Source organism: Hibiscus syriacus, unplaced genomic scaffold (genome assembly GCF_006381635.1).
Source record: "Hibiscus syriacus cultivar Baekdansim isolate YM2019G1 unplaced genomic scaffold, ASM638163v2 tig00110429_pilon, whole genome shotgun sequence".
NCBI classification, from domain to species: Eukaryota; Viridiplantae; Streptophyta; class Magnoliopsida; order Malvales; family Malvaceae; genus Hibiscus; species Hibiscus syriacus.
Genome location: NW_024062733.1, coordinates 2,501,470 through 2,563,717, shown reverse-complemented (window position 1 = coordinate 2,563,717; position 62,248 = coordinate 2,501,470). Strand labels below are relative to the sequence as shown.

The following is a 62,248-nucleotide window of genomic DNA, read 5'->3' as shown; positions in this document are numbered from 1 at the left end:
TGAACCATGTGAACATATAAGAAAGTGTATAAGTTATATGTATTACATGATATATGTGATTTTATAAGAAATGACATGAGCTATGTGATTATATGATTATAAGAGATCAGACATGTGATAAAAGATAATTAATATGCATGTGTGAATATGAAATGATATAAATGACAATGCCCATGTTATGTGTCATGAGAGCTAGGGGTATAGTTGGCATGCCAAGAGTCGAGGGTCTATGTGGTCCTTCGGGACATATATGTATTCTTTGGAACATGTGTGAAGTCTGGTGAGACACATACTTGATCCCTAGTATATGTATATGATTCTTAAGGAATGATATGTGGTCCTTCGGGACATATATGTATTCTTTGGAACATGTGTGAAGTCTGGTGAGACACATACTTGATCCCTAGTATATGTATATGATTCTTAAGGAATGATATGTGGTCCTTATGGACATTATTATATGGCACTACGGTGCAATTCTACGCGGCACTACGGTGCAATTCTATGTGGCACTTCGGTGCATTTATATGAGCTGTGGTGACAGCATTAGTGCACAACCTCCATAAACTCACATATCTATAGTTCTCACATATGTACATGGGCTAATCAAGAGATATAAACAAATATATGTTAGTGATATGATAAATGTTATAGAAATGATATGATGTTGTGTATGTATAGTGTTTGATTGAAAAGGTTAAGCATAAAAGTATGTGATTACATGATAAACTGTTAATGATGAGTTATGTGTATGTATGTATTTACTGTAATTAATCTGATATGATTTTATATGATACGAGGAAATCATGTAATTTGGTATAACATGATAGAACAGAACATGCATGTATTGATATATGTTATAAAGTGCATTATAAGTTTTTATGCCTCACTAAGTCTTCGACATAGCGTGTGATTGTTTCACACGTAGGGTACAGAAGCAAGAAGAGAAGAGAAGAAGAGTAATACATGTCAGCATCTCCCTTTCAAGATTTCATATCAGAAAATAGATGAGTTAAATGATTTTTTTTATTTTGAATATAGTTGGCATGTACTAATTGATTGAGTTAAATATGCTCTGATCGATTTTGGTTATTGTGGTCAAATTACGTAACTAAACTGCTTTTACTCTAAGGAAAGTTTTAAATTTTCTTTGAATTTTGTCAAGAGTCAAAGTTTGAAAAGTCAATATGACACCTCGGACTCGTATCCGGGTCGGGTACGGGTTGGGGGTGTTACAGATAAGGTCAAGGGTCCTTATTTTTTCATTTTTGCTCTTGTCACTTTGTCAAAAATCTATAACTCTGATTTTTTGAAAGAGCTTTTAATCCCATTGATAGTTAAAGAATTTCAAGATTAAAAATTTACTCATTGATCATAACCTTAGAAGGTAGAATTTTATTTAATATGTTCAATTGTCAAGTGAATTACAAACATTTTAACGAAAAAAGAAATAAAAGAAATTCAAATAAGACAATATGAGAGTGCAACAGAGATTCCTAGTGGCTACAATGATTTTTTTCCGGTTTGCATCCGAATGCCCCATCAGTCATCGAATGCCCATGCCCCTGAATCAATTAAATTTTGAACATTGCACTTCAATGCCCCTTAATTCTCAGTAGTATGCCCCGAGCTTCCCATGTGGTAGCTACATACTGCATTAACATTACACCCTTTAGGAAATGGGGGCTCTTTCAGTTTAGACTGAATTGGAGTCATGAGATTCTTTTCAACCAGTAATGGGAGCAGTTCTTCATATATCATTGGAATTTCACCAATAAGAGTCTTATCTCGGGTCACTTTATAAGGTTTGGTCCCATGATTAACTGAATATGACCTCACTGTATTAACCTCAACTCCTTTCTTGACGTCAGTACCATCAGAGTCTCTTATTCTTCCATTTTTAATAGTTTGTTTTGATCATTTCTCCACACATGACGATGTCAGAGAAGTTCTTAGTGACAACCACTATCATGTGATTAATATAAGGAGATTTTAATGCATTGATGAACAAAGTAGTGAACCCTCTTTCAGTCACTGGTGGATACACATGAGAAGCAACTTCCCTCTATCATTGCAAATACTGTTGGAAGCTCTCGTTTAACTTCATCTCCATGTTTTGCAACGTTGTGCGATCAAGGGTCATATTAGTCATGTACTTGTATTGACCCAAAAAGGCTTGAGATAAGTCTTTCCAAGAACAGATTTGAGTACGTTTTAGCTGGTTATACCATTTGGAAGCAGGTCCAGATAAACCGTCTTGAAAATAGTGGATCAACAACTTCTCATTCTTCGTATAGCCAGCCATCTAGTGATAACACATAGTGATATGGGATGAAAGACATGTGGTCCCATTATACTTCTCGAAATCTTAAACCTTGAACTTTGGTAGGAGAACCAGATCGGGGACCAAACTTAGCTCTTTGACATCAAACCCATAGAACGACTCGACCGTCTCCCTATACTTTATCACCTCTTATATACTTTTTAGTCGTTGGGTAAATTTTTCCTTCTCAGCTAAATCATTCAGGTTAGGGACCTCATTATTAATACATAAATCACATGGCTTCAATCCAGAACTAGTAGGACAATTAGTGGGGAATGAAGCTCCAACCTGATATTGTGTTTCTCAATAGTGAGGCAGACTTGTGGTCAGATTTCTTGATGCACGTAGGTGTGCTCAGGAATGTGAACAGGTGTAAAACCCGAAGGATGTGTGGGGTCTTCAACAAGACTCTTTCCAGTGGTCATATGCCTCCTAAACATTTCTTTTATCTTGTTCAATAGATTGAGAAGAGAATTTGTGATATCATCCTCAATTTTAGCTAACTTGTTTCTCACTTCTTCTTGCATCTCTTTTTACTTTTTCTTAATCTTGGCTAACCTATCCTCTATTTCTTTCGGCATTTTTCTTGAGTCGTGCAGATGTCGAGCGTTCTTGCTACTAGTAGGTACCAGAATAACTATGATTGGAAACCTTATATTTTTATTATTATTATTTTAATGAATAAATATTTTAATGCATGATTTGGAAACGTATTAAGCAATACAAACATCATGCAAAATGAATGTATGCAAAAGACATTGATCCCAAAAAGTAAAACACAACAAAGCACACAACAAGTAAGAAGGATATCAACTTAGTGAAAAAATGATCAAACAAAAGAAATGTGCGTTAAAAAATATGAAATGATTAAATTCAATCGGTAAATAAATCATGAATATAGTGAATAAAAATACAGAAAAAATTAGAACCCTAACCACATGCATTCTAGTTCTCTTACGGTATCCACATGGCTCTAGCGGGGTAGGTTTACTAAATTCTCTACAAGAGGCAGTGTTCTAGAAAAGGTTCCCAAGTTATCTTTACAACCTACTTGGGTTGAATCTGATTTTGGCCCATTAGAGACTTGCGAATCAAATTTGGCTCAGGGGATCACACCGCTAAAAGTGTGTCTCAGAATTGATATTCAGACAGGCAACCAAGGATGCTTTCTAGGGGCAATTTGGCAGACTCACACGAGGAAGCCCAATGCTCCCCATGAGGAGTGACGTTTCCCCTACTTAAATAAATCGAGAATGAGCTCAGGTTTAGAGCTATGATATACAACAGTCTTAAATAAATTCATAGAAGTATAAGCATTAACTAGTGAGAAAATCTTCTTTTTTCTTTTGAAATAACAATATGAACCGTAAATTAAAATAAGATTGAACTTATAATTTCCAAAATCCTAAATATAGGGTAACCAACTCGTGGCTCGACTCTCAAGTTGTTTTAAAAACAAAATGTCCCAGAGGAGTCGCCAAGCTGTGGAAACCATTTTTCGATTGGGCGAGGAAATACCAGTATCGACATGGGGGTTTTTTCTTTGAAAATGTACTGAAATGTGAGGAGTCGCCACCAATCATTTTAGGTGCGATTGGGACACTATAAAAACCAGGTGATTTTAATAAAACATTTTATTTTTATCAAAATACCAAGTTTTATGGTCTGGGAAAATCCATAAATCAGGTTCGAGAATCGGTTACGCATGGGAAAGGATTAGCACCCCATAAGCACCCAAAAATTAGTACCTAGTTGATTACCCTATATTTAGAATCAAAAATTTTACGTTCGAACATTATCTAATTTAAAAATCATTACAGATGCAAAGATAAAAAGGGTATTCATTTATTAATGCTAGTTGCATTCGCCCCTAACATAAATACGGAAGATCAGCTATTGCGCCTAATAATCGGACATTGCCTTAATTTTAGAAATCATGATGCGGTTTTGAAAAGGATGACGACCTATTTCGGGAATCACCAGTTGTCATCCCCTGAGCATACTTGCGGGAGATATACTATCGAATCCATAATAAGTGAACATTGCCTTAAATTTTAAAATAAAATGCAATCAAATAAATTTTTATTAATCCTAATTAAACTAAGGATATATTAAGCATTTCTTTAGCTTACAGTGTCAAATTATGAAAATTAAAGAACCTAGAGGTATAAACCTAAAAATGTAGGCTCTAATATTATTCCTATTTGATTCTACTCAATTATCGAATCAAATGATCCATTGAGCATTTAGCCGAGGTACAACTCGAATTATTCCCAAAATTAAAAGAACTAGATTGAAATGTAACAAAAGTGGAGGCTCTAATATTAATTAAAATTAAATTTACGATTCAAATAATTAAATTGAAACCTCGACCAAAAGCGAGGACCAAATTAAGAATTCTCTTAATTTAATGACTAAATATGAATCAAATAATTAAAAGATTACGAGCTAAATATAAAAAACGTAATCCATCAAGGACTAAATTAAAAGGATACAAATATTAAAGGCAATTAAAATATATAAAATGACTAACATTAAAGTACAAAAAATGAAAGATAAAAAAAGAAAATAGTAAGTTAAAGTATTGAAAATAAAGGACTGAAATTAAATAAAAAAAAGTAAATGGCAGAAATTCAAATGTGCATAAAATTAAATAACAAAAATAAAAGAGCAATAAAAATAAAATGGTAGCATTAACTTTTAATATTTAACTTGGACCGTAAATAATGCGAGTCATACCCCGGGGGGTCGTTGCAAGGTCGTATGATATTTCGAACATAAAATAAACAAATAAGTAAGTAAATAAATAAAAATTAACTGTTAGTTTTTAGCTGTGTTGGTTGTTAATAGAGTTCAGACCGTAATAATACGAGTCGTACCCTGGATCGAGTCACCGCAAGGTCAGGTCACCGCAATGTCGTATAACAAATCAAACAAATTAATAAAAAGATTAGGAGTTAATAAAGTCTGGGCTACAATAATGTGAATCATACCCCGGATCGGGTAACCACAAGGTCGTATAATAATTCAAACAAATTAATAAAAAGATTAGTGTAGATATTAGTAAATTCCATATCGTAATAATGTGGTCCATACCACGAATCAGGTCATCGCAAGATCTTATAATAATTAGGAGCGAGAAAATAAATGTTAATGGTTAATAAATAAAATAAAATAAAATAAAGCAAAACCAAATAAACATAAAAATAAAAAAAATAGTGCAGAGAATTGGGCATAATTAAAAACCAGTGGGCATCATAATCGAATATAAATGCAAGTAAATAAAGCAACCAGCAGCTGACCAGAATGCAATTAACACAAAATGATGCGTTAAATTTAGAATAAATAAAAAGGAAAATGGTGTTCGAAATGTAAAAACAAGCTTAACATAGAGAGACTATTACGTAAAAAGAAAAAAAGTCATTGACCAAAATGCGAAAATGCGGCTAAAATAGGGGGACCTGGACCGCGAATTACCATTAAGAATGGTGACCAAAATGGAAATATACAGTTAAAATTCAAGGGTTTATGCATGATTATCCCTAAAACCAAAGATATGTAACCCATTTTTTCTCCATTCTATGAAAATTTCAAATATGAACCTAAAAACAAAACCCATTTCACACTTAACTCTCCTAGGCTTTACTTACGGTCGCTCTCCACTCTATCTCCTCTGCACTATTTTCTTTTCACCGGCCAAGTGCTCCAAAGGTCCCTACCAACATCGTCGGCCATCGTAAACTGATGATGCTCTCTCCTCTTTTCGATACTAGACACGGACCAAGGGATCCTAAACAATTCTTAAATGAAACCTTAGTGACCCAAGGCTAAAACTCCTACTCGACGATGCTCATTGTAGCTAATGACGACCAATAACGACCCAAACCAAACCTATTCTAGCCCTTTCTCCTTGATTCATTCCCTAGCATTCGAGGATAAAATCTAATAAAACGACTCTCTAAATAGCCTAAAGGCCCCGACGTTTCCTGCTTCACGCGCTGATGGTGTCGCTACGACTATGATAAACCACGAAAGTAACAAAACTCACCTTTTTCCCTTCTTTTTTTGTTTCAAATGATCTGTCTTTACCTCGTTGTATTATTGTTTGCTTTTTTTGCTACAGCAGTAGGTGATGGCAGGGAGTAGGGGAGAGTTGGTGTACGACAGTGATGCCTTATTTATCTTATAAAAATTGATGTTTACAGTAACTTGCTATCTTACCTATAGTACCCTTAGTACTTAGGATGGAATTCTAAAACTGTTGTATCAGAACATATACCAGTTAACTTACTCATTGTGATTACTTGGGGCATCTGCGTCCAGTTAGTAATTGAAGTGCCTTGGCACTAGCTGAGATGTATCATGTTTATGGTAACAAGGTGATCGACATACTGCCTAGGGCAACTCAGGTATTCTTAACACTCTCGGGGAGATCTTTACCTCCAAGGCTGAACTTGAGATTACTAAATCTCTGCGAGTTGGTCACATGACCCTCTACTGGCAATGCAAAAACATCATTAAACTCTTATATCTAACTTTGACAACCCATGTATATTCACGCAGGGAACACATAAGGGCAGAGAACTATGCGGTTCACTATTTCTTATAGTTGACCCTTAACTCAACATGGAACAACGACCTAATCTTATATCTCTATACTTGTAACCTTGAGGTCAAAGCAACTCTTATGCTAACAACTTATCTTAAGTTGATTACCGAGTCTAACCTAAGCCCTAAAAGAATAAATAAGGTAACCTCGACTATTCCACCAAGACCCACCGATTGGGCACTTGTCTACTCTCGCCCAGATCCTCTACACGAATACTTTTCCTACCTAGTTCACTTGACAGCACAAAAGAATGTATGCACTCATGCTTACTGAAGCAACATGAAAATCTTAGATAGCTGAAAACATACATGACATTTTATATGTGGTACCAATGTCTTGACCCTGCCTCTCTATGATCTGACAAGTGGGATTGCGCATCATCAAATCAAAAATAGGTCGACCCATTCCTCTACCCTCATGTACGAGCATAGAACTAATACCTTTATGGATTGGCTCTCTGTCATGCTGAGCTACTGAGATCGCCTACCTTATTTTGAACTAAAATATCACCATCCGAACTAGGGTAATCCCTTACTATATATGACAAGGATCCACATTTATAACACTTCATAGAAAGCTTAAATCATCTTCTTTGATGATTTTTCTTGCAATTCTCATATTATGGATGCCTCAAAGCTCTATCAGAGCCTCTAGAGCTCGCTATTGATGGTGAAGTTGGTGGTCTCCTACGAGACCCCTCATTTGACCTCTGGCTCAACTGGAGTGACAAAGCTAATGTCACTCTCCTCTACTCACGTAAACCTTTGGCCCTCTCTTCCACTAACTGAGATAAGTTTATTGGTACACAAGCCCTCATACTTGGGTTGCTTGATTCACCCAACAAGCTTCTCCTCATACTTTATAATCTCTTCATGATCTTAGCATGTCGTGTAAGTTATAAAAACACTATAGGCAGGCCTACCGCCAACTGTTTATAGATATCAGTATGAAGACCCTCGAGGAACCTATTGCACCTCAAAGACTCAGTCACAACTAACTCTAGACCGTAATGACTTAATCGAAAAAAATCTCTCTTGTACTCGTACACCGAGTAATCTCTCTAAACTTGTTGAGAGAACTGCATCCTCAAACCATCTATATATGTTTCATTGATATACTTTCTTCTAAACACATTTAGGAACTGATCCCACATAGGCACATCTGGCTATAGAGCCATATCTACAGTCTCCTACCAATCGATAACATCACCTTTGAGTAAAGCGGTACGCACTCTAACTTACCCTCTAGGGTAAGGTAAAGTTGCCTTAAATTTCTCATGGTCTCTCTCAACCACTGAACAATCAAAATCAGATCATCATCACTTGAACCATATAAGTTGGTTGTCTTATACTCCTTACTCTTTCTACTAGGGACTCTAATAGCACTAACGTACTCTAGACAGCTGACTGAATAGTATGCACTCTAGGAATAATATCCAATATCTCTTCTGAGAGTGGAAGTCAAACCTCGAAGAAGGTCTCATTTGTGACCCGTGCGCCTAATGGGATCCATAATCCCCTACCCTAGTAAAGAACTCTTTGCTGACACAATCGGGAAGAGAATATCCTTGAAATCATGCTCAGAACTATCATCCATCACAAAACTACACAAGACAGATTAAGAAATGAAGCATCATCAGGATTCCAGACTTATACAAGTACTTTAAGTACCTAGGGGCATGTATTCATTGACAGCTTACTAAAACTTACCACTGGGTCCTATGATCGACTCTTCCTGATACTTTGATACCATTAAATTATAACACCCTAAACCCAAATGGGCCTAAAGTGCCAGAATGGCCTGCCGAGGCAACCTCTTATTTTTAAAACATATTCATTTTGTTTTCAAACATACTGAATGATATCATAAAGACGTAAATAATAGTTATAAAAACACTTTATAAAAATCAAAGCCCTATGACACATAATTTAAAAACAAAAAATAATACAAACTTAAAGTTTAACAAACCAAATACATGAGTAAAGTTCTATGAATACACATGCCATCTAAAGCTACATTACATTACTCTGAAGGAGATGCTGGAAGCCATACTACGATGGTGTTCCACGAATGATCGAAGCTAAAAAACATACGAATGAAAACATCCGAATGCTAATCTTACAAAGCCTGTAGTATAATCTCTAATATAGAGCAGCAGTATGAGTTTCATAAGCACAAGCATGCTAAAGATATGGTACTAAGCAGTAGATATATACATATCTCTTGTTCTCTAATGTAGAATGTTATGCAAGGGTTTATTAGTCTATTACTGCTAATAATTATTAAACTGCTCTATTTTGGTCATTTGTTACTTAAGGGTGTTTTAGTTATTTTCTGCCTCTAAAAATATCTTTATACGTTTCGTGATTCTACGATAATTATTGTGTTTTCTATTCACTGGATGTATTAGTTACTAGCCTGATACCTGACTTAGATTCATTACTTGGTAGCAATACTCTAGTCATTCTTACCACATTTTCCCTATATTTACCATCGAATTGGATAGACAACTATATGTACTTGGTTCAATGACATTCTCATAGTACATGATTCCTCTATTTTGTAATCTGATTAATTTTTCATACCGCTTATCGATATATCCTCTATAATGATCATTCCTTCTTTGTTATTGGCTACGAGGTCCATAAGGGTAATTTAGTTATTTCAGACCCCAAGGGCATTTTAGTAACCTCTCATACTCGAGAGAGATGCCCAATCTCAATTGATATTAAGCTCCTCACTCTTGAGTCTATTTGACATCTTGAAGTCACTCAACCACTTTGGGTATGATACCAAGCCTTCAATATGGATACCCGATCTTCAGTATGGAGACCAATTTACTCAGTATAGAGACCGAGGGTATCGATATCGAGAATCCGACATCGATACCAAGCATCCAGTATCAATACTACAACCTTTAGTATCGATACCAAAAGATCATTATCGATACTCTTCACATCAGTATTGATACTCTCAATTGGAAAACCTAAATTTCATCCCAATTTATCCAGTATTGAAACTCAAACCCAGAAATAACTTGTTTAGGCTTGAGAAACACCCAAAATTCATCCCAAATGTCTTAGTTTAGTTCCTACTCATGTGCTAAAGCTTTAAAAGGTTACTTAGGGTCTTAAAGCGGCATAAAAATACCTTCTTTACATCTAAAACGTCATTTAATCATGAGATCATACAAGAAATTATCTAATTGAGATCATACAATGATCATACAAGAAAAAGGTGAAACATCCATCTAAAAAATTTAAACAAAAGATATATACGAATAGATCTAACTGCACAAATAAACCATAGCATAGGATCAAATTACTAAGTGACCACCGATAAACGCAACTCAAAGTAAAAAATCATGAGAAAACTATCTACGAATGTAAACTCCATATCTAAATCCAATATGAGGGTCCAAAGCAGAGATGACCAACATGATAATATATAAGTGACATCCTGATTAGTCGCAGTGACGTCAAATACAATCTTGAGAAAAATAAATGAAAATAATAGTTAAATTATCAATGAAGAACATCGAATATGTGTTAAAAGGTAGAAGAAAGTGTGCCATAAAGAAAAGGTTATTAGAAAACAAAGATGTGATATAAGAAAATAAATGAAAAACAAGAAATACTATCTGTTGGCGACCAACACCAAGACTAATACCATTTTTTGTCAACCAAAAATGAAAATGATGAAGCAAACCATGCTATTTTTTAATATATATTTATACATTTTTGACAAAACGTATACAATCAAATTAATATTTTCTATTATTGTATTTTATATAGATTATTATAGGTATAATGTTAAAATTAGCCACCAACGTCTATCAAGATGGTTATTTTATCCCTTATTATTTTTTAGAGCATTTTGGCCTCAATGTTTCATTTTGAGGCAAAAGGCCCCTCTATGTATGGAAATCGTTAGTTAACAAATGACTAATGTTTTAAAATAGGGGACTTTTTACCCTAAAATGAAACGTTGATGGCCAAAATGGTCTAGGAAAAAAGAATAAAAGTCAAAATGTTTATTTAGTCAGACGTCAGAGTTATTTTTACCCTAAAATGAAACTTTGGGGGGGAAAAATTCTCAAAAAAATTGGAGACAAAATGATCATTTTAATAAGCATTTGAGCTATTTTTTATTACACTTTTATTAAATGATCCAACAATTAAAATAAGAGTAAACTATATCATTAGTTACTAACTTAAGGATTTGTGTCGTTTTGGTCACTAAGCTATAAAATATTTTATTTTCATAACTAAACTTTTTAATTATACTTTTTTCATTGGTTGTTAGACCATTAACAATTGGATGATGTAGTATTTTGGTCATTAAAATTAGGATTTTTTTTCATCCATTTCCAGCCATCATTGGAAATTATCATTCTCTAGTGTCATTTTTGGCCTCCCTGAATATCAAAAAACTCCTCTCACCGTCCTCTGTCACTTTATTAATTTAGATTCTCCAAAAATCACTTTAAAACTCATGAAATTAAACACGCGAGATTTACTATTTTTGGGATTTGCGGGGCTTTCTTGAATTTTTTTATGGATTTGGGATGTTTGTTCAAAAATTTAAATGATAAGAAACATTCTTTCAAGAAGACACACAACATTCTTTAAAAACTAATCTTGTCATATGGCCGTCAAAGGAGATTGGGGACTAATAGCTTTATATATTGAATGGACACTTATATGGATTTCCATTAGTTTGAAGTGAGTTTTGTAGAAAATCAATCTAACGAGAAAAAATATGAGTGAAATATGAATGTTTTGATACTAATCTCGCAACATACAATGACCAATGATAGGCTGCGATTGATCAATATTGACAATCGGAGGAGTTGATTCTCCAAAAAACAAACAATGGAGAAGATAATGGCCGCCTCATCATGACATTAATGATTTAATGGTCAAATGATAAAAAAATCAATCCAAAAAGTTTAGTGGTGAAATTGAAGCTTTTTATAGTTCAATTACCACAACTAGATAATATCTAAAGTTCAACGACTAATGGTATAAGTTTATCTTAAACTAATGGTAAATCTGTTAAGTGTTGAAGGGATAAAATTTGGGGACTAATAGCTCTATATATTGAATGGAAGTGGGAGCTTTATTTTGCATGACATGCCTTTAATTACTTTATGATCTTTATCACTAAAATCTCATTGCTCCTAACTAAAAAATGTATGTAATAATTGAGATTGGTATGAATGATAGGCAAATATTATTTCTTTATACAAGATAAGGTTTATGGGGTACTACTTCAAGCTTAGTTCTTCCTCACTCTTGAGTCTATTTGACATCTTGAAGTCACTCAACCACTTTGGGTATGATACCAAGCCTTCAATATGGATACATGATCTTCAGTATGGATACTAATTAACTCAGTATAGAGACCGAGGGTATCGATATCGAGAATCTGACATCGATACCAAGTATCCAATATCAATACTACAACCTTTAGTATCGATACCAAGAGATCATTATCGATACTCTTCACATCAGTATTGATACTCTCAATTGGAAAACCCTAAATTTCATCCCAATTTATCTAGTATTGAAACTCAAACCCAGAAATAACTTGTTTAGGCTTGAGAAACGCCCAAAATTCATCCCAAATGTCTTAGTTTGGTTCCTACTCATGTAATAAAGCTTTAAGAGGTTACTTAGGGTCTTAAAGTGGCATAAAAATATCTTCTTTACATCTAAAACGTCATTTAATCATGAGATCATACAAGAAATTATCCAATTGAGATCATACAATGATCATACAAGAAAAAGGTGAAACATCCATCTAAACAATTTGAACAAAATATATATACGAAAAGATCTAACTGCACAAATAAACCATAACATGGGATCAAACTACTAACTGACCACCGATAAACGCAACTCAAAGTAAAAAATCGTAAGAAAACTATCTACGAATGTAAACTCCATATCCAAATCCAATCTGAGGGTCCAAAGCAGAGATGACCAACATGATAATTTATAAGTGACATCCTGATCAGTCGCGGTGACGTCAAATCCAATCTTGAGAAAATTAAACAAAAATAATAGTTAAATTATCAATGAAGAAGATCGAATATGTGTTGAAAGGTAGAAGAAAGTGTGCCATAAAGACAAGGTTATTAGAAAACAAAGATGTGATATAAGAAAATAAATGGAAAACAAGAAATACCATCTGTTGGCGACCAACACCAAGACTGATACCATTTTTTGTCAACCAAAAATGAAAATAGTGAAGCAAACCATGCTATTTTTTTAATATATATTTATACATTTTTGACAAAACATATACAATCAAATTAATATTTTCTATTATTGTATTTTATATAGTTTATTATAGGTATAATGTTAAAATTAGCCACCAACGTCTATCAAGATGGTCATTTTATCCCTTATTATTTTTAGAGCATTTTGGCCTCAATGTTTCATTTTGAGGCAAAAGGCCCCTCTATGTATGGAAATCGTTAGTTAACAAATGACTAATGTTTTAAAATAGGGGACTTTTTACCCTAAAAAGAAACATTGATGGCCAAAATTGTCTAGGAAAAAAGAATAAAAGTCAAAATGTTTATTTAGTCAGACGTCAGAGTTATTTTTACCCTAAAATGAAATTTTGGGGGGTGCAAAATTCTCAAAAACAATTGGAGACAAATGATCATTTTAATAAGCGTTTGAGCTATTTTTTTATTACACTTTTATTAAATGATCCAACAATTAAAATAAGAGTAAACTATATCATTAGTTACTAACTTAAGGATTTGTGTCGTTTTGGTCACTAAGCTATAAAATATTTTATTTTCATAACTAAACTTTTTAATTATACTTTTTCATTGGTTCTTAGACCATTAACAATTGGATGATGTGGTAATTTGGTCATTAAATTTAGGATTTTTTTCCATCCATTTCCAGCCATCATTGGAAATTATCATTCTCTAGTGTCATTTTTGGCCTCCCTGAATATCAAAAAATTCCTCTCACCGTCCTCTATCCCTTTATTAATTTAGATTCTCCCAAAATCACTTTAAAACTCATGAAATTAAACACGCAAAAATTACTATTTTTGGGATTTGCGGGGCTTTCTTGGATTTTTTTATGGATTTGGGATGTTTGTTCAAAAATTTAAATGATAAGAAACATTCTTTCAAGAAGACACACAACATTCTTTAAAAACTAATCTTGTCATATGGCCGTCAAAGGAGATTGGGGACTAATAGCTTTATATATTGAATGGAACACTTATATGGATTTCCATTGGTTTGAAGTGAGTTTCGTAGAAAATCAATCTAACGAGAAAAAATATGAGTGAAATATGAATGTTTTGATACTAATCTCGCAACATACAATGACCAATGATAGGATGCGATTGATCAATATTGGCAATCGGAGGAGTTGATTCTCCAAAAAACAAACAATGGAGAAGATAATGGCCGCCTCATCATGACATTAATGATTTAATGGTCAAATGATAAAAAAAATCAATCCGAAAAATTTAGTGGTAAAATTGAAGCTTTTTATAGTTCAATTACCACAACGAGATAATATCTAAAGTTCAACGACTAATGGTATAAATTTATCTTAAACTAATGGTAAATCTGTTAAGTGTTGAAGGGATAAGATTTGGGGACTAATAGCTCTACATATTGAATGGAAGTGGGGTTATTTTGCATGTCATGCTTTTAATTACTTTATGATCTTTATCGCTAAAATCTCATTCCTCCTAACTAAAAAATGTCTGATAATTGAGATTGGCGTGAATGATAGGCAAATATTATTTCTTTTTTTCTTTATACAAGATAAGGTTTATGGGGTACTACTTCAAGCTTAGCTCTTCCAACTCATTGAGATTACAGCAATTCCTCATGCATAAAATGACGTACTAAAATTTTGGTGATAAGGTTGATACTTTGATCCATGATTTACAAAAAATAGTTGGAAGATGTAGAGCAAGGAAGAAGCATGTAGGGTCTAATTCAAGCTGATAAGTCATATTCAATACAAAATGTCTAATCTAAAGTTTAAATTTGAGCCGAACTGAGATTTTTAATTTTAATTAATAAAATTTTCGATATACTTAAAAATTATTTGAGATCAATGTTAAGATTTTTAAATTTAATTTGTTAATTTCATTAGACTATGATTATTATTTTTTAGTATGAGATGATTACAAGATAACATATGTTCATAATTTTTTTAATCATTAACAAAACACATACACCATACATGAACCCAGAACATCAAAGAAGAACAAAACACCATTTAACCACTTAATTGATTATGAACGATGATAAAATCAAGTACATCTGATGAAAGCAAATCGATAATAATTAAAATATGTCAAGAAAACGTTCTTTATGTTTTATTTTTATATTTCTTTAGCAAGTTTTGCAAAGTTGAGAGATGGGATGATGTGCTGAGCAATGTTACATAAGCAAAAGGTAGTGTTTTTTTTTAGTGGGATTGTAGGTGAAGTCTATTCATTTTCTTTGTTCATGGATCACCCTGATGCAACCAAGCCCCCCCCCCCCCCCCTCTTTATATCTGAATCTCGTTTATCCATGGCTATGGCTTCCGCATGGCATCACTTGAGCTAGTGATTTTCGTCGTCTTTTTATTCAATCATCATAAAGTGCATAAATTTAAACCACTTTTGTCCCCATCTATGCTTTTCATTTTGCATAAAAAATGTATGCTACCAGGACTAAGGAATGTATCTTAGTTATAATCTGAATTAACATAATTCAAAACGCCTTACTTCCCTACACTGGTGGATGTAGCTTACTTTCACGGTGGATAAATACATACTCTGAAATCTGTATTATCTATCTTACTATTTGTGTAAACTTTGAGAATTTATTTGTATCTACCTATTTCGTGGTATTAATATATGTATATCTTCCCTTAAAAAATATTTATGAATTCGTCACTATTTCAACTCTCATATTTCTCCAACTCTAGATATTTGTATTTTCGAAAATGGTAATAATTCAAAGGAGTGTACCCTTATCGTGTCTGAGCATCCTCGTCTATGTGAGGAGAGAAGATAATAACGTAAAGCAAGCTTCAACTCAAGCATATAATTTTGGGTTACATTTTAATCATGCCAATCAGATTTTACATGAACGTTTAGAAACTAAAGAGTCGAAATGATTTGCAACGACCACATCAAGCGCACCTTTGAATTCATTGAAACTTTCAATTAATGCAACAAATTTTGGTTGGAAAAAAAAAACATTCATTTTCTATATTCAGAACAGTATATACATCATAACTTTACAATTATCAAATATCAAGTAAGAATGAATTATTTCCATTGTTGATATTTCCGCACATGGTAATGTATATATGTCCATTGATAATCAAAAGGAATAAGAGGTGCTCTAAAGACCCAAATTTTTGACACAGTTGCAAGCCATGCAGCAGATTCTTTGTAAGACATCACATCACTTTCTGTATTTACACATTCTACTTCACATAATGAGTAGCAAAGAATATTTTATGGAGTCCTATGATGATCTCACGGCATGGACAAAAAACCAAGTATCAAGAAGTTGAATGTCGACATTTTTTAAGCAATTTCTCAAAATACTCGGGGAAAACTGCAATATAAGATACAACTAAATAACTACGGTTTTATTGAGAAGCATAGATGCGGCTGTAAGGAGAACCGAATGATTATATTGAACATATGTTGTCACAAGTGTCTTACCCGTCTGGAGCTAAATTAGGACAGTGTGTACACATAGGATCAATGCTGAAATCTTCATTACAGTACTTGTATTCTTCATTATGATTCTCACAACTGGTTTCAGGAGAGCTGCCAGAAAGAGCTGCAGCTATATTAGCAGTTGTTCCTAAAGTACAGCGATCAACAACATTGTCTGAAAGGTAAAGCATGTCATTGGCTATTGGATGGCCCATACACTGCAGATGCACACTAATCTACAATAAAAAAATTGTCAGAAAAATAAGAAGTTATTGGGAAAAGCAAATGCAAAACTATTTATAAAAAGATGCATGAATCTAGTAGTTTTCCTAACAAAACCTTAACAATATGATATATGCATTACTTATCCAGAAGATGACATATCAAAACTAAGTTCACTGTAGAAGTGACAAATACAAGAAACTTTCTAAATTGACAGAAACATAAAAGTAAGAGCCATTCCAAGATACGAAGTTGTAGTAAACAGTTTAAAATTTAAAAGCCAATTCAGAGTGCCGGAGTGTTGAAATAGAAAATAATTGAATGTAACATAATTTTAGAAGTGATCTAGTGTGCAGATAAATATCCAAAAGCATCTCCTGTCCACTAGAACAACTACAAACATCTCCTTCACTGGTCTCAACAGAAATTACTTCTTATTTGTTGTGCATTATCTTACTTGATGAGTTCGACCAGTAACTGGTTCACACAAGACAATGCTATGTGTCCCATTGGTGCTAATCCTAGTAAACTTTGTACGTGCAGCCTTGCCCTTCAAGGTAGTATCACCATTACAGATGCCAAGCTGCATAAAACAGAAGATGCTCTACGATTCAGTACAACCGCAATCCACTTTTTTCTAATTTGAAAAGTCTCTCATCAGATCATAAACTAATGGATAAGAAACATCCTTCGAAACCTCATGAAACTTTCAGCCTTAGAGAAGAAGTCTCTACATAATTAGCGGTTCAAAGATTTATGGATCACCTACAGCCTTGTTGAGTTATTCAAAGCTTAGAGATTTAATTTGATTAACAATAATGAGAAACACGGCTATGATTGAATTGGACAGAATGTTAAACAAATTAATTAATGGCACAACTAGTGTTCCATTTAAAATAATAATAATAATAAAAAGGTAGCCTTTAGTTTCAACTTGTATTAAGCAACAAACATTTTTCATATTCTGGGCTACGAATATGCCTTGCATACAAATCATCACTAAAGAGAGGAACTAGTGGGGTGCAATGTATAATATTGCAGTAAATATACAAGCGGACATTCATAACTAAACTGGCCTATTTTCCTCTGTATCTTTCCCTTTTCTTGCACATGGCATACATCAACTATAATAAGTGGAAGAAAAACAAAATTATAATCACATTAGTAGATGTAGGAGAAACACACTTACCTCTGCAGTGCTCCTTCCCTCTCTAGCATTGTAATCTACATTGGAATCAACAACTTGCTGAAAAAGAAAATCACTACAAAAGTAGAATGGGATAAAATGTGCATCAGGTGAAGGCAGTGCAAAAGTATTTAACTAATGATTAATTCATTGTCACACCAGATCTCTCTAAAACATCAATAAATAATTGAATGACTAATATTTTGGCTTTAACTAAAAATTACTTTGCAATTTTCAGATTACTATCAGCCTACACAGTTGAAAAAGGTCAAGTTAATTGTTGCAAGATTCAGATGACAAGTTTCTGAATACAGTTACCTTAAAGTAACACTTCTTTTAAAGAAAAAGAGATTTTTTTGGGGGCTGGGGGGAGAGAATGTCAAGAATTAGAAAAGAAAGAAAAAGGCAGAAGCTTCTTCTACAAAACACTGATTCTAGATGGCGAACTAACATCAAAGAAAAGCAGCGAGAACCTATATCTCATAAAATATATTGGGTAAACTACATCAGATATCACTGAACTTTAGGCGTTGTATTGTTTATATCACTGAGCTTTCAATTTTTCCAATTATAGCATTGAACTTCGATTTTCGTTTCAATTATGCCACTTGGGCATTAAATCGTTAATAGCAGGTTCAAAACGACGTCGTTTTGGTGAGGTGTCTACGTTGGCAGCCATCAGCCACGTCGGCAGCTGCCAACCACATCATCGTGCCGTAACGATTTAACGGTTCAGTAGTATAATTGAAACGAAAATTAAAGTTCGGTGCTATAATTGGCAAAATTGAAAGTTCAGCGTATAAACAATACAACGCCTAAAGTTCGGTGGTATCTGATGTAATTTACCCAAAAAAATATTTACAATACCAAGCAATTCCTCATCACTAATCGTTATGTAAAGAAACCAAAGAAAAAGAAAAGGTAAAACTTGATTGGTGAATTTCCCAGTTTAACCAAAAAAATAAAAAGCTCTGACAGTATCTATGCATTTGATCAAATTTGAACAAGCAGAACAATTCAAATTTGGACCCAAATTACATGAATGCATACCTCACCCTCCGGAAACACTCCAAAAACCTTTGCAGCATACTGTTTCTGTACCAGTCCAGATTCAATCCGCAACCATTACATTCAGATTAAAATGAAAAGTCTAAAATTTCTGGATAAAACATATTCATAAAGCAGTTAAATTTTTATCTTTGATGCACCGCACATCTTGAGTCTATCATTCTACCAAATGATGCAATAGTGCACAACGTGTGGCCATGTTGCTAAAACAATTTTAGATAAGCATATCAAATGGAAAAGGATGCAATCGACAGTCGTTTGTGTTCCATATTACCAACACAGCAGTAACAAGTTTTAAGCAAAACAAATAGCAAAAATGTTTGCCTACACACACAAATAAATATATTTATATATAAATATATGGGTAAAGTATAGTAATGGTCACTGAACATTTCTGAAGCTTGCATTTAGGTCCCCCAACATTTAAAACTTGCAATACAGTCCCCCAACATTTATTCCGTTTGCAATATGGTCCCCCAACTTAAACCACAGTTAGAAAATTAGGATAAATTATATAAACGGTCATTGAACTTTTCAGTCACTTGAATTTAGGTCCCCCAACTTTTAAAACTTGCAAAACAGTCATCAATTTCATTCTAAACCCCAATTTCCAAAGTAATTCAATTTTATTCTAAACCCTAAATTCTAAAATACTTCAATTTAAGGTAATATAGGCTTGAAGAAAGAGTTCAAGGCACATACACAACGAATAAAAATATATTTATATAAATGTATATTTATATTTAGATGTATAAATAAAAAATATATTCATATATTAATGTATGAATCATTTATATTTTTTGAATATTTTATTTTTAATAAGAAATTAAAATTATTAATTATATTAGAAATACTCAACTTAAGATTATATATATAATCATGAATTATAAATATGAAAAAATAATTATTAATTTAGTTTAAAAATATATAAATCTTAAATTTATTCTTTTAAAATATTGTATCAACTAATATTTAAAAATATATTAAATCTATCAAACAATTTATCAAATATAATATTTTTTATTGTAAAAATATAATATTTTCCCATCATTTATTGCTTTCAAATTTTTTGCCGAAGTTCAAATCTCATTATTTCCATTTTACATTATATTCTTTTTTTTTCTGGCATTGATCATACTATTAGTATATGTATTATTGTATATCTCTTAACACAAACGATGGTGTTAGCTTAGTGGCTCCACCCTGTATCTTTCATTTGCGTGACTTAGGTTTGAGTTTGCCCAAGACCCAAATTTTACTTCTTTGTAACTTAATTTCTTCTAATTAGGAGGTGACATGTGTCACCAATAACACATATCATGATCATGTGTTAACACATGTCAGATCCTGATTAAATGATTAATTTATTAAATTTTATTTAATTTAGGACCAAATTGATAGCATATATAAATAATTAGGTGGTAACATGTGTCACCAATGACACGTGTCATGATCATGTGCTAACACATGTCAGATCCTAATTAAATGATTAATTTATTAAATTTTATTTAATTTAGGACCAAATTGATTATATAAATAATAAAGACTGAATGTATAATAATACCAATTCCTTTAACTGCCACATCATCATTTTTATCAATTGGTAACGACTAGTGGCTTAGTTGAAACAGTTAAATAATTATGTGGTATGATTGATAAATTTAAAAGATCGATGACAAAAGTAAAAAGGGCTAGATAGTTAAATTGTCAACCGAGTAGTTTACACTTTTATTTATACGTTAAAATAACATTTTATAAATTTAAAATTCGAATTATTTTCAATCTCTTCTATATCCTAACTACTTTTTTTAATTAAAAAATTTCTTCAACAGATAAGAATTATACTATTATATTTATATAAAAAATATGTATCACATGAAATAAGATGAAATTAAATAATAATAAATTTGACATAATTGAATTTAATTTAAGTATTTTGGAATTTAGAGTTTAGAATAAAATTGAATTACTTGGAAATTGGGGTTTAGAATGAAATTGATGATTGTTTTGCAAGTTTTAAAAGTTGGGAGACCTAAATTCAAGTGACTGAAAAGTTCAATGACCATTTATATAATTAATCCTAATTTTCTAACTGTGGTTTAAGTTGGAGGACCATATTGCAAACGGAATAAATATTAGGGGACTGTATTGCAAGTTTTAAATGTTGGGGGACCTAAATGCAAGCTTCAGAAATGTTCAGTGACCATTACTATACTTTACCCTAAATATATAATCGCAGAAGACTTGCATGCTGTCTAAAAATGTCAGCATAGCTGGATTTTTGGCCATGATAAGCAGTCCCGAGACCAGACGATCTAGACGATGAATGGCTAGGATGATAGTGTCAAGGAAAAAGTAGAAAACTCTGCTTTCAAAACTTTACCAAATCGAAAACTGCAAACAAGATTAATTTGAACAGACTATAGGAGTAGCCTTAAAGTACAGTGAAATATTTGCACCATATGGTGCTAGATTTGGATCGATACAAAGGAGCCAGCCCATGCTCTGCTTGGAGAATACCCAAAACTGTGTTTTTACGATATTGATCACACGGATGTACCTACAAAAACATTACAAAATAAATTGAACATTTGAACTCAAAGAAAATTAAATAAAGGCACAGTCACTTACATCATATGGCAAGAAGAGAAAAAGGTTCCTTCTCTCTTCATCCAATCAATAAGCACGTTTTAGATGCCCCAACGAACATACAGCCTAATAAAGTTGAATGGGGTACACTTGACAAAGACTTACAGGAACAGATGCAGGTTCGCAAACTGTCAGTACATCGGGTTCACTTTGAAGAATCTCAACATCCCAACCCATCACTGGTGATTCATGCTACAAACTTTGCAGAATCAGTTACAAGTTCCACAACTTCTAAATGAAATCATGAAGAACACAAAAAAAAATAAACAGAGCATACAAAAGCCATAGAGAAATAAATAAATAAATAAACTAGAAAATATTATTTCCAACGATGTAAGTATGAACAAAAAACTCTTGCTTGCAAAATTATTCAACACCCTCCTTCCCACCCACACCCCCACAAAAAAAAAGTTCTAAAATTCAGTGAAATTCAATGAGATCAGACATTGAATGCGATATGTGATGAACCTGTGTAAGAAGTGGCTAATCTTCTGGGATCGTTTAACAATGTAGGAAACAGGTACATTCTCTCCATCCACTTGTATCCGTCCACATTTGACAGCACTAACCTGCAATAATTATTTCCAAATAACAGAAAATGTAAATATGTAAACATATTCAAACATATGCAAATTATAGTTAAAGGAAGCAATTGCAATAAAATTCTATAAAGGTCTTTGCTTGAAACTTGCAACACATTTCAATTAATTAATAAAACAAACTAACCAACAATTTGGAGTCTATTGTATGACCAACACTGTGTTGGTTAAGAGAGAAATAAGAACAAGAAAAGAAAACGAAATAGAATAGCACATTTCCTTTCGATCCAAATCAATCCTTCTAAATATGAAAAGAAAACATTCATGTAACTTGAAGAAAAGAGAGATGAATTACATAATATCTCTAGATCGGCCTCTGAAATCTTGAGAAAACAAATCCACTATTGTTTTACCCTCCCATCGTTTATTCACCTGAACAAAATCAACAATCAGTAAGGTACTTTTTATTAGATATGCCGAATTAGGGTTTAAGAGATTTGCTACCATGCAAATTCAGAGGGAAAGAAAAACAGATAGAGCGAAGAGAGAAACTAACATGAGAGACGAACTCAAAGTAGTACGGTAGTACGTGGCTATTCCCTGTCAAATTCCCGCCAAAAACTTGAGCTCCTATAATCTAATTAAAAAGGCAACTGCTAATAATAAAACCTTAATTTACCGCTGTAAAGAACATAATCTTGTTTCTGAGAAGCATGAGGAGGAGTTTGCCACGTAATCTCCATTTTCCTTTTCGTTTTCTCCCCCTTTCCTTCTTTCTCGGCTTCCTCTGTTTCTTTTCTTTTTTTTTTTTGTTGCCCCCTTTAGTTATCTATGATTGGTGTAAGGAGTAGACAGAGGAAGAAATGACTCCCACTTTCGAAACGACGTCGTAGTAAAAACAATTGATACGACGACGTTGTAGAAACTGAAACTGAAAGCAAAACGACTTTCGTTTTCAAAGTAGCTGTTGCGTTATTTGCAAGTAGCATGGGACCCGAGCCCAACGGGTTCAGACCCTATCGGGTCGAATTAAATTCGTATTTAAGGTAAAAAATATCTGATTTAAAAATAATATAATTTTACATTATATATTTAAATATAATTACAATAATACTCCTCAATATATTATTTTTTTAATTAAATCATTATTTTTATTTAATAAAAATACTATTTTTTATTATTTTAGGTCGGATCGGATCAGATTCGAATTTTATCTCAAAATATCGGATCGGGTGAATGAAATATTTTTTTAGTCGAATCGAGTTGGCCGAAACCCGATCTATGCCCATCCCTATTTATAAGATTACTAGACTTATTTGTTTCACCAAACATTAATCCTTTTAAACAGTTTTAAAAAATAGGGTAAACTATCTGTTTTCCAAGTAAACTATTATTTTTATTCTATTTTAATATCTAAATTATATTTTATTTCAAACCATACATATTTTTAGTTTATGTTTTCTTTTGATATTCTACAGTTAAAAATTTAATAGTGATATTGACATATTATTGTATGATAATATCAAGTTATTATTAAAAATAAAAAATAGTATGTCAATAATTATATTAATTTTTTAATAATGAGACATCAAACTAAAAAAATAAACATTATATATTTTTTTTTTAAAAATAAAAATTAGGTATCAAACCGGAATAAAACTTATAGTTTAATTACTAAACTTTTAGTGTACCTTAAAATACAGTATAAATTTTAAAAATAAACCCTTCGAGTGGGAGCTTCAAGTCAATCAATTATTCCTTTAGAATTCAGGTTTGAATTTTACTCCTTTCATTTTTTTGGTCGGTACTTAAATTTAAAATTTAGTTGAATTTTCAGTTTTGTTTTCCGTTTGTGGAAAATTTAGGCGGTGGATTTGATTTGATGAGCCGTCGACGGTGATGAGTTGGTGAGTGGATTTGAGGAGGAATTGAACAAGTGGAAGCAGGTGCAAAAATGTCGGAGGAGGATTTGGTGGATATAAAGTTCAGGATTTATGATGGGTCGGATATCGGACCGTTTCGATACTCCGCCACATCGACGGTGAATATACTTAAGCAAAGAATCGTCTCTGATTGGCCTAAAGGTTTACTCTTTTGATTTCTTTCACTTCTTTTCTAATTACTTATGATGTTTCTGATGTTAGGTTCGCTTAGTTATTGAATTTCACATTTTTTGTAAGATTTTTAGGTGAATTTCTATTACACCATGTTTGGATAAAAAAATATAAAGGAAAGGAAAAGAAAAGAATATTGAGAAAATGAAATGATTCACCCATATTTTGTTTGGATAGTCTAAATTAGCGAAGGAAAGGAAAAGAAAAGTAAAGGAACTTCCGGACTTCGTTTGGTTAATCTGTGGAAATGAAAGCAAAAGACTGATTATCATAAAATTTTCCATTTCTAATCTCATTATGAAATTACTTATGTAAGAGTTAAGAGGATAAAAAAATGGGGTAAATGAAAACAAGGTATTTCAAGGAAAAGGAAGGGATATTCAACTCCCCTCACTTTATTGATCCAAACAGAGGAAAGGATTTCCATTTCCTTAGCTTTCCTTTCCTTTCCCTTATTTGTTGTCAATCCAAACATAGGGTTAAATTTATATGAAAAATAACTTATCTATTGAACACTGCCACACTGGTGGAAACAAGCAATCCAGGCCAGAGCTTTGAACCTAATTATTGTGCCCGAAGACTGATGAAGAAGACAGTAGGGTTAGTCAGTCAATAAATGAATTAAGAAAGGGTTGTTTTACAGCAGAAGGGTGTAGTAGAGTTTTAGGGTAGATAAACTTGGAGAAATCATGTCCTTCACTTCGGAAAAATACCTATTGATTGCCTAATGAAGAGTGGAGATACTCTTTCTGTAGTGTGGTATGTATATTATTTTATGAATTTGGTGCATAATCCATGTCAATATGATTTTATGAGTAGTAAAATGTTCTTATGAATGTATATTCAGAGGAAGGCATTTGGATGTTTAGACATTAAATATTACCCTATCTCTTCAGTTTTTCTAGAATATGCATGTCTGCATTATTTCTGACACATATTTGCACACTGGTAGAACAGTAAGATCCTCCAAATATATGGAATGAGCGTACCTCTGTTGGACACATACACGTATCTGAAACCCACCCTTAAGCTAGGGAGCTGTGATTTGAATGCTTGTTATAGTTGTAAATCATCATATTGTCATACAAATGTTCCATTGATGTTATCCTCATCATGGTTTTATTTTTTGAATAAATGGATTGTTAAAAGATTGGCCTTGATTGGATATCCAATATAGCTAAGTATCCTCAAAAAATGCATCAATTTTTCTCATTTGAATAAATGGATTGTTAAAAGAATGGTCTTGATTGTATTTCCAATATAGCTAAGTATCCTAAAAAAATGCATCAATTTTTCTCGTTTGAATAAATGGATTGTTAAAAGAATGGTCTTGATTGTATTTCCAAATACAGATAAGTATCCTCAAAGAATGCATCAATTTTGCTCATTAGAATAAATGGATTGTTAAAAGAATGGTCTTGATTGTTTTCTTAATATGGCCAAGTATCCTCAAAGAATGCATCAATTTTGCATTGCATTTTTGTTTTAATTTTCTTAAATGTTGCTTCTGCTATTACTTAGGGAAGACACTTGTTCCAAAATCAGTGAATGAAGTAAAGTTGATAAGCTCTGGTAAAATTTTGGAGAACAACAGGACTGTTGGTCTCTGTAAAGTACCCTTTGGTGAAGTCCCGGGTGGAGCTATCATAATGCATGTCGTAGTACAGCCATCTCTCACAAAAGCTAAAACAGGTATTCTTTATCTTTATCTTCTTGTTGGACCATCTTTTGTTGCTCCAACTCTTTACTTCTCTTCAAGTATTAGTTTCTTAAACAGTTCCCTATGCATTTTTGGACATAGTTATGGTGATACGAGTATATGACACTCCTTGTATATGAAAAAAATTAGTAAAAGTTGAACATAACCATGTCAAGAAGTCCAAGCAACTGAGGAACTATTCTTTTCAAATCTCAAGATCTCCTATTTATTTCCATTTAAGCTTGGGTTTCTCAATAAAGAAGACACAGGCTGCTTGACACCGATCTGCACTTGCACTACACAGATAAAACCCTAAACTTTGAATTCTTATAACTGCTAATCAGGGTGTTTAGGTGTACCGCTGATATTGTCTTCCCTGTAACTTCATCATTTATCACTGATGAGCATGCTTCTAGAATCATGATGAACTTATAAAGAGGCCATATTTATCCTTTTTTGCATCTTTCATCATCTCTGCGTACTGATAAGATCAATTAAACCCCAGAAAGTATTAGTAATGGGATTGCTTTTGGTCTTTAAGGTCAATGATCTGAGTCACCAACGTTGTAACATTTCATATATTCGACTTATTCTTGGTTTTCTGTCTAAAACAGAAAAGATCGATGATTCACCCAAAAAGACTGCATGTGGGTGTTCTATTTTATGAAGGCAAGCATGGAGAACTGGAAAATTGTTTATGCCTTAAACCATGTTTAGAAGTTAACCGTTCTCTCCGAGTATTTACATGTGTATGTTTACCCCAAAGCCCAAGTGTGGAAGTTCGTAATGGAGTGAGTGACAATGCTGTGCATTTTTAGTTTCTTTGGTTCATTAGGACTTATTTGGTTGGTTTCAAATATTAGCTTTGAATTATTTGTAAAGTTGTATAGACTACTCCACGTAAAGACGAAATGTACACCAAATTGTAAGGATAATGCCTTTGTATAAAATGCTATCCGTTACTAATAATGAAATGTTTCTATTCCGCCTGCAATGCAATAATAAGCATTTTCATGTGTGCCATGAAAGCTTATAGCTTTTCATTATTTTGATAAGGAAAGTTTAGGACCGTGTTTAAAAAGGAGCAGCTGAGGCATTCCTAGGCGCTAAAGCAAGGCGAGGGTGAAGCACCTAATTGGGTCTAGGCGAGGCGATTTCAATTAAGCGCAGCAAGGCACGCCTAATACGTGGAGGTGTAGAAAGGCATGCCTGTTCAATTTTTTTTGTTATTTTTGTCTTTTTTATTTTGTTTTACATACTAACTTGTGTCAAAATTTGGTAGCCAAACAAAAATGACATTAATAAAATGAAATCTAAATCCTAAACCCTAATACATAAAATACTAATGATGAATTCTGTTTGGTGTTTACATTGCATTCTTGATTATGTCCTTTTTAACACTGATTTAGGGTATAGAGATTTGAGCCAAGCTCAAGCTGTAATAAGAGTTTGACTCAAATAATAGGTCTTGAAACCCAACATGAGCTTGATTAACTTCCAGTTTAAAATGTGGGTTTGATCCAAGACAGCTCGATTAACTTAGTAAAGCATGAACATGAACTCAATTTCAAACTCGATGAACTTGAAAATTTTAAATTCTGCTTTAAACCCATTATCATGAACCAACTCATCTAAGTCCAAACTAAGTTGGCAATTATACCAAACCAAGATTTCAAAATGGATGCCCAGAAAATATTTGGCTGAAAAGAAATGCGAGCTCAGGATGTAAACAAGCCTGAAAATCAACTCAAACATTACCAAGATACATATGGTTTATTAGTAAAAATACAGATTATAAGAAACAAGAGATTACTACAAATCTTTATCCAATAAACAACAACTAAATAGCCTTAATTAGATAGAAAAAAAGCTCAATCATGCAACAGAAAAGTATGACCACAAGAGCAGGACAAAGAATTTCAACCGTTAAAAGTTACTGTTATATCTAACCTTAGATCTTGCTAAGAACTTTCTCGACCACAGAATTTGTCTTTTGGGTGTCTTTGGGAGAATGTTTCAGCGTAGTAAATCCATCTTCAAACTGTGAAAATGCAATTAAAGACACTGCAACAGACTCGTTAAACCTTGCTTAGAACTTTCTCGGCGGCTGCAATTGTCTTCTCAATGTCTTCTGAAGAATGTGCCAAGCTTGTAAATCCAGCTTCGAACTGTGAAGGTGCAAAGTAAACACCTTCTTGCAGCATTCCCTGGTAAAACCTGGCAAATTTTGCCGCATCAGTCTTCTTTGCATCATCGAAGTTGTGAACGGGCCCTTCTTTGAAGAAAAACCCAAACATCCCTCTAATATGATCTCCACAAATTGCATGTCCTGTCTTCTTTCCAGCATTTAAAATGCCCTTTACAAGATCTCCGGTGATCCTATCTAGGTATTCATATGTTCCTGGCGCTTTCAACCGCTTAAGGGTCTGTATCCCGGCTGTCATTGCCAATGGGTTCCCACTCAATGTCCCAGCCTGGTACATTGGTCCCGCTGGTGCCACCATCTCCATAATCTCCCTCCTTCCTCCATATGCACCAACTGGCAGACCACCACCAATTATCTTCCCTAAGGTTGTTAAATCAGGAGTTATTCCAAAATACTCCTGTGCCCCACCATAAGACAAGCGAAATCCGGTCATCACTTCATCAAAGATGAGGAGAGCATTGTTTTCCTTGGTTAGGTGACAAATGGCTTCAAGGAATTCTGATTTAGGGGTAATAAAGCCAGAGTTGCCAACAACAGGTTCAAGAATAATCGCTGCAATTTCACCTTTGTTACTGTTAAAGAGACTTTCGACAGCTAATATATCATTGTAAGGGGCAGTTAGGGTTCCAGAAGTGGTTGCTTTCGGAACACCGGGAGAGTCGGGTAGCCCTAGGGTAACAACCCCACTACCTGCCTTGACAAGAAACGGATCAGCATGGCCGTGGTAACAACCTTCAAATTTGATGATCTTTTCTCGGCCAGTAAAGGCACGGGCAAGGCGGAGCACACCCATACACGCTTCTGTACCAGAGTTTACAAACCGAACCATTTCAATGCTAGGAACTGCTGAGATTACCATCTCTGCCAACACATTCTCAAGAAGACAAGGAGCACCAAAGCTGGTTCCTTTCTTCATTGTCTCGGACAGGGATGCAAGCACCTGCAGATACATTTAGCAATTGTAAACTCTCTTCTCTCAATCTCTCCATTATTGTTTTATTAGTTCTGAGTTGAGTTGATGCATCATTGCGTTTATGCTACGATGACTTTTCATTTTTCTTGAAATACCCTTGTACAATGCATATTTGGACACGAGTGTGAGGATTTGACCCTCCAAATACATACCCATGTCCAAAACTAACGCCGAGTCCAAGTAACATTGCATCACATATAACAAAATGAAGTTCAAAATCACAAAAGCAAATAAAGTTATCAACAATAAAAAACATTGCCAAACAACATTAACATTGAAAAATTCAAGGACACTAAAAACTTGTGGCATTTGTCATTCAAATTATGAACAAGAATGAAAATAGAAATAACTACGTTCGACAGAGACTAAAATGCAAACAAGATATGAATATGTTACAAGGAAAACGTAGATTGAAGGAAGAAGAGGGCTAACCTCAACATCAGCATGACCAATTATAGCCGGTCCCCAGGAGCCAACATAGTCGATATACTCATTACCGTCTATGTCCCACATGTGAGAACCCTTAACCGAGTCCATGAAAATTGGCTGTCCACCAACAGATTTGAAGGCACGAACAGGAGAATTTACACCTCCAGGCATCAAATTCTACCACAAAAAGTTCTTGAAGGAGTCAGAGTTCAAGGACTTCAACAAATAACTGGTTCAAAATAAGAGACGGAAGAGGAAGAGAAAACCTATGCTATCTACTCGACAGTGTGTGTCGGGTAGGGGTGTGTATCCCATTTGGATATGCTAAAATTTTCAAACTTTTTTATATATACTTGCAGAATCATATCTCAACTCATATGTCTAGGTATAATATAGGAGAAAACATAGTGAGAGAACGCTACAAACTAACCTCACTAGGTTCAAATCCATAAGGTATAGGTCGAAACTTAATATCAATGACACAAGTCACAAAACAATATCCAATTAGATGTAATAAAAACTAGGAAAAAAGCTAATACTAACGAGGAAAAAAACCCTAACATCATGAACCTCCCGCATTACACCATTTCAGATTTTTTTTACAATTTCCATACGTTTGACTCTTTTCGTAGTTCCATTGAAGCAATAAGAAATCAGTAACCACTTATTCAATGTAGCCCTGATCAGGGACTTAAATTGCGCTTGCAACTGTTTTTTTAGTCACATTGCGTTTATCACCGTTGCGGACATAGGATTATATTAGGGTCATTGTGGGTATCGTAGATTATTTTTAGAAGGAGCTGATTTTTCAGAAAAGAAAAATAGAATAGCTGAACAATCGCGTGACACCGCTAATTTTCACAATAACGATGTCATTATTCCCCTACCCGACGCTATTTAAATCCCTTCCCAGACATATTATGACGACGAATTCAAAGTTACTTTTCCTAATCATTTGCATTCTTTCAACGCACAAAAAAACCCAAATCAAATGAACCGAATTTAAAAGCAATTCAAATAATCAGCCTCAACTTGGCAAGATTCAAACAATCCACAAGTAAGCAGAGAAATAAGGAAAAGCGTTGAGAATCACCATGGCAGCATTGAAAGCTTCTTGAGATTTCTTAAGGGTATAAGTCGTCTTCTTATTATCTGAAGAAATGGTCATTCGAACACGGAAACAAGGGGATCGGGAAAAAGAACGAGTTGTTTTATGAAACTTTGAAGAAGAAAGCCCACCAAAATCAACACCTCCGACTCCGTTGATTGAAGCTGCCATCTTTGGTCTCTCACTGCCTCTGTCTCCCCCTGTCGTCTTTATTGCTTCGTGATCTTAATTACCGATGTGAAGAAGATGATGAGGAAATTGTATTGTGCCAAAACGAAAAAGCAAATCGCCGATAGCGATCGCCAAACTTTTGAGTTCTGGGTTTTTATGTGTCTGAAAGTCAAACAGTTGGTGGGTGGATAGTCAATTTGGATTAACACTTATATTTATATTTGTGTTTTTGTCTATTTTTATTCACTAATTTTAAAAATAATATAATATATAATTATTTTTATTTTTAAATTTAATTAAGAAATAATTATTACAGATTAACTATTATTAATAATTAATAGATTATGTGACTGATATTTTGCATGATGACACAGTTGGTTAATATTATTTATATATTCTATTAATTTAGTTTTTTTTAATAAATTAAAATAAATTTAATCATTCAATCGAATAATGTCATGTGTTATTAGTGTCACGTGTCATGTCACGTGTCATCATTTGATTGGATGACTAACTTTATTTTAATTTAATTGTACTTTTAATAAATTAAAATAAATTTAATATATTAAATTAATAAAGTTAGTCCTCCTAACGAATGATGACATATGACACGACATGTGACACTAATGACACATGATATCATTCGATTGGAGTATTAAATATATTTTAATTTATTAAAAATATAACTAAATTAAGAGAATATGTAAATAACAGGGACCAAATATGTGATTATATCAAAATATTTAATTGTTGTTAACGACAATTAACTCGTGGTGACCACATCTTAATTAAATAAAAAAAAGTGATCATATATTATGTTTTTAAAAATCAATAAAGAATAATGGATAAAACACAAACATAAGTGACTAATCATGTAATCATAGTCAATTTACTCAATTTGTGAGAATTTTAATATAATCATCCATTATTTAATTTTATTAATTTTATTATTTAATTTTTTAATTGAGATGAGAAGCCAGTAAAAGCGAAAGATTACATCATGTATATATCATTGTTATTAGGGGTGTATTCGGTTCGGTTCAGTTCAGTTTTTTACCAAAAATTGAATCGAACCGAAATAAACGGATTTTCAATATTTAAACCGAAACCGAAACCGAATAGTTAAAAAACTGAAAAAATCGAAACCGGTTTTTTCGGTTTGGTTTAGTTTTTTTAACGGTTCGAGTTTTTCGGTTCGGTTCGGTTCGGTTTATCGGTTTTTCAATAAAAAAATCACTTGAAACTATAATTTTTTTTACAAAAATTGCCTATTCGGTTCAATATGGAATAAATGGGTTCCATATGGAAAACCCGAACCGAACCGAATCAAAAAAATAAAGCCTTTAAATCGAACCAAAAACCGAACCGTTTAAAGCCAAACCGAACCGAACCGAACCGTTTTACTCGATTCGTATCGATTTTTCGATTTTCTCGATTTCGTTGCTCAGCCCTACTTGCTATTTACATCTAGGAGTTCAAAACTTATCAGACAGGCTTTCAAAAATAACAGTGTTACGATTACTTAAATCAGCAGATTTGGCTAAGGCGTCAACAAGCATGTTGCCCTTTCTTGGAATCCAGTTGATAAATGCCACCCAAGCCTGTCTCTGAAACTTATCAATGGCCCGAACAAGAGATAAAGAGCTGAAGGCCGTATCCGTTTGGTTCAAGAGTTTTGTTGCTTCGAGGGAATCTGTTTGGATCGAGAGGAACTCAAAACCATTTTCCAAGCAAGTAAGCCAGTGTAGATTGCCCAAAGCTCTGCTTAGAGAGGTTGCATAATCCCAATGAATTTATTGAATCTAAGTAACCATCGCCCTTCATGGTCTCAAAACACTCCTCCAATGGTTCCTTGTTTTGTGGTCGAGTTAACGAATCCATCGACAATCATGCAAATCCAACCAGAATCAAGGGCTTGCCAACTGATCGGTTGAGGAGCATGGTGATGATCATTGGTCGAGCAAAGCCTGCTCTCTGAATAGAAACACGCCCATGTTAAGCTTCGGCTAAGAATCACATAACATACTTGGGAGGTGTTGCTGAAGACCATATCATTGCGGTTCTTCCAAAGCTGCCAGACCATCGAAGCGAATAGCGAGGTCCAAGGCAAGTCCCATTGAGTGACTGTCGAGTTTGAGTTCAAATTGGTAGAAAGCCACTGTTGAAGATCACTAGAGAAGAACGAGCTAGCCATCTGTGGTGGAATAAGAAGATCCCAAATTGCTTCCCTGCAGTCACGCAAAACTTTCATGGTTGTTTCTGCAAAAGTATGGCAGCTTGGACAAAAGGGGTGCCGCTAATGGAACGTCTGCAGCGTTCGAAGTTTATCATCAGTTTCTGCTTGAAAGACAACCAAAGAAAAAAAATTAAGTTTTGGGGTACAGGTAGTTGCCATATAATATTCCAAATTGGCAAGTTATAATCCCATGTGCTTGCGGCTAAAGAAGTGTACGCTATCTTCATTTCGAAACATTTTCTTGTGCTTGAGCTCCAGTAAAGTTGATCGTCAGAGTCTATCGAGTCTAGACTTTTGATGCTTCATATATACGGGATGGCTTCATCATAGAAAATATTTGAAAACTTGTCTTCATCCCAATCATCGTTTTGATAACGAGGTCCGAGAAGGAGATTATATCCATGCTCATGTTTGGAATTTTCAAATGATACCTTAAGAGGCGAAGAGATGGGATCCAAGTGTCATCAAGGGGACATACATGTTTTCCATTATCGATCGACCAAGCTATGCTTGTCTTGAGATCATTCCAAGAAGACGAGATAGCTCTCCATAAGGGAGAACAATGTTAAAAGTTGGCAGCATTAGTCAACATAATGGGGTGACAATTTGGCATCATTAATGGGCGGCTAAATTGGTCAAATATTGGCCACCAAATTGTTGAAAAAATTAAATGGAATAATCACAATTTAGTCATTGAACTTATGGATATTTATAAGATTAGTCCTTAAGTTTCAACTATAAATACTCTAGCTCATTTGGCTTCAAAATCATCCCAAAGCATTCTAGCTTTCTTCCAATACTAGAGAGAATTTAGAGAGTTTCTTGAGAGTTGTTTTCTCCTTTTTATCAAGAGAGAATTATCATTATTTTCTCCTTGGTAGATTGAGAGAAGTTGTAATTCCTATTTTCTCATAGTGAAATTCTTCTACCGTTGCCCGTGGTTTTTACTCTATATTATTTAGGGGTTTTCCATGTTAAATTTTGTGTCTTCTTTATCTTCATTTTTATTTTCTCAAATTATCAGTTACGATTTTGCTCTATCCGATAGCCGTCTTCCGCAACAATTGGTATTCGAGCCAGATTTGAGTGTGTAATATCTGCTTATTGTCTTTGTGGTTGCCACCAAAAGGAGGATCCTCCAACATAAGAAAGTAAGAAGGTATTACCCATTCTTTGAAGGTTCCAGAGAACTATTCACAATAGTGAAATAGTGGGAGGTATCCGTAATAGAAGCTATGGCAACGAAATTTGATTTTGAAAAATTTAATGGGAGAAATTTCTCATTGTGGAAATTGAAGATGAAGGCCATCCTGAGGAAAGACGGTTGTCTAGCAGCTATCAGTGAAAGGCCGGTAGATTTCACAGAAGACAACAAATGGATCGAAATGGACGAGAATGCTATGGCAAACTTTCATCTAGCATTAGCAGATGAAGTATTGTCAAGCATTGAGTACAAGAAAACAGCTAAGGAGATATGGGGTCATCTCACCAAATTGTACGAGGCCACATCGTTGCACAATAAAATTTTTCCTAAGAGGAAATTGTACACTCTCCGGATGTCAGAATCTACTTCAGTGACGGAGCACTTAAACACACTGAACACTTTATTTTCTCAGCTTACATCCTTAAGCTGTAAAATAGTAGAACAAGAACGTGCTGAACTTCTACTTCAAAGTCTACCGGATTTGTATGATCAACTCATCATCAACTTGACAAACAGTAATGCCACCAGTCTAGTTTTCGATGACGTTACAGTTGCTGTTCTACAAGAAGAAAATCGGCGCAAGAACAAGGAAGACAGACAAGTAAATCTGCAACAAGCAGAAGCGTTGACAACGATGAGAGGGAGATCAACAGAACGTGGCCAAAGCAGCAGTCACAAACATGGTAGATCGAAGTCGAGAAGCAATAAGAATTTAAAGTACTACAACTATGGAAAGAAGGGTCACTTGAAGAAGGATTGTTGGAGTCTAAATAAAAACTCTAATTCATAAGGCAATACCACAAACACTTCAGATGATGGAGATACTCTATGCTGTGAAGCGTCAACCACCGTGGAATGTAGAAAAAGATTTGTAGATATATGGCTCATTGATTCAGGAGCAACATATCACATGACCTCAAGAAGAGAATGATTCAATCATTATGAACCTGTCTCAGGAGGATCTGTGTATAGTTGCAATGATCATGCCTTAGAGATCATTGGCGTGAGAACCATCAAATTGAAGATGTACGATGGAACAATTAAAGTTGTTCGAGATGTGCGGCACGTGAAATGCCTAAAGAAAAATTTATTATCCTACAGATTATTGCAAGATTGAAACACGGAAAGGAATCATGAAGGTGTTCCGTGGAGCGCTTGTGGTGTTGAAAGGCGAAAAGATAACTGCAAACTTGTACATGCTGAAGAGAGAGACTTTGCTAGAAGCTGAAGCCTCTGTTGCCTCATGTAGTTCAGATTCTACAATGTTATGGCATCAGAAACTTGGACACATGTCAGAACAAGGAATGAAAGTTCTTGTGGAGCAAAAGCTACTTCCAGGCTTAACAAAGATAACACTTCCTTTGTGTGAGCATTGCATATCAAGTAAACATCACCGGTTGAAATTCAACACATCAAATTCTAGAGGAAAAAGTGTTCTAGAATTGGTTCATTCTGACGTATGGCAAGCACCCGTTACATCCCTAGGTGGAGCAAAATATTTTGTCTCATTTATTGATGATTACTCCATGAGATGTTGGATGTACCCTATTAAGAAGAAGTCAGATGTGCTTTTAACTTTCAAAAACTTCAAAGCACGGGTGGAACTTGTTTCTGGAAATAAGATCAAGTGTTTCAGAACAGATAATGGAGGAGAATACACAAGCGAAAAATTTGATGACTTTTGCATGAAATAAGGCATCAAAAGACAGTTAACAGTGGGGAATACTCCTCAACAAAATGGAGTGACAGAGCGGATGAACATAACTTTGTTAGAAATAACAAGAGCAATGTTGAGGGATGCAGGCCTAGAAAAATCATTATGGGCAGAAGCAGTCAATACCGCCTGTTATTTGGTGAATCGAGCTTCATCAACTGCAATAGAGCTGAAGACACCAATGGATATGCGGACTGGTAAACCAGCTGATTATTCAAACCTCCATGTATTTGGAAGTATTGTGTACGTGATGTACAACTCCCAAGAAATTTCAAAGCTAGATCCAAAATTCAGGAAATGTAAATTCTTGGGGTATGCTGATGGTGTAAAGGGGTATCGCTTGTGGGATCCCACTGCTGCAAAGTGATCATTAGCAGGGATGTTATCTTTGTAGAAGATAAGCTACAAAGAAAAGAAGAAGATGGTAGTGCTGAAAAGTCAGAGACTATACAGATACATGTGGAAAAGGAGTTTGAACAATGAGATTCTTCTGAAGTAGAACCAGTACATGATGAACAAGAACCAGAAAGTTCTGAAGCTCCAACAAATCGTCAATCAGATCGTGTGAGAAGACGTCCCAATTGGCACTCAGATTATGTTATAGAAGGTAATATTGCATACTGCGTTTTAACAGAGGACGGTGAGCCATCAACATACCAGGAGGCAATAAACAACTTAGATGCTTCATTGTGGATAATGGCGATGCAAGAAGAAATCGACGCCCTTTATAAAAATAATACATGGGACCTTGTGCCACTACCACAAGGAATGAATCCAATTGGTAACAAATGAGTCTTCAAAATCAAGCGAAATAGTGATGATCAAGTTGAGAGGTATCGTGCAAGAATGGTGGTCAAAGGATATGCTCAAAAAGAATGTATTGATTTTAATGAAATATTTTCTCCTGTGGTTTGACTAACAACAGTTCGAGTAGTTTTGGCAATGTGTGCTACATTGAACTTACATCTAGAGCAACTATATGTTAAAACAGCTTTTCTTCATGGAAATCTTGAAGAAGATATATATATGCTCCAACCTGAAGGTTTTGAAGAAAAAGAAAAGAAGAACTTGGTTTGCAGGTTGAACAAATCTCTGTACGATCTAAAGCAGGCACCAAGGTGTTGGTATAAGAGATTTGATTCCTTCATTATGTGCCTTGGATACAACAGACTTAATGCAGACCCTTATGTTTATTTCAAGAGGTCTGGTGATAACGATTTTGTTATATTGTTGTTGTATGTGGATGACATGTTGGTTGCAGGACCCAAAAAAGATCATATTGAAGAATTGAAGGCACAACTGGCTAGGGAATTTGAAATGAAGGACTTGGGATCAACAAACAAGATTCTAGGGATGCAAATTCACCAAGACAGAAGTAATAGGAAGATTTGACTTTCAAAAAAGAATTACTTGAAGAAGATCTTGTCACGATTCATCATGCAAGATTGTAAGCCAATTTCTACCCCTCTTCTTATTAACTTCAAATTATCCTCCAGTATGAGTCCTAACAGTGAAAAAGAGAGGATGGAGATGTCTCGAGTACCGTATGCATCAGTAGTGGGAAGTTTAATGTTCGCTATGATATGCACAAGACCAGACATTGCACAAGCAGTGTGAGTGGTTAGTCGGTACATGGCGAATCCAGGCAAAAAGCATTGGAATACATTAAAGAGGATCCTGAGATATATCAAAGGGACCTCAAATGTTGCATTATATTACGGATGATCAAATTTACTAATCAATGGGTATGTAGATTCTGACTATGCAGAGGATTTGGATAAAAACAAATCTACTACAGAATATGTGTTCAAAGTTTCTAGTGGAGCTGTAAGCTGAGTTTCAAAATTGCAGTCAGTTGTGGCTACATTCACAACAGAGGCAGAATATGTAACAGCTACACAAGCCAGTAAAGAAGCAATATGGTTGAAGATGCTATTGGAGGAGCTTGGGCACAATCAAGAGTATGTCTCTTTGTTTTGTGACAGTCAAAGCGCCTTGCATCTAGCAAGGAATCCAACATTTCATTCAAGGACAAAGCACATACGAGTTCAATACCATTTCATTCGTGAAAAGGTGGAAGAAGGGACGGTAGATATGCAGAAGACCCATACCAAAGACAATATAGCAGATTTAATGACAAAGGCAATCAACGCTGATAAATTTAGCTGGTGTCGATCCTCTTGTGGCCTGACAAAAACGTAAGCAACATGATGGTACAAGGTAGAAAGAATGGTGTGAAGATATGATTGTTCCAATCAAATCTTCAAGTGGGAGATTGTTAAAAGTTGGCAGCATTAGTCAACATAATGGGGTGGCAATTTGGCATCATTAATGGGCGGCTAAATTGGTCAAATATTGGCCACTAAATTGTTGAAAAAGTTAAATGGAATAATCATAATTTAGTCATTGAACTTATGGGTATTTATAAGATTAGTCCTTAAGTTGCAACTATAAATACCCTAGCTCATTTAGCTTCAAAATCATCCCAAAGCATTCTAGCTTTCTTCTAATACTAGAGAGAATTTAGAGAGTTTCTTGAAAGTTGTTTTCTCCTTTTTATCAAGAGAAAATTATCATTGTTTTCTCCTTGGTAGATTGAGAGAAGTTGTAATTCCTATTTTCTCATAGTGAAATTCTTCTACCGTTGCTCGTGGTTTTTACCCTATATTATTTAGGGGTTTTCCACGTTAAATTTTGTGTCTTCTTTATCTTCGTTTTTATTTTCTCAAATTATCAGTTACGATTTTACTCTATCCGATAGCCGTCTTCCGCAATAAACAATTGCTACGTTGAACCGAATCAAGACAAAGGGAGTTCAATTTGTATTTTTGGCGTAGAATACGCACTCATAGGAGATCAAGTTTGATGAAAAGAGAGTATCCAATTTTCAGAATGAAGGCGAGGTTGAATTCGTATACTTTCCGAATTCCAAGCCCTCATGACTAGTCGGTTGGCATAAGGTCTCCTAATTGATAAGGGAAATTTTGGAGGAGCCAGAAGTCAAACCCCATATGAACTATCGCATTAATTGTTCAATTTTGTTGCAAACTGTACAAGGAAGCATTGAGGTCTGCATGAAGTAAACCGGAATCGTAGTAAGAACTGACTTTACTAACGTAACTTGGCCTGCCATTGATAAAGATCTAGCGACCCATCCGGAGTGTTAACTTTTCATTTTGTAATAAAGTCATAGTCGGAGCATTTTGGTCTCTCATTAAGAATTGACACTCCCAGATATTACCAAGAGTATCAACAATTTGAAAACCAAGGAAATCACCAATATTACGTTTGTTTATATCCGTAATATTATGAGAAAAAAGATTTGGGTCTTTCGATTGTGAACCCGGTGTTCAGAGAAAGCTCCAAAGACTTGGAGAGTGTTTTGGATGCACTCCGCTTGGGTTAAAGTGGCCTTTGTATATAGGTTAGATTATCCGTAAAGAATAAGTGCGAAATGGGAATTCCATTTTTTCCAAAGCGAAAAGGTTCCCATCGATTATCCTGAACCGCATTGTTTATCAAATGACCAAGTTGTTCCATGACCAAGACAAAGAGATAGGGAGATAGAGGGTCACCTTGTCGATCCCCTCTTTCCGAGTGGATGATTAGAGAGAGTTTACCATCCTACTGAATTTGAATTTTCGAAGACGAGATACAATCCATAATAATCCTTTGGATTTTTTATGGAAAACCAGTGTCAACCATCGTATCAAGTATAAAATCCCATCTAACATAATCAAAAGTCTTCTCCAAATTGAATTTGATGGCCATCCAGCCATCTTTAAGTTTGCAGCTTTCCGTTGAGTGGATCACCTCCTAATTGATAATGATATTGTCGGTAATACTACGAACGAAAATAAAACTTGTCTGGTGTTGACCATTAAGGAGGGGAAAGATGGGTTTTAACCGATTAACAATGGTTTTTGTCAGGATCTTGTATAGAACTGTGCAAAGACTGATACTTCTGAAGTCCACGAAAGTTTCCGGTTTGTCACATTTCGGGATTAGGACCAGGAACATTCTATTTAGCTCAGACTCGACGGTGTTTTCAAAAAATATTCGTTGTATCATCTGACAAACAGAATTACCCACTATAGACCATTATTTCAGGGAAAAAACTCCGCATGAAGGCCATCCCATCTCGGGGATTTCAGATGAGCCATGCCCAAGAGGGTTTTATGAATTTCATCGAATGATGGAATATCATCCAAGTGATATATTTGCTCATAAGGAACGGTCTGGAAAGCTGGCCGTAAAGGGAAAGAATCGGTCAGTGGGGCGTCAAGAGTAAAAGAGACTTGAAGAAACATGTTGCCTCCATTTTAAGTTCGTCATCATTATCACACCATGTCCCTTGGACTTTGAGAGCTGCGATTCTATTTTTTTTCCTTATGGTAAATCGCTTTTCGGTGAAAGTAACGAGTATTGCGGTCTCATTGAGAAATCCAGTCAGACCGAGACTTTTGACGCCAAAGAAAATCTTCTTGGTCGAGGAGATGTTCCAACTCAATAAGTAGTCTAGCTTCAAGACTATGGAGGAAGTGCGATGATTTCATACAAATGGCCTTTTGAACACCACGAAGCCTCGCCATTATGATGTGTTTCTTTTTGCCAATGTAGCCAATGACTTATTCCAAGTATATGCAGCCTTGGTAAAATTACAAATTGTTTCAGTCATGCTGAGATTACTATTCCAATTGTCGCCAACCATTCTGGAGAAGTCATCGTGTGATAATCATCCCATAAAATAATGAAAGGGACTGGGGCCAGAAGCTTTAGGAGGACTTCCTAAATGGAGAAGAATTAGAACGTTATACGATCTCATACGTATAAGATGATGAACAGTAGCTTCAACATAATTCTCATCCCAATAGCTATTGCATATGAATCAATCCAGACGGACTTGATAGAGCCCTCTTGACCACGTAAAATCGGGGCCTTGGTAGTGCATATCTCGCAAACAATAATAAAAAATGAGTCTTTAGAAAGCTTTCCATGTTTTGCCGAAATAGAACAATTTTTTCGATCAGAGGGGAAGAGGGTAGGGTTGAAGTCGCCAAAGATAATCCAAGGAGAGTGAATTGTAGAGGCAAGACTTCTGAGGTGGGGCCATAAGTTCTTTTGACCTAGAGCCGAAGGGCTAGCATAGACTGCAGTGGCCAAGAAAGAGGAGTTTGTTCAATTGAGAGAGATATGATAATGTAGAAATTGAAAGTGATGAAGGAGGAAGTCGACTATTACAGTATCATAACAAGCAACCTGTATTCCACCCGAGAAAATTGATAGATCCAATATGATGAGAATTTAGGAAGCCGAGAGAAGCAATAACTGAATATGTTTTTATACAACTAATTCAGGGTTCAACAAATACTACCACATCAGGATTATGATCCTTTAGGTATTGTTTAACAGCCAGAAGAAAGCGAGAGTGTCCATATCCCTGAACATTCTAACATAATAATTTAAAATCCATAAAATGAGTGGGGAGAGAGACATACATCATTCAAGCATTGCTACAGCAACCTCACTGCCTATGACATGATTAGTTGTATCAGGATTGCCACCTGTTTGAATTTGGAGGTCCGTGGTTGGGGGGTAGTTTCAAAATGACTAATGCTGGTGTCATTTGTTGCATCGGGGGGATCTTCCAGGGGTTTATTCGGGTCATTTGTAGTATCCATGGGGATGTTTGGATTGGCAAAACTCACGAGATATTGTTGTGAAAAAAAAATAATTCACGTGATAATGCTGTCCAAAAAATAATTGTTCAAATGGTGTGAATTATACAGTGCATGGATTGGTCGCCATGCAAGCCAAACGAGATCATAGGTCGCCATACACTCGGTGCGACCTTGTAGGTCGCCATGCAAGCGGCTCGAACTCCTCCGTGATTCTGCTGAAATCACGACAAAGGTGGCTCTGCCTCCCTCACCCCGGTCTCCCTCATACATGTAGCAATGAAATCACGACAAAAGTGTTATATACGAGCTGTGGCGAGAGGATGAAGCTTTGTTACGAGCTGTTGTGAGAGGATGAAGCTTTGCATGCGTCATGCACGTCGGAAGAGGTCGCCATGCACGTCGGAAGAGGTCGCCTTCATGCAGTGGGGAGCAGGCGAGCATGCAGCAGGGAGCAGGACGCAAGACAAGGTCGCCCAGCGTGCATGGCGACTTACAAGGTCGCCCGGAGGGCATGGCGACCTATGCTGGGAGCTGCCACGCCGTTGGTCGCCCGGAAGGCATGACGACCTACGGCCAACACTGTGCAATTCGCCCTATTTGAGCAATTAATCTTGGGAGTACGTTATATCATTAAATAAAAAATTCGAGAACATTATCTCGAAAATTTTGCCGTTTGAATTAGCATTTTCATCCATAGCGATGGTTGTGCGTTTTCCTTTGTCAAGTGAAGGCCCTCTTCGACTCAACATTCCCGAGTTAGAACTGTTAGCTTTTTCCATGTTACGTGATAATATGGGAAAATCTGAAATCTTGAGGGTCATGGGTTTACAATGAAGAGTTACTTTAGTTTGCTTGGTGGTGGTTTTACATTTGCCCTTATTGGTCGGTCGAGAATGAAGATTAGTTGTTGTTTCTTTTGATGGTTATGAAGGTTGAGTTTGAGGTGATCAGATGTGTTTGCATGCTCATGGTCTCGACCACTGTCTTCTTCAAAGATAGGATTAACTCTTGAACCATTGAACACAATTTTCTCAACTTGTTGCTTCTTTCCATTAGCGGTTTTTACTATACGACGAGGTCGACGAGTAGCCACCATCCAAGAACCAAAGGTTACATCAGTGTTGGGAGGAATCTCAGCAATTTACATATCAGCGGCTTGAAGAGATCAATTCGAATTGCCATACGAGCAAATCTTCCGCGTCTGCCCCATTCAGTTTGATAATCCAGTTTAAGGGAGAGTCCGATAAACTCACCAATTTCTGAGATCAGACTTTTTTATATAACATCACAGGGAGACCAAGTACTCTAACCTAAGCCATCACCGTGCTTGGAAAAGGAGTTGTGCTGAAGTCTTATGTCCACGGGTATACAGTAAGGTAGTGTTTGAAATTGTCCAGGGTCTGTCTACGAAAGCATGGAGGTAGTCGTCATGGGTAAGGAAAGTGACTAAGAAGTAGTCGTTTCCGATATCCATCAATTTGATAGCCTGTTTTGGTTTCCATATTTCATTGAGTTTTGATCTCAAAGTAGTATATCCTATTCGTCTCCCAAGGAGTTTGATAACCACCATTTGATCAAGGCTCTTCTCGGCTAGAGTTTGGACTTTGGATACGTTCGAAAAAGTCAATTGAGACAATACCATCAACAATCGAACGAGTGACGTCACCCTCTTGAATCTCAATATCTTCTTCATCAAGAATTTCCTCAAAGTTTTCTGGATTAGCAGTTGAATCATTCATCAAGGAATCTATATAGGACAGTGCGTTGCTTTTGTTATTCACCAAGTTTTCAGTCTGGGGTAAAGGGGATGGGGTGGGGTTCTATTGTCCAGAAAGTAGCCTACCTTGATCAGGTGGATCATCGTCGATCCAATGATGTTTTCTGGGATTGGGATTAGGGGGTGGCTACTGCAGGGGCAAGAAACATGCTAGGGTTTTAATTATTTAAATAATAATAGTTAAGTTATAATTAGTTAACTTTTAAAAGAAAAGAATAATGTGTGAATTAAGTGGTTAAGAAATTATTATTATCCTTTGAGATCTCATACTGAAGTACCACATATGTAAGATTTATAAGTATTTATTGTTAAATGATTGAGAGATTGAATAAATAATACCTTATACTCACCACAAATTATTCAAAAAAATTATTTTTTTGATATAATTATATATTTTATCTTACATACATATTTTATTAATAAAATATTAAAATTAATTTTTAAATTAAATTGAAATTAGGATCATATTCTAGTGTAGTAATTTTTTTTATCTTTTTAAATGATGATATGATATTACTTTATGATAACATGTCAATATCATCATTTATTTTGTAATTATAGAAGATTAAAACGTAATGTTAGAAATAATTTAAAAAATATTTAAATGATCAAAATGAAATCGCGAAAATAAGTGAATGACTAAATAATGGTTTACTCAAAAAGTTTTGGGTACATTGTGCATTTAGTACCTAAACTATTAATTTTGGTTCATTTTAGTAACAAAACTTTTAATTTTGTCAAATTCATACCTAACGTTTAGCTTTTGTTTTATTTTAGTACTCCATCATTAAAAACTTAACGCGCTTGGTACCTAAACTATTAGTTTTTGTTCATTTTAGTACATAAACTTTCAGTTTTTTCCCCCTAAATTTAACATTAAGTTTTTAACGGAAGTACTAAAATGAAACAAAAACTAAATTTTAGATATGATTTTAAAAAATATTAAAAGTTTAAATATTAAAACATGCCAAAATTAATAATATAAGTACTAAATGCATAATTTACCCAAAATAGTTTGACATCACCCTAATAGTCAAACTTATAGACTCGTTGGAACTCAAAATGTGGTAATAATCCGAATATTTGTTTTGCTCAAAATCTAATGTACCAAATTAAAATCAATAAAAGCAAACGTGCTCAAACTCATCAAATCATTATTCATATAATATTTTTTTAAATCATACCTAGTGTTTGATTTAGATTTTATTTCGATATATGTTGTTAAAAATTTAACGGCGATGTTGATATGATACCTTAAGATAATGTCATATCATCATTGAAAAATAATGCGTCAATAATTTTGTTAAGTTTTTAACGGCAGATACTAAAATGAAATATAAACTAAAATTTAAGTACCAAATGAAACAAAAGTAATAGTTTAAATACTAAACATGTAATTTACCCTTTATTTTAAGTGTAATATTTTTATCAAACCAACTACTCAAATTGCACCCTACAAACACTTTCTCAAAAAAAAAAATTCTTCATGCATAGAAACCCAAATGAGTTTTAACAAAAACAAACACCAAAATTGTCCGTGTCAATGAATTCATTTATTTTCCATATCTGTTATTTTTTTTTTTGAGGATCGGACATCATAAATGCTAGAGGCGTGAGTATTCAACGTCAAAAGGTTGAAAGTTATCTTCGAACAAATATTATCTTGTACTTACCCAGATTAATAAAAAAAAAGTAGGAAGCATTTGAAAGGCTTCATGAGGATTATTTCTTATTCCAATAACGAAATTACACGACTGAAACAAAGCATACAATACAAACACAGACCATATGACCATAACATCATATTATATTATGCAAATTATAAGACTCAGAATTCAGAATCTATATCTGATTCCAGGTTTATTTTCTTAAACTATGAATCCGACATAAAGGATTCAACAAAAAGAAAAAAGCTTTTGTATAAAACATGTTTTTCCTTACTTAAATCTGCATTAGGCCTTCAAATGCTTTCATACCTGAAACAGGCAATCCCAGCAGTACATTAATGCTTCTCTTGTGTTCATGATGAGGAAGGAAAAGAACAACTGGTTTTTCTGGCAAAGCAGCAGGCCCTGATGAAATGGGTTCTCCCCAACCAAAATCCATGGAGTAAAAAGACAACTTGGACCAAGTTGTAATGAGAACAGTCCCATCCAGAGATGGCCTAGCTCTTGTCACTTCAAAATAATCAATGGCTGACCTCATGAAACTGTCAGTACTCGCCAACTTGACTGCCTCTTGGATCAACCCCACAGCAAATGACAAAGGTTTATCAACCAACTCACCGGCAGTTGATATTGAATATGCTAGAACAATGCCATTGCCAGCAAACCCTTGAGGTAGTTGAGGGATGAGTCTTTGCCTTCCATCAACAGCAAAGAGGAGCTTTGTTTGTTGTTCAGGAACCAGGTTTAATGCTTTACATCGAGCTCTCCAGACAAACGCTGCAAGGACTTCGAATGTGGTGCATTTGGTTAAAGCTCCATCTTCAATGGCTTGTTCCTTGAGGTGTCCAAGTTTTTCGCAGTCGAACAGGAAGGATTTGAAGACCATTTCTTCTTCATAGAGCTTGTTTGTTTTTGATATGTCTTTGATGTCATCGAATTCATGGTGTTCGAACTCGATCGTAGGAGGATTTCGAGGTTTCAGAATGGTTCTGTCTAAAACTGGAGGGGTCTTTAATGGCAAACCTCTGGTGACTTCACCCCATCCATTGACAAATTCCATGGCTGCAATTCCATCTAACATACAGTGGTTCATGCTCATCCCAATACAAAATCCTCCACACTTGAATTTAGTCACCTGGAAAACACGATGCAATTGTTTGATACAAGCAAGATGAACAACAAACAAAAGAGGGCAAGTAATCCCCAAACCTGGATCACCAAAAGAGGTATCTGAAGCAAGTTTTGAGCACCAGGAACTTCATAAACCAGCTTCCCAAGAATGTTAGGGTCGGTCTTTGATATGTCCCCCATGTCATCGAGTTCGCAATCGGCTTCGGCCTCGACGAAAACCGCCCCCTCCCCGGTGCAGTCCACTATGAGCTTCCCTTCAGAGCTGATTGTTAACCTCCCAGCAAGTGGATAATGGTGGACAAGGATCTTTGACAATCCATTTTTAACCACTTCCACGGCATCTTCATTCCCTTTAGATTCTGACTTAAAGAAGTAAATGGTTCGCATTATGACTGCAATGTTTTGGTCAAGGTTCGAAAGGTAATAAAGACCCTTCTCTGCCTCTTCCGCCGGAACAACCCGAGTTGGTTCCCCTTGGTGTACTGTAAATCCGGTGGCACCATTGCAAACACCAGCCATTCGAACACCCTCGTAAGTCGTAAGACCGAACCTAAATCACAAGTAAAAACAAGGAGCTGATGTTCTCAAGTCATACACGGAACGGAACCACTTAAAAAATGTGTCGAATACATGGAAGATATCACAGAATTGCTGTTTAGCTTAGAATCTAATTACTTAAAAAAACATACCTGAGAACAAGTATCAAGACTAAGAAGCTGCAATGCAACTTGTTTGTGCATGTTCTTTTGCTATGGACTAGAAGTTATATAGGAAAAAGTTGAGCAAAAGACTGTTGACAAAGTCTTAAGTGTGAGTGACAAGACTCCCTTCAATGGAAGAAACTCCATCAAAAGCAAGAGACAAAAAAAAATTTAACCACCTTTTAAGACATGAGTTTTCTTCTAGGGATTGAACTAAGGTTATTTGAGTTGGTTGGGCTACTAGTCCATACACCAAAACATTACCAGAGAGAACCTAGTCCATACATCAAATCTTATCATAATATGAGATCTCATTAAGCCACCTTCGTGATAAAAGATAATGTTAGTCTCCCTAAATATTTCAGTTTAAAGCAGTTGCATTTGCAAGATGATACGGTCCAAGAAAGATTTTTAACATATATTATTTTATAATCAACTCGGGCTATTAAAAAAATGGTAAAATACAAATGGTCCATTGACTATAAAATAATGTTTTGTTGAGCATCGATTATTAAAAGTTACAAAATAATCTATCGACTATAGGGCATTACCCTGTTGAGTACCTCGACTGTTAAAAGTTGCAAATGGTCACACAACTACTCACATATTCCAAACTCCTCATTTTTTTTTGTGTAGCAAATTAAATAGGATATGATAGTAGATGGATTCAACAAAACAATTCTTTATAGTTAAAGATCATTTTGTAACTTTTAATAGTGAGGACCAACAAAACAATACCTATAGTTGAAAGATCATTTGTGTACTTTAACCTAAAAAAAATTAGGTATAAGTTATGAAGGTAAAAGTCACGTGTCAGTTTCCTGAATTTCATGGTCAAATCCCCACTTTTGCTACAAAATTAAGAGATAACGTGGCATGATCATGGCAATGGGTACACAAATACACGAAATCCTGGACCCCTCCCTTTGCCAAAATCTCCTTCTAAAATCGTCAATAATGCATGTTTTCTTGAAGAACAGCCGCCCCCATTTTTTGCTGATAAAATATTTGCAAAAACAAGCGAAGAAAGTGATTTTCAGAAGGTACAATGGTTTGCTAGTGTTTAAGTCTTGCAAGAAACAGAAGTTTAGGTTAATGTTATCCGGTGGATGAGCTTTTGGATTGGATTAAATAAAATTGGTTAACCTACATCACAGAATTTTAAATGCCTGTTAGTTCAAAAACGTCAATCAAAACTTTGAAGTAGAGAAGTGTTCATAATCTTGATAAAAATCTCATGTTTTTCAGTAGAAGTGGTTAGTACGTTGAATGGAAAAGGCTAGTATAATTTGAAAATTATATATAAAAAAATTAACTCATTTTTACTTTTCAACATTGCATTAACTACAATATAAATATATATATATATATGAAATATAATTTATTTATTATTTTCTTTTTTTTATATAATTTAAAATAGATATTTTTTTATAATTTAATAACAAATGTTGGGTTTATCCTTATTGAGGTGTGTCCGCCCTCAACTTAGGTCTTCCTATCGATTTCCCCGAGTAGCTAAATTATCCTCTTACTTGTTTCCGTTTTAAATAGGTGATGACAAGTGTTATAATAATATGTAAGTATTAATAGGAGAGTTAATTTTTTTAATTAAATGTGTCACAATAATTAATTTACACATGACACCTTCTGATTGGAGGGTTAATTTTTTGAATTAAATTAAAATTATGACTAAATTAATAGAATATATAAGTATTGAAGATCAATTTTATAATTATACAAATTTTATTAACTGTTATATTAACACTTCTCTCAAATATTAACAAGTGGCTTGATCGAAACGAATTAAATAGTTATGTGGTCATATTGACAAAATTAAAAGTATGATGGTCATATTGACACCAACCCCATAGATAAACAATCATTTGAGTAGTTTACCCTAATTATTTTATAATAATATCATCATCAATATTAAAAAAACAAGAGAAGTTCTGTAACATCCCAAATCCGGGTTAGTGACTAAAATGAAATTTTTTGAAATTTGGGGATCAATTTAGGAAAATTGAAAAGTTTAAGGATTTAATAAGGATATTTCAGTGTTGGATTAAAGGGTAAATATGAAAGGATTATAAGGGTATTATGGTAATTTAGCTTGAAAGATATTTTATCTCCCTTATTTAAGGAGATAACACGTGGGAATAGAGATATCTGGAAACTTTCTTTCTTCTTCTTGCTTTCTTCTTCTCGTGGGTTCAAGCTCAAGTCTATAAGGTAAGTTTGCTTCAGTTGATTAATATCTTGAATTTATAAGTTGGGATGGAGTATTTGGGTATTATATAAGCTTAAGGTAAGCTTATATAAGCTTAAAACATCAAGCAGAGAAAATTTGAAAGGAAATTTGATTAAGGGTTGAGAAATAAATTCTTGATATAAAGAGGTTTTTGAAGTTCTAAGGATGGATTTGACTTGTCAAAGGATTAATTAAGAAGTTAGAGGTGATAGAATTGAATTTAAAACACATGGAAAATTTGATGAAATTCTTTGATTCAAGAATTATGGTGAATTATGAGATATGGTGAAGTGTTATAGTATTATAAGAAGGTTTAAATATGTATGGATAAGTTTTAAGGTATAAGGAGGGATTAATAAGTAGAATTTGGGGTTAAAACAAGACATTTTCATGCTTAAAATGTAATTCTGGGTAGTGTGCATCGATGCATCTTCAAGGTGTATCGATGCACTCTCAAATAAATGAACATCGAATGCCATTAGTGCATCGATGCATAAGGAGTGCATCAATGCACCCCTTAAGATTTAAACATCGAATGCAAATTGTGTACCGATGCATGGGTAGTGCATCGATGCACATGTTAAAGAATGCATCGATGCACTGTAATATGTACCGATGCACTTCAAGGGGAAATAGAAATAAGCCTTTCTTTTGGTCTAAGAAATGATAGATTAGAGTATATTAATTGGATACTAATATGTATCAATGTATGATTATATAGATATCAAGCACAAACAAGTCCCAGAACGATTATCGAGTTATGATTCAATGGCAAGAGAGGAAATTATAAAGATGGATTGGAACTTAGTGAGGCCAAGGTGAGTGCATATTAGTTAGTTTATGGTGCTAAATGGAAACAAGACTTGTGACAAGTCTATTTCCTATGTTAGAATGCATGAATATACGATTATACGTATATGCATGACATAAATTGTATGTATGCATGATTATATGTGTTAACATGCTTTTGAATGTAATGATATGAGAAGTATGTGCTATGTGATGTATATATATGAGTCATATGACATGATATATGTGAATATGAGAAAACAAAGTATAAGATATAAGCTATGTAATCTTATGAGAATATGAAAAGAAGCTATGAGCTTATATGACATGTGATATGAAAGTGTACATGTGAATATGTGACATGATAGATTGCTAATGCCTATGTTATGTGTAAAGAGAGCTAGAGGTATAGTTGGCATTCTAAGAGTTGATACGTGGTCCTTCGGGATATATATATATTCTTTGGAACATTTACAGGGTCTTGTGAGACACATATGTGATCCATTGGAATATGTATATGGTTCTTAAGGAGTGGTCCTTCGGGACAAATACAGTACATAGGTCCTTCGGGACAAAATTTATAGCCCCTAGTGGGACCCCATACGAGCTGTGGTGACAGCATAGTGCACAACCTCAATAGACTCACATATCTACAGTTCTCACAGATGCACATGGGCTAACAAAGGGATAAAAATAAAGATATATATATATATTACATGTAAAGTATATGCTTTTGTGATATGAATGATATTATATGATTGATATGATGATGTGTGTATGGTTTGAATGAGTCACATGTTGATAAAAAAGGTATGATTAAAGGATATAAATGATAATAGTATGGATAATAGAATAGGGTTAATGATGGAAAGGATGAATGATGTGTATATGTGTACATTTGATTACATGAAATGCTATATTGTTTTGTGTGATAGCATGATATGATATGATATGTTCATGCATGATTAAGTAGTTAGAGTTACTTTAATGTGTTTAATGCCTCGCTAAGTCATAGACTTAGCGTGTGATTGTTTCACACGTAGGTTACCGAAGTGAGAAGAGTAAAGAGCAATGTGGAGCAAGACATGTCAGATTCTCCTTTCTACAATTCAGATCAGAAATAGGTTTAAATTATGTATTTTTTCATATGAAATGAAGTTGGCATGTAAGATAAAAGATTTGTACTGGAAACGTTCTGATCAATTCGTAAAACTATACGTTTTATACAATAGAAATTATTTGGATTTTATTGGATTTTGTCAAAGTAAACGTTTTGAACGGTCAATGTGACACATCGAACTCGTATTCGGGTCGGGTACGGGTTGGGGGTGTTACAAGTTCTACTGTACAACAATGTAAGGCTAAGAAACAACAAGGAATGGAAGCAACCAAAAATATTATAAAAACAAAACATTTTCTGTTGAGTTCAACCTAAAATGTTAGGTTGAACCGAAAATGTTATAATGAATGTAACATTTTCGGTTGCCAATTGAAAATGTTATGAAGAAGGTGTACAACCTAAAAATATTAAGAAATAATAATAATAATTTAGGTTACACCCAACCAAAAATATTATGTTTTATAATATTTTCGGTTACGCTTATTCTTTATTCTTAAATTAGGTTATCGTTGGTATTCTCAGAAAATGAGTTTTAAAAATCAAAGTCAAAAATCAAAGCCAACCGATAACGAAAATATAAAAGAAAATTTAAATGTCAAGTGTTTTTTATTGAGTTTTTGGTAAACAAAATTAATGTAGTTTTAATAACACGAATATTAATTTAAAAAATACATGTTCAGTCAAATTATATCTCAAAATGGTTTAGAAATATTTTTATTATAAATTTAGATAAAATATGTATTTAGTCACATAATTATTATCGTGATTTCGTTTTATTCACCTTACTATATATTTTATTAAAATCATATCTAAAACAAATAATTTATTTTCATTTTCCAAAGTTGATTGAGAATTTAGTCTTTATTTATTATTACTCCATCGCATTGACATGAAAGCAGGGATGGACATAGGATTTTAAGTTATGAGGGACGAATTTGAACTTATAAAATTTAAGTGGAGCGAATTTGAACTTATAAAATTTTAGGAGAGAAAACATTTATTGAAAATACATAGAAAAAATCTAAAATATATAGTAATTTTATATTTTTAGAGAGCGACTGTCCCCACCCTTGGCCTACGTCCATCCCTGCATGAGAGATTTACCTTGATAAATTGAAGGATGAATAGTCTTGCATGAAAACTTTAATCTGTTTGTAAGGTTATAAATTATACTTTGATGGCTCAACCATTACCTGATGACCTGGTCAAATTATTATGGCTTGAGGAACATTTTACGACACCCACTGATTGCTTCTTTCACCATGAATACGTGAATTGAAGATGGACTAGGCTTGTTAATGGGTGATGGCTGAAGATGAATCGAAACTTGAAAGAGTGAAATTTTAAGAGAATTTGTGAATGAAATTGAAATTTAGCTAGGGTTTAACGCTCCAGTTTGTTGAGCTCTGCGCAAAGAAAAGAGAAAGTGAAAACTAATACTATTTTAATTTTTAAGTATTTGGATCGGGTCATCTTTTATTATTTTAACATTAAACTCAAATCTGACATGTACTTGAACCTCTTATATAAAAAACCGAATCCTACTTGACTTAACCTAATTAAAAAAACATAACTCTATCAGATCGAATCGAGTCAGAACTCGACGAGTTTGAGTCTCATATCCATCCCAAACGAATGTCACCTACTCTTGCTTGCCTTTCTCGTTGAGCTGACATAGTGACATAGTAGCAATCACTGTATTGACCAACTCCTAAAAATTAGACACCCCTGGAGTTTTGAAAACAAGTTGTAGCTCGTTGTTGAGACCATCCACGAACATATGACACTTATCTTCGGCTGACTTAATATACTCTGCTCCACATCTGCACAACCTATAAAATTCCTTAATGTAGTCATCTATTATTTTTCCTCTCTACTTCATGTGTAAAAACTTTTTTCTTCTCTCAACCAAATAATTGCTGCTAATATACTTCTTCCTGAATTCTGATGGGAAAAAGTCCTATATCTCTCCTTAGGAACAGCCGAGATAGTGGTTTCTCTTAATTACGTGCCTAATCATATATCAAGGTAGCATCACACTCTAGTCTGTTCTCATTAGGGCAACGAAGTTGCTCCTTTAGAATCTTTAAAGTATTATTCAATTTGTACTCATATATCTCTATATGATTATAATCAAATCAGGTGGAGATATTGATAGGAGCTATGAGCTCGACGATTGAGGTGGGTGGGTCTGAGGTTGGTTCATCGACTTCATGATCTGTTCAAATATTTCATACATGTTCTAGAAATATGCTATAAGTGTTGGGTGTAAATTCCCTATAAGAGTCGGAGGTGGATCTGCTCGAGTCAAATGGCCTCGGGAACACTGGACTAGTGATTGTTTGAACAGTTCAATACAAGTAGATTGCATTAGTTGCTAGTCAGTGATTCAATAACAATATAGACTCTTGGGTGGTGTATGTATAGACACCCGTTTTTGTCCGGGTCTTTTTTATTATTAATTTTATTATTATCGTTATTATTATTATTATTACGTTTCTTTAATTATTATTATTAATATATTATATTACATTTTTGTGCAGGCCCAGTCCCATAGCCCAACACTCAGAAGCCCAATCCTGGAGCCCAACAAGCAAGCAACCCAATCACCCATTACAACTGTCCCAAGCCCATCTCACCAAAGCCCAATATGCTAATCCAATCATTAGACCTGGACTCAACCCACTGGACCGTGACTTGACCCGATGTGGCCCGTTTGGGAAAACCCTAAACACATTAGGGTTTTAACCCTAACTCATCAGCCAGCCAGCCGTCGCCTCTGGCTGTTCAGCTTCCCTAGCCTTGTGTGGTCTTCACCGGTCACTCTCGAGCTGAGTGAGCCGCTGCCGGTGATTTCTTGAGCCACTGCCAATCTCTCCAGTCCATCCATCATCCACAGTGACCAATGTGATGACAAAAAGCAAAAGTCAGCAAAGTATTAAGCAAAAATAATTAAAAGGACAGAGATATCCTGAGAAAATTGGGGGTTATCACATCCATCAACAACATATCAACACCAATGACAAGAGGAAAATAAAGAGGGAGTTTTCAGAGACCAAAAGAGGAGAAAAGGAGATGGGGGGTTTCGAAGAGAAAAAGAAAAGGGGAGGGAACCCATTCGAAACGAAAAAAAATAAAAACAAACATAGAGAGAGAGGTGTCTCACCGTGTTGCAAAGCTGTGGAATCCCGAGGGCTGCCGTTTGCTTGGTTTCTTTCGAAGGTAACAAGTTAGATATAGCGGTTTAGGGTTATTTTTAGGCTAAAGGGGTTTGGGTTTCGAAGCGGGGAGGAAGAGAGGAAACTTTTGGGGTGTTTTTTCCCTCTCTCCGACCAAGCGCCGCCTGGTCTCCGCCGTGTTGACCTCCGACCATGGCTATCCCAATCTCCCCGATGAGGGAGGAGTTGGAGAGCTCTCCCCTTTTTTCAGAAATAATGAAAAATGAGAGATGAGAAGGAGAGAAAGCCCGTTTTGGGCTTATATAGTCTAACCAAAACGACGCCGTTTGCTGGGGGGTTCTGCGTGTTTTTAGATTATGGTGTAATTATGTTTTTAGTTCTTCTATCTTCATAATCTTATGTATTAGCCATTTAATGAAACTTCACGTTATTTGACTTCGAGCCTTTAAGTTTTAATTCTTATATTTTAGTCATGTTATTATGTATTTTGCTATTTCTGTTAATATTTGAATTTGGTCATGACATTTGCAAATGTTCTATTTTGGTTATTGTCTGACATTTTTGTTTAATTACTTTTTGATCCTCTATGTTTATGTGAAATTGCAATTTAGTCGTAAGTATTATTTATGGGTTATTCACATTTCTGATGTTTGTATTAGTTGTTGTTTATGATTTGGGCCCTGTTTATTTTGTAATTGATATTTAGCCCATTTTAGTTTCTGTTAATACCATTTTAGTCCTCTACTTTCTATTTTAGCTATTTTTGTCCTGTAAATTTTTGTTTTGCTATTTTAGCTTTGCAAATTCTTGATTTCGCTATTTTAGTCTTTAGGTTTATGTTTTTGCTATTTTGGTCCTTCAAGTTGATGTTAATCATTTTTTAGTCCTTTAAATTTTTATTATTCTGTTTTATTCCCTTATGATCGTATATTTAACATGTTGTGTATTTTTAGGTATGTATATATTGTAAATAATGTTATTTTATGTTGTAAATATTTTATTTTACATCATATGTGTATCTAGTTTATTTCTTTATTTATTAATGTTATTCGAATATTTTCAAGAATGCGAGTTTATAGAATGGGCGTGGAAAGACTTGCTTGATCGAAGCATTGCAATCCGATACGACATTCAAACTAAGTACGAACTTGAAATAAATCAATTTTAGTTTGTTAATTCTTAATTCATTTTTAATTTACACTGAACAATGCAAATTATGTATTTTATTTTTAATATATCTGTCAATTTGCAATTAATATTCGATATATTCGACGATATAATATTCTTTAATAATGAAAAATGGTTGAAATAGCTTTCCCGATGGTGGATTGCAAATTTCAAGATTTTTTATCGAGTTAAAGGATTTTCTTCAATTAATTAATTCGAAGCAAATTAAATAACTTAAATAAATGAATCATCTTTTAACTTTATATTCGATTTGTAATTTCCACCATTACGACAACGTGTAAGCGATACAATACCAGTTTTTGGGCGTTGTGGGGTTTTAATCCTTCCCCACATGTAACCGACTCCCGAATCTATTTTAATCGAATCTTTGGTAACGCAGACCAAATTTTTTCTTATAAAATGATTTTTCTTAAAACCGTTTTAAAAGATGATTTTAGTATTCGAACTACCTAACCCAAAGGTCGATGGCGACTCCTTTCCAATTTAATTCCAGTTAATCCAAAATCCGCCAATTTTTCAAAATTAAAGTCATAATCGTTTTTAAAAATAATATTTAATTGTTTTATTAAAAAATATTTATGATAGCTTGGCGACTCCACTAGGGCCTTTTTTTTAGAGAGTCAAGCTGTAGGTCGCTTACACATTGTCGTTTTAGTAGAAATTATGAGTTCGAGTCTTTAGTTAACTTATGATCCGTTTACTGAAGTTTTTAATTGCTTCATTTATTCTTCGTATGAGTTTTAGAAAATAACCCATGGGATACATATCTTATACCTTCGTAGGGACTTATTCCTCGTATGAGTATAAGACAATGAATCCCCTCGAATTGAACTCGTTCCGTTCGAAACTTGTAATGGGTGAAGATCGAGGGTTTGGTATCCCAATGGGGCACCGACATCAAGGACAATTCGAGTCCCTTTTTCCTGTTAGAGCTGAAACCATGCATATAGTGAACCGTAGAACGGTCACCCTTGGTATAGGCATATCGAACCTCTGTCCGTCAATAGGTACCCAAATTAGGTGTACACAAAGGAGGAGCGCTTCTGAACCTTTCCTTTTGTTTTAAATTTTCCTGTTGAATAATTGCATGCGAACTAGATACCATGCAGTTAGGATTAATTTCTCGAAAAATCATTTTGGGTAGATAGCATGTCCGGGCAGGAATGTTATTTAATAAAAGCATGTTCGGGTCGATATCATGACGAGGTAGGTGTTATATTTATCTGTAGATATCATCTTTTAACTCTATTGATTATCATTTGTACTAACTCGTTTTTCTATGGTGTTTGTGTTACTAACTCATTTTTTCTCATTTGCTTGTGTTATTTTTCGTCATTCTTTCCATTGCATTGACATGACATATTGCAAAAAGGTTGATCCTCAAGGGTATATTCGAGAGAAAATTTTCACAAGAAGAGTTGAAAGTTTTTAATCAAGCAGTCACGTACACAGACATGCACCGAATGCTAAAAGGAGTCTAGAGTGCAAGAACGAGAATTGCTCGAAGATTGTGCAACATTCGAGACTGAAAGGAGGATTCATTGATCCGAAGAGTAATCCAGCGGTAGAGTCTTATCTATAATCATGTTATCGCTAGTCATCAATGAGTGACGCACTGACTTCAGCACCGTCGGGGCATTAACGGAGTCAGGTTACAGAGCATTGATGGGCATCAGTTCCAAAATACAAAGATCTGAGACAAAGCAGTCTGCTCTAAGATGGTGCAATATTCGAGACTGAAATGATGATTCATTGATCCGATGAGTAATCCAGCGGTAGATTCTTATCTATGATCATTCCATCACTAATCATCAAAGAGCAACACACTGACTCCAGTACTGCTGGAGCTTTAACGGAGTCAGATTACATATGCACTTGAGGGGCATCATTTTCAAGGACAAAGATCCGAGGCGAAGCAGTGATCTATTCTGGACTCAACATCTAAGCGAAGGCATGTCTGTAAAGTGGACTGTCTTGTATTGTGAAGGCTTTTATTTCTGGTGAAAATTTGGCTATGATATTCAACGTTTTTGCATCTGCATTTGCATTTGCATCTTTGCATTTTGCATCTATATTTCATTTTTAAGCATTCATAAAGGCATGGAACCAATTTATGGAAGATTCGAGGAAGTGTTCCTAACTACATTGACAATTAAAAGAAGAAGGTGAAATTAGAACAGTGAGAGCTTGTTTAGCTGGTTGTACAATTGAGCCTGCTAGAATGATCTGTGAAATGAGTCCCGTTCTTTGAGGTTCATGATGTTGATATCACATAGGAAGCTCTAGACATTCCGCAGAAAAATATAAGACACTGAAGTGTAAGATCCAGAACCTGATCTACTCAGGGGCATGGGCAATCGAAGAATGATGGGACATTGCATCTACCATTTACATCCATGGAGATTGTTTTGTTTGAACTCATTTTTGTTATTTCTTTAATATTTGATCAAATATTTTTAATCTTTGATGACTGAATTTATGCTACCTTCTAAGGTTAAATAATTGAACGAGTTTTAATCTTGAGTTCTTTGAATATCAAATGAATTAAGGATTTTTTAATTCTTCAAGAATTATAGATTTTGGACATATGGAAAGATTAGATCTATTTTATCCAGTTTAAACCAAAATAAAATCTCTCGATTTTTACCCAAAATAATTGATGGTCACCAAAGGACCAAATTTTGACATTCTCTTTCTTTGAGACCTTGAAACATTGCCTTTATATTTTTTCGAGACACAAAAAGTCATACCCTTATCTTTCATTGAGCCAATAAATTCACACCATCGTCTTCTTAGACGTCAAACCGACATTTTGTCTACCAATAAAACCTAAAGGTATTGAGTATACTGTTCACTTGAACATGAAATTTCTTACAAGAAGAAACAATGTGGCATATCTCGAAGCGATATTCTAAAGACGAGCCTGAGAAATTGAGACATGCTGAGAGCAAGAAGCAGAATAAGAGAATTATTTCAAAATAATTCTATCATGCATTAATTACATTATTTTCATGTAACTAAAAATTAATCCTGAAAATCTATCCCCCTGGGGATACCTCTTCTGCAAGGACTTCTGTGTATGAGATGATGAATGGAATTCTTTCTTTATCCCTTCACAACATGAGAAAATATATCCCTTGTGTCCCCTTTGAGCCTAAATTATGTTTTCTTCTAATTCAACCCTAACCAAGGATCACCCTCCACACTGGCAGGCAAGGTGGAGAAAGTCTGCTCGCATGAGTGAAGACATCGATTCAGATGATATACCGAAAGTGAACTAAATGCCAAGTGCGAAGATCAAATCAAAACAAAGAGAAAAACAACAAAGAAAAACAAAGAGTAAAGTGAAAAAGGAAAAGAAAAAGAAACAAAGAGAAAAAGAAAAAAAAATCAAAGAAAAAGAACAAAAGAAAAAGCAAAGAACAAAAAGAGGACAAAGAGCACAAACAAAGAGTCTATCGACTCAAATGACACATCGAGCTTCAAACCGTGAGATTGATCAAGCGTAATCACTCTAGAATCACTTCACTCGAAGATCATGGAACATCAAGAGAAAATAAAGAACTCAAACGAGCAGATTCAAATTGAGCAAGACAAGATTGAAGGCATCAGAAGGAATTGATCCTTGGTTTAACTACCCTTAAACACTTGTTTGAGCCTATTTATCCATTTCTTTCATAACCGTGAACCATGGCCAACATTACGTGCCTTAAAAGTCCTTTCTAATCATACATGGATTTCTAAACAGAATAGACTATCTTCAGATTTCATCCCGCCCATCAGGATTAATCTTTTATTTTTTATTTAAAAAAAAGTTTTCTAAAATCTTTAATGCATGATAGAGAAAAATAACAAAGGGGGGGTTCAAGACGTAAATTCTGAATAACATCTTGAAACCAAAGGAGGATTCGAGTTGAAAACCTGAAAAGGCGGCTCGAATACGAAGATGGTACAACGATGCATAGAAGGCGATTGCATAAATCTCTTGATAAGGCATCACACAACCCAAATAAGATCATGAGAGTTGGGAGTCGGAGAATACTTCCAACAAATGAGTACCGACGCTACTCCATCAGATCATTGAACAGTAAATAAATGAGAACCATACCTTTGACCAAAAATAACAACCTGAGACTTTTTTGTCCTTTTCTTACTTAACCATTTCTAAAAAATAACAATAATCTTGACACTTGTCAAATAACTATAATTTATTGAAGGATTAGCAGTGTAATTAATTTTTTGATATGCGGTGAACTTTTGTTTTATGATTTGTCAAATATGAAACCTCGAAAGGGGTAATATTTTGATTAAATATTTTTTTCAAAACTCTTTTAATTGATAATTTCATACTTTTGAAAATAAAAGAAAAAAACGTTTTTTCGAACAAGACAATCTCTCTGGAATGGATCTTGATAGTTGACATGTAACTCTCAGATAAAGCTCATACTTAGAATCAGTGTTGAAGTTGAAACATTGAATGTTGGGGCATCTTTGGAGATTCAACATCGAATATTGGATGCATATCTTGGAATTCAACAAAGATCCCTCTAAAGCTGAAGATTGAAGCTGGGGAAAGAAAAGATAAATTTTTGGGGTAAATTTTGATGGGGTAATGAAAACAATTTGTCTCAGGTTGAGGTTTGCAAGAGTACACCATAGTGGAAATGTAAACAAACTGAATCAATGATAGAGTGAAGACTGCTCTCGCAACCATTCTCCTTTCAGATCGAGAATAGCATAAACATACATACATACATACATACATACATACATGCACGCACAGACACACAAACACGCACGCACAGACATACATACACACAGACACGCACGCACGCACAGACACACATACACGCACGCACAGACACACAGACACGCACGCACACACACACACACACACACACACACACACACACACACACACACACACACACACACACACACACACACACACACACACACATACATACATTTATCATCATGTGTATTAAAGACATTTTTTTGCCTCATTTGAGGACAAATCAAATGAATTTTATCTTGACATCCATCATAGTATCCAAGATATTCAGTAAAAAAATGCATCATTTTGATCTCTCAGGAAATCAAAGCTCGAAAATGACCATGTCTCTAACATGAAGAAATAGTGATTTGACTTCCTGAAGTTAACAATTAGATCTTCTGAAGGCATTTCATCCACTATCAGGAACAAGAAGATTATCAGTATTCTTTGATGTTGTTTCTCTCGAAACAAAATGTCGTCTCGTTAGAGACAACTTCTTTTGAAAAACAAATTTTGTCTCGCTTGAGACAATTTTCTAAAAACAAATTTTTGTCTCGTTTGAGACAATTTCTTGAAAAACAAATTTCGTATCGCTTGAGACACTTTTCCTTTGAGATACAAATTTTGAATTTGTTTCATACTAAACAAAGTTGATCTCACTTGAGATCATTTTCTCAAAAAATAAAAATAAAATAATAAACTTTGTCTCGCTTGAGACAATTTCTCTAAAAACAAACTTCATCTTGCTTGAGACATTTTTTCCTTTGATATACAAATTTCGAATTTGATTCACTTGAAACAAAAATTAATCTCACTTGAGATTGTTATTTATTTCAATACAAATTTCGTCTCGTTTGAGACATTTTTTCCTTTGATATACAATTTTCGAATTTGATACACTTAAAACAAAAATTAATCTCACTTGAGATTGTTATTTCTTTCAAAACAATTTTCATCTCGTTTGAGACATTTTTCCTTTGAGAATACAAATTTCGAATTTGTTTCACATTAAACAAAGTTGATCTCACTTGAGATCGTTTTCTCAAAAACAAACTTTGTCTATCTTGAGACAATTTCTCTAAAAACAAGTGTCGTCTCACTTGAGACAATTTTTCAAATTATGAATTTGTTTCACTGGAAACAGACATCATTTTTGAGCCTATTTCTTTTGAAGCAAAACTTTGTCTCTCTTGAGACAGATTTTCTTGAGAAATCTTTGAGTCTGTTTCACTTTAAACAAAATGAAAAAAAATCTTTGAGTATGTTTCTTTGTTTTTGTCTCTTTTGAGAAAGTTTCTTTTGAAAAATCTTTGAGTCTGTTTCTTTGGAAACAACATTTACCATCTGTGAGCATGTTTTCCTTAAAAAAATCTTTGAGTTTGTTTCTTTAAACAAAATCATCTTTGAGTCTATTTCTATTAAAACAAATTTTGTCTCTCTTGAGACAGTTTCTAATGAAAAACCAACCTTTGAGATTGTTTTCTTTGAAACAAATTTGGTCTCACTTAAGATGTAGTCCATATTTGAGTTTGTTTCTTTTGAAACAAAATTTTATCACTTAAAGATAATTTCTTTTGAAAAAAAATCTTTGAGTTTGTTTTCTTTGAAACAAAATTTTATCTCTTGAGACAATTTCTTTTGAAAAATCATTGAATAAGTTTCTTTGAAAAAAAAATTTTGTTTCTTTTGAGATAGTTTCTTTTAAGAAAAATCTTTGAGTCTGTTTCTTTGGAAACAAAATTTACCATATTTGAGTTTGTTTCTCTTGAAACAAAATAAACAAAATCTTTGAGTATGTTTTTCTTAAAACAAATATT

General features: G+C 34.4%; 4 protein-coding genes across 5 annotated transcripts; 1 reads left to right on the top strand and 3 right to left on the bottom strand.

Annotated features, from left to right (window-relative positions):
* Positions 1–16,654: 16,654 nt before the first annotated feature.
* On the bottom strand, positions 16,655–23,062 carry LOC120124767 (RNA pseudouridine synthase 7-like). The gene is made up of 8 exons (XM_039143347.1): positions 22,989–23,062; positions 22,226–22,349; positions 21,886–21,972; positions 21,575–21,691; positions 19,114–19,158; positions 18,067–18,123; positions 17,335–17,460; positions 16,655–16,891 (listed from the first exon to the last, which is right to left on the bottom strand). Exons 1-8 carry the CDS (start codon positions 23,060–23,062, stop codon positions 16,655–16,657), a joined length of 867 nt encoding a protein of 288 aa, XP_038999278.1.
* A 951-nt stretch (positions 23,063–24,013) lies between these two features.
* Positions 24,014–27,126, top strand: LOC120125100 (membrane-anchored ubiquitin-fold protein 3-like). 2 transcript variants are annotated; one of them, XM_039143589.1, is made up of 5 exons: positions 24,014–24,090; positions 24,185–24,403; positions 25,955–26,125; positions 26,638–26,640; positions 26,747–27,126. In XM_039143589.1, the coding sequence occupies exons 2-5, from the start codon at positions 24,274–24,276 to the stop codon at positions 26,797–26,799; spliced, it is 357 nt and encodes a 118-aa protein (XP_038999520.1). In that variant the 5' UTR covers positions 24,014–24,090; positions 24,185–24,273; the 3' UTR covers positions 26,800–27,126. The 2 variants fall into 2 exon arrangements, with proteins under 2 accessions (XP_038999520.1, XP_038999521.1); XM_039143590.1 differs by lacking the exon at positions 26,638–26,640.
* A 737-nt stretch (positions 27,127–27,863) lies between these two features.
* On the bottom strand, positions 27,864–31,136 carry LOC120125099 (glutamate-1-semialdehyde 2,1-aminomutase 2, chloroplastic-like). The gene is made up of 3 exons (XM_039143588.1): positions 30,834–31,136; positions 29,744–29,917; positions 27,864–29,278 (listed from the first exon to the last, which is right to left on the bottom strand). The coding sequence occupies exons 1-3, from the start codon at positions 31,017–31,019 to the stop codon at positions 28,211–28,213; spliced, it is 1,428 nt and encodes a 475-aa protein (XP_038999519.1). The 5' UTR covers positions 31,020–31,136; the 3' UTR covers positions 27,864–28,210.
* A 14,409-nt stretch (positions 31,137–45,545) lies between these two features.
* On the bottom strand, positions 45,546–47,154 carry LOC120124967 (omega-hydroxypalmitate O-feruloyl transferase-like). Its single transcript, XM_039143511.1, has 3 exons — positions 47,119–47,154; positions 46,508–46,979; positions 45,546–46,433 (listed from the first exon to the last, which is right to left on the bottom strand). The coding sequence occupies exons 2-3, from the start codon at positions 46,946–46,948 to the stop codon at positions 45,573–45,575; spliced, it is 1,302 nt and encodes a 433-aa protein (XP_038999442.1). The 5' UTR covers positions 46,949–46,979; positions 47,119–47,154; the 3' UTR covers positions 45,546–45,572.
* Between the last annotated feature and the right edge of the window lie 15,094 nt (positions 47,155–62,248).

Bases quoted from the DNA above. Each gene is read 5' to 3' on its own strand.
- LOC120125099 (XM_039143588.1), bottom strand. From the start codon at position 31,019: ATGGCAGCTTCAATCAACGGAGTCGGAGGTGTTGATTTTGGTGGGCTT. The intron at 29,918-30,833 runs GTGATTCTCAAC...TTTTTGTGGTAG, and splicing joins AAGCTTTCAATGCTGCCATG to AATTTGATGCCTGGAGGTGT. The intron at 29,279-29,743 runs GTTAGCCCTCTT...ATGTATCTGCAG, and splicing joins TTGGTCATGCTGATGTTGAG to GTGCTTGCATCCCTGTCCGA.
- LOC120124967 (XM_039143511.1), bottom strand. From the start codon at position 46,948: ATGGCTGGTGTTTGCAATGGTGCCACCGGATTTACAGTACACCAAGGG. The intron at 46,434-46,507 runs GTTTGGGGATTA...CGTGTTTTCCAG, and splicing joins TACCTCTTTTGGTGATCCAG to GTGACTAAATTCAAGTGTGG.
- LOC120125100 (XM_039143589.1), top strand. From the start codon at position 24,274: ATGTCGGAGGAGGATTTGGTGGATATAAAGTTCAGGATTTATGATGGG. The intron at 24,404-25,954 runs GTTTACTCTTTT...GCTATTACTTAG, and splicing joins CGTCTCTGATTGGCCTAAAG to GGAAGACACTTGTTCCAAAA.
- LOC120124767 (XM_039143347.1), bottom strand. From the start codon at position 23,062: ATGGAGATTACGTGGCAAACTCCTCCTCATGCTTCTCAGAAACAAGAT. The intron at 22,350-22,988 runs GTTTTATTATTA...TAATTATTGCAG, and splicing joins CTTTACAGCGGTAAATTAAG to GTTAGTGCTGTCAAATGTGG. The intron at 17,461-18,066 runs GTAAGTGTGTTT...TGTTTTATGCAG, and splicing joins AGGGAAGGAGCACTGCAGAG to CTTGGCATCTGTAATGGTGA.